Consider the following 72,089-nt stretch of genomic DNA (forward strand, 5'->3'; position numbering starts at 1 on the left):
CATGACAAGTGCTCCAGTCCCTGCTGCAGAGAAACAGTGATTGAACAGAAACTCTCTGCACAAAGGTTCCTGTTCCTTTACAATCACAGTCTACTATGCTTTAGTTATGAATAAACACAGCGAGTGATCTGTAGGGATCACTTGTGTTCATGCCAGAAAGGAAGGGACCAGTAAAGATGACATATTTACCAGCCCCTACCCCGCTTTCCATACCTGAAAAGATCCCCTGGGCCTGTGTGCCTGTAACAGCCGGCAGGAAAGGACAGGAGGGAAGTCAGCAGTGCCAGTGGGAGGAGGCACACAGGGGGGCTGCCCGGGCAGCAGGGGGATTCAAATCCTGGGACGGAAGATGATCAGTGCAGTGGGAAGGCAATTACAGGAACTGATCCTCTGTGTTATTCTCCCTGCAGCAGCTGGTGGGCGGAAAGGAAAGGCGGAGAAGTCGGCTCTCTGCTGCTAAGGCTTCAGAGAAAGGGATGCAGGAATCTATGCCCTCAGTCTCTTTCTCCGTCTTAAAAGTGAGACATCAGGGGTGTGTTTAGACTCCTGATATTTCGCCAAAGCACTCCCATTAGCTTGGTTCATTGGCCCATACAGTGTGAATCGGCAGTGTGTTTTTGCAGCTGGAGACATCTATTACTCAGTGAGGACACAACAGCTGTACAAACACAGTTGCACGTCCTAATTTGACAGATGTGGAGTGGTGGGTGTGTGGCCCTGAATGCACACTGCGTTCAGGGTCATACACCTGCATCCATATGACTATCAAATTAGAATCTGCAGCTGTGTTCATACAGTCACTATGTCCCCTAAGCATAACTTAGGCTGCCTGCACACAGCTACAGCCACATAAAAAAATACTATTCACCTCGTTCACACACAGACCTTTATTTATTAACGTATGCTTTGTTATTTTTTAGGTTTAGAAGGAATGTTGTAAGTTATGATTTTTTGTAGGTGTAGACTCTGGTGGGCTCTCCAGGGCTCTCCAGGGCCTTGGGATTTCTATTAGCCGTCCTGTCTGTGTTACTCAGTGGACACTTACCTGCACTGCAATTTGCTGTTTCTTCCAACTGCCCCTATTGTTTCCTGTATAGGTCTTGCATAATACTGTTTTATTGCAATACAATTACAGAATTACTACAGAGGATCTAGAGTAAAAAGACATTGTTACAGGGAAGAAAATCCTTTGATTAATTAAATGTTTAACATTCAATTAGTGTCTGCTGGCTATGGATTCATTAAAATTCAATTTGTAATACACAACATAAGTAATGATCGATTATTTGACTCATATAGGTCAAGACAATGGTGAAAAGCTGCATCAATTAGATCACATTTATCATTAATGAAATCACGCAATAGCGATCCCCCAGGTGATATCTGACTAGCATGCTTTATCTGTGCTCCATGCTGCCAGAGGGCTCTGCTGTCACAGATTGAGAACAAAATAAAATGAACATGCTCCAACTGCATAGCCAAGCTTGTTCAGCATCCACTAGCATCAGTATCTCCATCAATTTCCTTTCATAATATTGGGTAATATTTGCAGACCTAGATAGCAGGCATATAAATAATAATGATCACATATATGAAGTGCGGGACACTGCATCACATTCCTATTCAAATTGCATGCGATGTTTGTGCGGTGCAATTTGAGCCATTCATTTGTATTGCTCAAATTGTACTTCATCCACACAAAAAAGTTGCAGGCCCCCTTTTTCCTGCACTGGAATCAGATTGCATAGATCAAGCCTAACTGTCTTAATGTTGAATTCTGATATGGCTGAATACTTTTAAAACTGAACTCCAGGAATGATGTTTTTTTTGCAAATTTGTCATCTGTCGAGCTTGACTTGATGCAAGTACAGTATCCATATCTGATATCTGAAGGGCCACTGGGGGATGCTGAATCACTGTAGTAGTGCTGCATTCAGTGATGGTGGTCACCCCTCTGCACACTGAACACAAGTGGTCACTCACTCCATACCACCAACATTCAGAGGATGCCCTGAATTTTTTTCTCAATAAATATCGCATTCTCTGATTGGACAGGATGCAGAGGAGGGGTGGATGATGTCATAATCTCCACCTTGCCCAATCAGAGAACACTTTGTATTCATAAAAAAAAAACCCACAAGGGGGTTGATTTACTAAAGGCAAATCCACTTTGCACTACAAGTGCACTTGGAAGTGCAGTCGCTGTAGATCTGAGGGGAAGCTATGCTGATTTTATCATCCAATCAAGCAAAAGTTCTGTTTTTTTATTTTCCTTGCATGTCCCCCTCGGATCTACAGCGACTGCACTTCAAAGTGCACTTGTAGTGCAAAGTAGATTTGCCTTTAGTAAATAAACCCCAAGGTGTTCTCTAAATGGTGATGGTGCTGAGCAATGGCCTGTTGTGTTCAGGCAATCACACTCATCACCATATATAGTGGCTATGTACATCAAGTCAAGCTGAACCAATATAAGTTACAAAATAATAATTTCTAGAGATCTGCTTTATGTTATGTGTGGCAGGGGGAGGGAGCATTAAAGCAAAACTCTTGCTTTGCCTGGCATAGAAAAGGTTTCCTTTAAAGTGAACTTTTGGCTTGACTATGAACATTGAAGTATTTACAGATAGCTTTAACAAGCAGTAAATGAGCTTTAAAACAAAAGCTGACCTCTGTAGCTAAAGACACTGTGGTGTAATTCAACCTCAAAGTTCACAACCACAGCATTGAAGTTTTCAGGTTATTCTCTCAACACTTCAGTGACTTGGCAGCTTTTCAGCCTTCTAATCTTTATTAATATTTAAGCACAGAGCTGGAGGTTGAGTCGCCATCAACTGCCACCAGGATAGCTTTAGCTATCAACTTTAAAAGAGAAGTATGGCCAAAGCTCTTTTGGCCACACTTCTCATGTAGTTCAAAGGAGTGCACTTACTTTTGCTCTCCTGTGATCTAGAATAAGGCCAGCAGCAAGCTAAATCCTGCTGCTGGCAGACGTCACAGAGCAGCTCCAGACTCTGGAGGGAGCCTGACAATAATGTCAGGATCCACCTAGATTCTGCAAGCTGCTCAGAGCCTGAGCCAGCAGCTCCTCATGCTTGGCACTCCAGTGAGCACTGAAAGGGCAGAGCAGAGAGTGGTGACTGAGTGATCAGTGGTCCTGTGATTGCTCAGTTCTTACAGCCAACTGGGGACAGCTGCAGCATCGGAGTGATTCAACAGTAGGTAGGTGAGTATGTATGTTTATTTATTTTTGTAATGTCTTTATTTTCAAAACAAGTTGCAGCTTACAGACATGTGAAAAAGCAACACATAATAAAGTAACAAGGAAAGTCTCGCAGATGAATCAGATGCAAAAGGGTACTGTAAAACAAGGCATAGGTGATCATGTACAGCGCTGCATATTTGAAATTGGTCTGTGTTTTTTCTTTAAAAGAGAAGTAAAGGAATTTTTTTCCCCCCATCATACATACCTTGGTGGATGCAGCAGTGGTCCCCAGGCACCTCTGCAGTGAGAACCGAGCAATTAAACACCGCCGATCACTCGGTTTTCAGAGCTCCATGAGCAGAGAGCTGTAGACTGTCAGTCACAGCTCTCTGCTCTACTCCCTCCTCGCTTATTGGAGCGTTAGGCTGTCTCAGGCTCTCAGCAGCTCGCTGAGAGGCTGAACTGGGTGTCAGTCCAGGGATCTGGTTGATCCAGACTCAGTGGTCAGGATGACCCAGTGCCTGCACTGACATTGGTGACGTCAGCAGAGAGCGGACTTTAATCCGCTCTCTGCTAAAAATGGGTCACAGAAGTGCAAAACGAATTGCATTCCTGTGATCCACAGAAGTCCAGCCAAACAAGCTTTGGCTGGACTTCTCCTTTAAGGGTGACTTTTTTTTTTTTACAGTCCCTAAAGCTACAGAGGCCAGTGGGGGATTGTTTTAAAGCTAATATACTGCTTGTTAAAATATGTGCAAAGCCAAACTTTTTTTTCTTAATTTGAGTACATTAGGGAATGGTTAAATCCCCTGTAAGTTTTTTTTTCTTTTTTTTTTTATATTGCCATAATTGTCCTACTAAAAAAGTTTACATTCCTTCCTGTCCAACAGACACAACAGGAAGTGAGAGTAAATGTGTCCAAGTAGGAGAAATCCCCTTTAAAGAGGAAGTAAACCCATCAGGGTTTACTTCCTCTTTCATTCCCTGCAAAGGTAAAGCATAATGGACTACTATGCATCGCATAGTAGCCCATTATGTGTCACTTACCTGATACAGGAACCAGCGATGTCACCGCTGTCCCCTGTAGTCCGGCGCATCCATCTTTTCAGTGGGGTCTCGCAGCTCCGCCGCTGTCATTCGGCGGAGCCGCGATGACGTCACTCTCGCGCATGCGCACGGGAGCTGACACGCGCGGCAGCTCCGTTGTTGGAAATGCCACGCTCAGTGCGCCTGCGCGCCGCTGTCTACAGCGCATGCGCCGTAGACAGCGGTGCCTGTCTTCCGGCAAATATCTTGGACCTACAGGTAAGCCTTAATCTAGGCTTACCTGTAGGTCAAAGTGGTTTGTAAGGGTTTACAACCACTTTAAGAAGATGGTCATTGGAACATGTCCCCATTGGAAGATTTCACTGATCTACAAGGAGCAAGCCTCGTAAATTAAAGTAGCTACATTTTTCCAGAATTGGGTCACTAATAAAGGAAAATTGAGTTCCGATTCAGCTTCAGGTCAAAATTGCATCAAAATAATTCAAAATTACAAGGGGGGTGTGCGATTATACTCTGTAACTTTTTGCAAAATGGGATATAGCAATGAGAATGGTGCCACACCAATCATTATAAATGTACCTTTGTATTGATAACAATAGCATAACTTTACATTCGTTTATTGTTTTTTCATGTAACATTTTCATGTTCATTCCAAACCATTGGGACTATGAAAGGCACAGACTTTTTCTTCTTGTTTAGCCAAAGATGCAGATAAGTTGCACATGTAATGCAACAATAATGAGGGGCCCAACTCTTGCCCTGATCCCCTATTTTGCATCCAAAATATAGGTGGTATGCCTTTCTTGCCACTGCCATCATACTGTACTTTTGAGGTGCAAATGTAACCTCGCCACAAATGTAGCAGAAGTTCTCTGCTTTGTTTACACAGTTTCCTGGCATCTTGGCTTCTGAGGGAGAATATCACACAACTGTTCCTTGAAAATGTCAGGCAATGACACTTTCACAAGCCACCAGATATAACTGTATGATGCTTAGATCTGACCAAGACAAAGGTACCTTGCAATAAAAGAACAATAAATTACAGTATGTATTAATAATTCTCAGCCCAGTGAAGATAAATTATACACTTCCATGTGGTACTATTTTCATTGTTCTACCGTACTTTGTTGAGAAGTTACAAAGCATCATGATCAACACACTCCTCCCTACCTTGTAGGCAAATATACTCACCTGTGTATAAATTAGACTTTTGCACAACGGAAAATTTTGTTTAGTTATGGTTCGTTGTCATTCGTAAAATACATCATTTCCTTCTGTTATATTCGTTATGCTGCGTTAATACGTTTTTGGATAATTCGTTATTTCTGTAGCGTGTCGATATTCGTTATACTGAATCTCCAATCATGTCAAATTCATTCGTTATATGAACTATAATTTTGTTTGTATTTGTTGAAATTTGATATTTATGTATGTATATATATATTTGTGATAATGATACGTAGTTTGGAAAGTCGTTTGTTTATTGAATCTATTAACACACACAATGACAATATCTCTTCTCCTCTGCTCAAATACAATACAACACCCTTCTCACTCAGTTCTCAGGAATGCACTTTTCCAGTAATCCAACCTCCAGCACAAAATGAATCAGCTGATTGGACTGTAAGATTTACTTTGATTTGTCCTTTTGTTTCATTAGATCTTTAACGAATTACCAAATCATGTCCAATGCATTTGTTATATATCCTCTAAAATTTCTTTCGTATTATTTGAAATTCCTTATTTTTTTATTCTGATGCATCCGAATGGCTGAAAGATGCAAATTTCGATTTGTTACAAAACTAATTGCACAAGCCTGGTATAAATCTTTATTGTGAAATATCTTGAAAACGTTAGCCAATCAGCACCTGTTTTCTAATTCAGCTAATCAAAATATGTAAGAATTAGCAAATTTTATCACCGAAAATTTCCCAAAATTTGTAGACCAGTGTTTCCTTTCTATTCCTCTTCTGGTGAAAACCTAATTTGTTGGATTCTGCTTCACTTTCAGTCCCGATAACACAAAAAAAAAATCAAACGGGTAAATATTCCCAGCAGGACACAAATAGAAATAACCTGACAAGGTTTTCTAAGCCTTCATTACCTAATCCAAAACTAAAAAAAATTAAAAAGTCCTCGCTTTAGATACACTTCAATAATATATACATGTTTCTGCCTGGCCACAGGCTCCTTTTAATGAACCTGAATGTGAAGGAACAGGACCTGGAATACTCTGTGCTTAGAGAGTTTATATAACGTTCATATATGTTCTTAGTCTATTTCAACAGCAACTCCAATCTCCTTTTTCTGCCTGCTACTTACTATTGTATTTTAATGTTACTACATCACTTTCTTTTTATATTATGTAGGTCAGATCTGGGGGCGCTTATTAGAAGCTGCAAGGCAGAGGAATTAGGTGACGCTCTGAACATGTATAGTTGTGCACCCTCAGCTACAAATTATGCGTCACTAAAGCGGTTGCATAACGAGAGGAAACCAATTATTACAAGAATATTTTTCTAGAGTTTTTAATCTGCTTTATGGTCATAAAAGGTTAGCAAATGGAAGAGCACGTCTTGTTTTCTATGACCTATATTTCTGACTGCAGGGTAAGCACAATAGGCACTGAATGTCATCAAGGGCAGTCCGTTATGGTGCATGGTAGACATAATAACCAGATAATAGCTATGAATGGAATATGGAACACTGACCTATGTCTTACTGCTGGGCTGCCTCATTCATTTTTTTTTTTTCAAGCATCTTTACAAAAAGTTAATTTCTAATCGGAAGCTACAGCTGTTTAAACAATTACACATGAATAGATCACGGAGTGTTCTGTTAGGTTAAAAGCACCATCTCCATTATAGCAGGCACCAATTCATTGCTGGTTAAAGGAGCAAATAGTAAAACCGTGTTAATTCTAAGAGCAACTAATTGTACATTTGTTTGTGTATACTTAAAGCTGACCTCTGATTTCCCTTCCCTTCGGTCCTGTACAGCTGTACAGTCTCCTCTCCTGCACTGCAATTGCTGACTCTGATTTCACTGCACACTGTAAGCCTCTTACAATTTGCAATAGAAACTACAGTAAATTAGATGGAGCCCACCTTATCATCTAGCCCTTTCCTCTGCAGTCTGACTGTCTCTCGCCCATCCCTTTCAATCACTGGATTTCAGTACTGTCAATCTTAAGCTGGCTACACATTATACAATTTCCCTTTAGATTTACCAAAACCATATAATATGAGGTCAAACCTAAACACTTTCAATTTGTATGCAATCATACAGGCCATTGCACTACATAGTTGAAAGTAAATGTAAAGGAAATTGACCAAGAAGATTGTATAATGTGTAGCCAGCTTTAGAGGCTTAGCATCACACATGTGCCTAACCTGGGGAAGCTTTTGTAGGAATGCCCACTCTTCCAGACTGACACCCACCCACCAAATGCATTTTTGTGTAACCCCTCTCAAGAGCCAGCCCACTGCTTGCATCAGGGCTGAGGGCTACATAGTTGTTAAAAGTAAATAAAGTCCATCAGTTCAAAACAGTCCATCCAGTTCAACCTGTGTGGGTGTGTGTATGCATTTATGTCTGTACCACTTCCCATATCTCTATATACTATGTTCTCTAAGATGCCCATCTAATCATTTTTGTTAAATTATCAACGCTTCCCATTGACACTACTGATTGTGGAAGGGAGTTCTACATCCTTACCATTCTGAAAGTAAAGAACCCTTTACGCAGTTTAACATACCTCCCACCTTTTTGAGATGGGAACAAGGGACGCCTATTAGCAAAAGTATGTAGGCATAGGACACAACCTCAAAGGAGAATTATACAAAAAAAAGATTAGTTAACCCCAAAAGTGTTTTTTTTTTGCCACTACTGTTTCTTTATACTAGCTTTAAAAATTTATTTGTAAATGCAGCAATTTAGAAATTGGATGAAAGGTTTAGCACTGGTTTGAAAGCTAAAAAGTGCATTTTATATACAATTGTATAGATCAGACCAAAATGAGGGACAAATGAGGAGGAAGGAGGGACAGAAGGACTTTGTTCCAAATCAGGGACAGTCCCTTGAAATCAGGGACAGTTGGGTGCTATGGTTAAGGCCCCTTTCACACTGGGGCGGTATTCAGGCGTTACAGCGCTAAAAATAGCGCCTGTGTAACGCCTGAAAAAAACCGGCCCCTTTAACTCCAGTGTGAAAGCCGGAGGGCTTTCACACTGGAGCGATGCGCTGGCAGGACGGTGAAAAAGTCCTGCTAGCCGCAAATTAACAGACTTTTCTCCGTGTGTGGGCAAGTCCGTTCATTTCAAAAGTCCGGCTGACTAGAATGAGACTGAGCATAAAAAACCATGTACATATATGGATTCATGGGAATTGCTCACCAATTTTTGTTACTGTCATGTGCTTCTAAGTTAATATCCCATTGTATCCTTGATGTACCATGTTATATATATGTATTTTCCACATTGTCATGCGTTTCCAAGTTGATATCTCTGATGTCCATGTGACATATATGTATTTTCATGTGCAATCCTATGACCCAGATATGTACATTCATATATCATCCATGTTAATAAACATTTGATTCTTTTAAATACACCCCCACCATGTCTAGAACCTCATTCAAAGTCCCAAATTCCCTTTTCTTATATTTTAAAAACACTCTTTCCTGTGCTGGACGAAGGACGCCAATGCTGTGAGCGGTGTATTCACCGCTCCTAAACCGCTCCTACCCATTGAAATCAATGGGACACCGCGGCAATACCGCCGGCAAAGCGCGGCTGCAGTGGCGCTTTGCGGGCGGGTTTAACCCTTTTTCGGCCGCTAGCGGGGGTTAAAACCACCCCGCTAGCGCCTGCAGACCGCCACTAAAATGACGGTAAAGCGCCGCTAAAAATAGCGGCGCTTTACCGCCGACGCCGCTCCCGCCCCAGTGTGAAAGGGGCCTTAAGGTTATACCCTTTTTCGTCCAACTTCATTGAGTGACCACGTGAACTCTGGAGCGACCTGAGACTGAACAGTTTCCTCCCTTTGCTAGGATCTCCTTTTAGATACTTCTATATTGTGATAATATCTCCTCTTAGGGCTCTTGAGAGGAATACTGAGATAGGGTGTTGTGATGTGTTTTCAGGAAGCTATATACTGCACCCTGTTGGCCCCTTTCCAACAGCAATGATCTTCCTTCATTACAGAAAGAGATGTTGATGAGGGGGGAAATAAGGAACCAGAGAAGGCAAAAATAAACAGATTAAATGTCAGCTTTTAATGTGACACAAATGAGTATAATGTATATCACTATATACATGAAACATCTGAACAGACAGATTGATTTCTGTCTTACTAAAGCAAATTGAAAATTTTACCTATCTCTGGCAGTTTGAGGTAATGATCTTTTTTACACTTCACAGCATATTGCATTTTGCAGTCTAAGTGTGCTTATTGGCCGTAAAGTGAGCCTGTCAGGTTTTCAAAAAAATCCATATGAATTGTCCCTGCTATAGAAGAGGTATTCTACTAACCTCCCTGGTGGCCCAGATCTCCTTCCTTTCCATTGTTGCAATGCTGCAGCCTCTATAAGCCTCTTTGGCATTCTACTCTTTCAGGAGCATTGAATGCTTGTATACCTACTACGTACTGCCATTCTATCCACCGACCCCTACGTTATTACAGGCCACTGGAGTGACATAAGATCAGAGGATAAAACCACAGCATGAGAGAAATATGGAGGCTGCCATTGCTTAATTTGCCTGGCTGTCACGCTGCTTTGTCATATTTAGTACTACGCCTCTGAATTTACTTGCTGCATGCTCGTTGCAGGTTAGTACCTCAAGCTAGGATCATCATAGTAACCAGGCAGCTATAACTTTTATAATGATGTCAGCAATGGCAACCTTCATATTTCTTACTATACAGGCTTACTTGAACCGTTGTTGTTTCTGTTGCTTCTCAAAGGAACCTGTCTTATGTGCAGCAAGAGCTGAGTGCGAGAGCAGACTGTAAGGTATAAATCATTTTTACTTTCAAGGCTTCATGTACACTATAGCTCCTAAACTTTTGCCAATGCTCCTAAACTCAACTCCATAAAAGCCTGTGTCCGTGTGCACATATACTTTTAAGATTGTTTAGGGCAGTGGGGGAAATGTACTGAAGCCTCCAACTTCAGCTTGTTCAGTTAAGCTTTGCCAATACAACCTGGAAGCTGATTGGTTTCTATATATGGCTGCACCAGATTTTGCACTCTCAATTTTGGTAAATAACCCCCAGTGGTTCTCAACTCCTGTCTTCAGGACCCACCAACAGGCCAGATTTTATGAATTACCTTGGGGGAGATGAAGACTAAAAAACTGCAATCACTGAGCAGCAAATTATATCACCTGTGAAGTATTTTAGTTATCTTGCAAACCAGACCTGTTAGTGGGTCCTGAGGACAGGAGTTGAGAACCACTGCTTTAGGAGCTGCTCTCCTAAATGTAGAAGAATCGTGTTCAGGATAGGAACATTTTCACTGCCGGCTAGTGGGAGTCAAAGTAGGCTATATGCGCATGAAGCCTTAAATGTATACTGCCATTGCCAAGCTGCCATCAACGGAATAATCAGATGTTTGATATTCTTTTTTAATCTTCATCTATTTTTGATTAGCAATTTCCTCATAAGATGTACTGTATGTTTTTTTGTTTATATATATAAATTAAGAACTGTTTTAATTGCAGTGTACTTGGTAGTGGTGCTATAGCATGATTGAATGTGCAGTATGTGAGATTTTCCTCTTCTCCCAAGCAGGTCTGCTCTGCAGTGAAATGTAGACATGTGCAATTCATTTCCTTCCAAATTCATTTTTTAACAAATTTAGACAAATTCGGAAATTAAAAAAGTCTAAATTTTTGAAATTTGGAAATCTGAAACTTCACAATTTCAGAAATTAAAAATTCAGAAATTCAAAAATAAGAATGAAAATCCGAAAATTCAAAAGAACAAAAATTTAAAAACCAGAAAACTCAAAAAAACTATTAATAACTTAACTTTAACTAAAATTAAAGCTGATCTTTTAGTGAAGTTTAAACAGGTCAAATTAACTATTTCTTTCACTAAGACATGCAGTGGCCCCCAGAGCTATATGGAGTATATGTAACCTCAGCTAAATACAGTATACAGCACTGTGTTCTGACAGTGGTATAGAGACTTACCGTCCCACTACTGAATCAAAATCCAGTTGGACTGAGCAGTGTTCATCCTTTCACAGGGAGCTTTGTATTCTATGAATGAATACAAAGCTTCCTCTGATTGGCTAAGTGGCATGATGTCATCCGCCCACTTCTCTGACTCCAGTGTAACCTTTATTTTCATTTATAGAATACAAGGCCCCCTGTGAAAGACTAAGGCCGCGTACACACGCGCGGACTGTTCGCCCAACTTTGTCCGTCCAACAGTTTCGGCAAACAGTCCGCTCAAACTTAGCATGGACGGACATGGCCACACACGACGGACGAACAGTTTGCTGAAACCGTGCGCGATGACGTTTCGGCACGCACGACGGATCGAAAATTTCGACGTCCAATACACTGCAATGCAACCTTCCGACGTGGAAATCCTTTCTGAGCATGCGCGAGACTTAGTTGGCCGAACAAGCCTACACACGAGCGAACAGTCCGCTGAAACCTTGTTTCAGCGGACAGTTTTTCGGAATTTCCGTAAGACCTTGTTCGGCCAACTGTCCGCTGAAACTGTCCGCTGAAGCCCCACACACGAGCGGACTGTCCGCCCAAACACTGTTCAGCGGACAAGGTTGGGCGAACAGTCCGCCCGTGTGTACGCGGCCTAAACGTTGATGTGTGTGTCTCCAATGAGGACATTTCAGTCTACTTCCAGTCCCAGAGACAGGACAGAAAGTGAGAAAAGTAAATTTACAGAAATGGACAAATTCTACCTGGAACACAGGAGACTCACCAATGTAGCACCCCCCTAGTTAAAATGGTACTAAACCTAGGAGCCTGTATTTACTATATCTGGTCTCCCACAGTACACAGAACATGGAAATGCAATTATTTTAGTAAATATAAACTGCTAAATACCTTTTCTTATCAGCAGTATATAGCAGTCTTGTTACTTCTATCAGTGTCCTGCACAGCATCGGTCAAAGCTTATAGGAGAAGTTTTCATTCCTATGAGGCTGCATGGCTCTTGACCCTCTCTCTCTCTGCTGATTGGCCCTGTTCTTATCACATGCACCATCCACCCCCCCCCCCCCCAAAAAAAAACTCTCTAGGAATACACACTAAACTGAGCATGTGCAAAGTGCCTCCAAGGCTCTGTACTATCAGGGGGGATCAAAGAAGACCGCATCAAACAACCTTTTTACACAATGCACAGAATGAACCCCTTAGGTTCCACAGTGAGTATAGCAAGCATGCTTCATTGCACATACAGACTAATTTTATTGTTGTGGGTTTAGTAACACTTTAAGTTGCTAGGCAAATTTTGTTTTTTGGCTTCTACTGAGAAGCAATGATTATTTGATTTAGCCTACTCAGGGCTGCAATGGTTGGAAATTTGATTGCTTTTTCCTGCCTTTAGAAGAAGTTTCTAGAGTTTAAGGAGGGAGCATGTAAATGATCAGTCAGAATATTTGCAGGACCCAGCCAATCCCTGGGGAGGTGTACCCAGATGGTGGTTGGGAGAGCTGTTAGATAGTCTGAAGCCCTGAGGAGATTGTCTCTTATTTCCCTGAGGGGATGGATCAGTGAGCCAAGGAGGAGAGTGGCTGCTTGCCGCTGGTGCTCTGGGACAGGATACTGGATTACTTTACCAGAGAATGTACCTATGCACTGGGCCTGCTCCAGGATTCAGTACAGCCTCTTTTCTGTGCTACACCTTAAAGATACTTCATGGTCCTCAACTGTGAACATGACTAGCGAAAGTGCCTTGAAAAGTATTCATACCCCTTGAAATTTGCCACATTTTTTCATGTTACAACCAAAAAAGTAAATGTATTTTATTAGGCTTTTATGTGATAGAACAATACAAAATGTTACATAATTGTGAAGTGGAAGGAAAATGATAAATGGTTTTCAAAATTTCTTACAAATAAATGTAGTGGATGACATTTTGGACAAAATGTCATACACATGTAAATTTAGTTTTTGCCTCAGAACAGTAAGGGTTCTGAGGGTTAATTATGTAGGTTGAACTTGACATCAGTCTGGCCGGGCTGTGTTGGAAGTTCTGCCTGGTCATGTGAGCAGTGAGGTGCACATGACAGGCCAGAACCAGGCCTGGTTGGACGTTTTGAGTATCAACCTTCTCGGAACTAATCAGTGGGAGTGCCGGGCCCGCTGGGGACTATGGGAAGGGGTACTTAAGATGTGTGGGTCACGTGTGGAGGAGAGAGTAGTTTGTGAGACCCGTGTGGTCTGTTCTAGTTCCAGGACCGGGGTAGCCCATGAGGGGTTCCGGTCACGGGGTGTTCGACATCTCGCAACATGTTCCTGTTAGAGGCCTATGGTAGACCCATCTGGTCTGGGGTAGGGATACGTCCGTTGCCAAGTCTCGGAAATCGCTGGTCTGAGGCGCAGTAACTGAGGGAGGATTCAAGGTGTCCGGGTGTGCTCTCAGCTTGGAGAGCCACCACCGCTTGTGGAAGTGACCAGGGGAGGACTCTTCGGAGGAGGGCCGGCAAGTGGCATCCTAGGAAGTGCCTGGTTACTGAGTTGGGAAGGACATTGACGAATTCACTTTTTACCAGTACCATTGAGGAGACGGGAAATGTTCCAGGTAAAAGGAAAAGGTTCCTGCTCACCCTTAGTTACAACTTGTACATGTTCATATGATTGCTTCAAGTTTTGAATCAACGTGCTGACTGCCATGATCTCTGGCTAGAGATCTGTTCAGCCTTGAAGTACCCAGCTGCAAGTGGCTACTCTCTGGGTGGGATTAGAGACTTTGCTAGACCTTCAGTTCAAGGTGCCTGAGTTCTTCACTCATGCCCTCTGTTCCCACAAGAGACTGTGTTATTGTATGTTATTAGTGCAAAATAAAATCTTTCAAAAGGACTTTATTTGTGTCAGCGTTCAAGTCGATTGGTACCAACCCTGGGAACCCCTAGACGTGGAAGAGCAGGCCAAGAGAAGGTAACTGGTAAGCTCAATAAGTCAAGGCCGTCCTGCAAGGGATGTGGCCCCTACATAAATATGTAGAAAGTGTGGTGTGCATTTGTATTCAGCCCTCCTTTTGTCAATACTTTGTAGAACCACCTTTCACTGCAATTACAGCTGTTCTTTTTCAGTATGTTTCTACCAGCTTTGCACAGCTAGAGAGTGACAATTTTGCCCATTCTTCTTTGCAAAATAGCTCAAGCTCTATCAGATTGGATGGAGAGCGTCTCTGAATAGCAACTTTAAAGTCTTGCTGCAGATTTTCAATTGGATTTAGGTCTGGATTTTGACTGGGCCATTCTAACACATGCATACACTTTGATCTAAACCATTCCATTGTAGTGCTGGCTGTATGTTTAGGGTCGTTGTCAGGCTGGAAGGTGAACCTCTGCCCCAGTCTCAAGTCTTTTGCAGACTCTAACATGTTTTCTTCTAACAGTACTCTGTATTTGGTTCCATCCATCTTCCCATTAACTCTCACCAGCTTCTCTGTCCTTGCTGAAGAAGAGCATCCCCACAACATGATTCTGTCACCGCCATGTTTCATGGTGGGGATGGTGTGTTCAGGGTGATGTGCAGTGTTAGTTTTCCTCCACACATAGCATTTTGCTTTTAGGCCAAAAAGTTCACTTTGGGTCTCATCTGAGCAGAGCACCTTCTTCCACATGTTTGGAAAAGTTTTGCTGAAACTCTGCTGTTAGGGCACATGCACATGAACGATTGCGATTGTACGCTGCCCAGATTTTCGTATTTTTTGTGGCGGATACGCCCAGGTGTTTGCATTCAGTTATGGACAGTAAGCCTGTACAAATCAATAACAGGCTGACACAGTCCATGGCTGTCCACAGCTATTCGCATGTAATCACACATGGAGTAATAGTTAGGGATACACGTGCTACACTTGACACAGACAGTTCACACCTAGAATGCATATTTTCCCCTAACCTCAGGTAAGTGTTCTATGTATGATTACATGTGAATAGCTGTGGATTTCCATGGACTGTGTCAGCCTGTCATTGATTTGTACAGGCTTACTCTCTGCAGTTGAACAAAAACTATTGACCATACTCATCAGTATTACGCTGATTTGGGAGGTGTCTGGGATTTATCATCCCTGTGCGTGAGCCATAAATGAATCCTGTGCAAAGACAAATCTATAGGCTGCCATCGATGACCTGTCCTTTTAAGAATGCTAGTTGCCTGGCTATCTCTGGACTCTGACTCCCCAAGAACTACACTGAGCAAAATTATAAACGCAACACTTTTGTGTTTGCCCCTATTTATCATGAACTAAACTCAAAGATCTACAAGTTTTTCTATGTACACAAAAGGCCTATTTCTCGCAAATATTTTTCACAAATCTCTGTTAATGAACACTTCTCCTTTGCCGAGATAATCTATCCACCTCACAGGTGTGGCATATCAAGATGCTGATTAAACAGCATGATTATTGCACAGGTGTACCTTAGGCTGGCCACAATAAAAGGCCACTCTAAAATGTGCAGTTTTACTGTATTAGGGGGTCGGGTGGTCCAAAAACCAATCAGTATCTCGTGTGACCACCATTTGCCTCACGCAGTGCAGCACATCTCCTTCGCATAGATCAGGTTGTTGATTGTGGCCTGTGGATTGTTGGTCCATTCCTCTTCAATGGCTGTGCAAAGTTGCTGGATATTGGCAGGAACTAGTACACACTGTCATATATGCCGTTCCAGAGCATACCAAACATGCTGAATGGGTGGCCTGTCTGGTGAGCATGCTGGTCATGCAAGAACTGGAATATTTTCAGGTTCATTGTGTACAGATCCTTGCAACATGGGGCCATGCATTATCATGCTGTAACATGAGGTGATGGTTGTGGATGAATAGCATAACAAAGGACCTCAGAATATCTCATCATGGTATCTCTGTGCATTCAAAATGCCATCAATAAAATGCACCTGTGTTTGTTGTCCATAGCATACACCTGCCCATACCATAACCCCACCACCACCATGGGCCACTTGATCCACAATGTTGACATCAGCAAACCGCTCACCCACATGACGCCATATACACTGTCTGCCATCTGCCCTGCAAAGTGATAACTGGAATTCATCCGTGAAGAGAACACCTCTACAAAGTCCCAGACGCCATCAAATGTGAGTATTTGCAGTAGGCATTTGCAGTCAGGTTGAAACCCCGATGAGGACGACTACCATGCAGATGATTTTCCCTGAGATGGTTTCTGACAGTTTGTGCAGAAATTCTTTAGTCATGCAAACCGATTATTGCAGCAGATGTCCAAGTGGCTGGTTTCAGACGATCTTGGAGGTGAAGATTCTGGATGTGGAGGTCCTGGGCTGTTATGGTTGCACATGGTCTGCGGTTGTGAGGCCGGTTGGATGCACTGCCAAATTCTCTGAAACACCTTTGGAGACAGCTTATGGTTGACAAATGAACATTTAAGGACAACAGCTCTGGTGGACATTCCTGCAGTCAGCATGCCAATTGCACGCTCCCTCAAAATTTCTGACATCTGTGGAATTGTGCTGTGTGATAAAACTGCACATTTTAGAGTGGCTTTTTATTGTGGCCAGCTTAAGGCACATCTGTGCAATAATCAAGCTGTCTAATCAACATCTTGATATGCCCCACCTGTGAGGTGGATGGATTATCTTGGCAAAGGACAAGTTCTCACTAACACAGACTCAGCCTAGGTTCACATTGAAGCAATTTGTCATGTGATTTGAGAGATCAAATTGCATGAGAAGTGGCAGTCTATTGGAGGCAATGACGATTTACAATGACGATTTTGCGGCACCACACCGTTTTGTAAAAGTAGTTCCTGCACTATTTTTCCCGATTTCAGGTGCAACTTCAATAGACATCTGTGCATGAAGCCACACAGATATCTATCAAGTAGCACCTGAAATCGCGCTGACCATGCTACTTTGAAATTGTGCTACTTCAAGTTAAGTGGGTGCGATTTCAAAGCATCATCAGTGTGAACCAGGGCAGACAGATTTGTGAGCAATATTTGAGAGAAATAGGCCTTTTGTGTACATAGAAATAGTCATAGATCTTTAAGTTCAGCTCATGATAAATAGGGGCAAACACAAAAGTGTTCCGTTTATAATTTTGCTCAGTGTAGAATGAAGCTTGTAGAGTCGGGAGAAAGGCAGAATTCCAGATCTGCATACTTTCTTTGGGTCAGTCGCTCAGAATGGTTTTAAGCCTGTGGATCAGCATAGCAGCCCAGTTACTAACACCTTCAAAGAGTTCAGTAGTGGCTGCCCCTTTATTTTTTTAATACAGATTTTCATTATTTACTCTTGAAAAATTCCCACTTCAAATATAATTTTAAAGGAAATATTTACGGTTTTGGGGAACAAAACGAATTAAAAAAAAATTGGAAATGCGTCAATTAGATATAAATAATCTTATCAGTGATTGATAAACATTGGGTGAGAAGAGCTATTGCATTTACAGTTTTTAATTTACAGATAAGTACAATATGCACAATACCTTTCATAACACCTTAGTGTGAATGCGTCCTTATTATATATATATATATATATATATATATTTTTTTTTTTTTTTTTTTTTTTTTAATAAAGCAGCAGTTTAGGGTAAGCACAAAGTACAATCCAACTCCTTTTATTGCAATTCAGCTTTCTGCATTGACATTCTATTTTTATATGTCATTCCAGTAATCATACCAACTGTACACATGGAAAGAATTTAGCGCTAGGCTACAATTTATTAAAGTGATGAAAACAACTTTGCTTTGGCTGTAGAATGATCTTCTGTTATTTGATTGTACAGAATTCTGAAAACCTTGATACTGTGATGTCGAAGGTCACATGCTATTGTTCCCAATTTATTTTTAATTATCTTCCTACTTGACCTTGTGTATGTGTCACGAATTTATATGGTGAATGTGTTATATACACAGTGAATTATAAAGCCTTTTGTATTTTTTTCGTAAAAGCAGAAATACAGCTGTGCTCATAAGTTTACATACCCTGGCAGAATTTATGATTTCTTGGCCATTTTTCAGAGAATCTGAATAACACAAAAACTTTTCTTTCACTCATGGTTAGTGTTTGACTGAAGCCATTTATTATCAATCAACTGTGTTTACTCTTTATAAATCATAATCACAACAGAAACTACCCAAATTACCCTGATCAAAAGTTTACATGCCCCAGTTCTTAATACTGTGTATTGCCCCCTTTAACATCAATGACAGCTTAAAGTATTTTGTAGATGAGGCTATTTAGCTTCTCAGATGGTAAAGCTGCCCATTCCTCTTGGCAAAAAGCCAACAGTTCCTGTAATTTCTTGGGCTGTCTTGCATGAACTGTACATTTGAGATCTCTCCAGAGTGGTTCAATGACATTGAGGTCAGGAGACTGAGATGGCCACTCCAGAACCTTCAATTTATTCTGCTGTAGCCAATGACAGGTCGACTTGGCCTTGTGTTTTGGATCAATGTCATGTTGGAATGTCCAAGTATGTCCCATGTGCAGCTTCCAGGCTGATGAATGCAAATGTTCCTCCAATATTTTTTGATAACATACTGCATTCATCTTGCCATCAATTTTGACCAAATTTCCTGTGCCTTTGTAGCTCACACATCCCCAAAACATCAGTGATCTACCTCCATGTTTTACAGTAGAAATAGTATATTTTTCATCATAGGCCTTGTGGCCTCCCCTCCAAATGAAGTGTTTATGGTTGTGGCCAAAAAGCTCAATTTTGGTCTCATCACTCCAAATGACTTTGTGCCAGAAGATTTGAGGCTTGTCTCTGTGCTGTTCGGTGTATTGTAAGCAGGATGCTTTGTGGCATTTGTGTAGTAATGGCTTTCTTCTGGTGACTAGAGCATGCAGCCCATCTTTTTTCAAGTGCTTCCTTATTGTGCACCTTGAAACAGCCACACCACATGTTTTCAGAGTCCTGTATTTCACCTGAAGTTATTTGTGGGTTTTTATTTGCATCCCGAATAATTTTCTTGGCAGTTGTGGCTGAAGATTTAGTTGGTCTACCTGACTGTGGTTTGGTTCCAACAGAACCCCAAATTTTCCACTTTTTTTTGTGATGAGTGATGAGGAGGTAAATGGGGCATTCTCTATAATTTTTTTGAGGGTAGTTAATTTGTTGTTAATCCACCATGTGAATCCTCCTGTGTCTTGATGGTTTGCTAAGAATTTAGGGTCACCTATAAAAGAGGTGTGGGGAGGTGTAAAGGAAGTCTTTATGAATTTCTTAGGCCGCGTACACACGGGCGGACTGTTCGCCCAACTTTGTCCGTCCAACAGTTTCGGCAAACAGTCCGCTCAAAATTAGCATGGACGGACATGGCCACACACGACGAACGAACAGTTTTGCTGAAACCGTGCGCGATGACGTGAACGGCATGTACGACGGGACGAAAAATACGACGTCCTATACACTGCATTATAGCTTTCGGCGTGAAAATCCTTTCTGAGCATGCGCGCAACTTTGTTTGACGAACAAGCCTACACACGAGCGGACTGTTCGCTGAAACAAGGTTTCAGCGGACAGTTTTTCGGAATTTCCGAAAAACCTTGTCCGTCCAACTGTCCGCTGAAACTGTCCGCTGAAAGCCCACACACGAGCGGACTGTCCGCCCAAACACTGTTCAGCGGACAAAGTTGGGCGAACAGTCCGCCCGTGTGTACGCGGCCTTATTGTGTAGTTTCACCTACTACTATAAGTTGAGTCCCCTACTCTCCCTAACATCACTGTGCACCCCCTTTCCTTATGCTGCTGCCGGGAAGAAGCTGGATGCATTGCTTGAAAGTAGAAAGTAGGGGTCTGGAGGAGGGCTGAAGCTCTCCTGCAGCTGCAGGAGGGGTGTGAGGGTCACATGAAATGGCCTAGAGGGCTAGATTCAGCCCATGGGCCTTGTGTTTGACACCTATGTACTAGTTAGTTAAGCTTATCTAAGGTGTGAATAGATCATTTTCCACTTCTTGATTAGAGTTTGAACACTGCTGATTGGCATTCTCAATTCCTTGGATCTCTTTTTATATCCCTTTCCTGTTTTACTTGTGTTTTATTTGTGTGTTTAATTAGAATAGTTTTTTTTTTCCTTTTGTAACACTGTTAGGTGTTTCAGGGAAAAAAATTGCAGTTCTTAGACTCTATAACAAAATCTATATCCCTACAATCTTACCATAGGGGTTGGGGAATCCAACAAAAAGCCTATGAAAAGCACACTGTTTGCATATGTATACGCATACAGCCATTAGTGCTTTCATAAACACATTTTCTTCCTAAAATAAATGTATGAAACAAACATATGGTAGGCTTATAGTGTAAAAGCCCAGTTTCTATAACAGCCACTTTAAATGCTATTTGTGTTTTCCCCTAGAGAGCGGTGTACCAATATGAGCCTTACTTAGCCTGTCTTAATGGATTTTTTCACCAAATAGTAAATGACTGCTTGTAGAAACACACCCCTTAAAATACAGTTTCATTCAAAAACATTACTTGAATTTTTGTTATAGTTGTCAGAACTACTTGCCCCTGTTTTCTGGTTGGTATATTAGAATGCTCAATCACTGTTGTCAGCTGAAACAGGTAATCAAAAACAAGCCAACAAGGCACTTTCAGATCCTCTCTGATAATAACTGGTTCATGTCTGGGTTGCGGTGGCTTTTGGATATTGAATAGCCAGGGTGGATGATGCAGTAGCATCAGGGCTGTGACACTCATAAGGCCAATTGAGGCATCTGTCTTAGGCAATGCTCATGGTGGTGTGGTGGGTGGCACTGAGACTGGAATTTTCATAGCAGAAATTCTGTTCTCAGTGCATGTTCAGTCCTAGACCACCTGCATTATAACAAGCAACGGCATTGTGCAGTCCAACCACATGCCTGGCCTGCCAGCATCCTAGCAACCAGTGAGAATGGTTGCTGTGTGGCTAATGTGACCTCCTCAAAGAGGAGCCTGCCCTGAAGCAGCCCTGAATAGCATGCAGCCCTTCAACAGAGTAATCTGCATATTCTCTTATATTAGCTATGAGTAAGCACTGATTACGGTGCGAAACACGTCAGTTTTTTCCTGTACCCTGTTATTATTTTGCTGTGGATTTTTTTGATTCTGTTTTGATGTGACCCACGTTGTTTTAATTAAAGATGGGATTTCAAGTCTTTTTCCAGTGTGCGGCTATCCAGAGTTTTGTCCTGCTTGTTTTCTCATGGTGCGTGTAATGGTCAGCACCTGGGGCTCATCAATAGGAGACAGAGCTTCAGTCCTCGATGATTACTTTGGAGCGGTGGTTCATCCTTCCTTCCATTTCATGCAGTCAGCAGCAGATCCACCAGACACCTCCCACCTGTGCTATTTGCTACCCCTCTTCAAGAGGAAGAAGCACTAAAAAAAATAAAAATAACGAACAGCACGCCACACTACTGAGGGGCTTCCAGGCTCTCCTCGCCATTTTCTCCCCTCTCTATATGATCCCATAGGATCAGAGGCCCACGCTCGTGTGGGAAAACTATTTTTTTTAAAGAGAGGAGGGGGCTGTAGGCGGCAGAGGGGGCGGGGCTTAGCACAGCATTGGCGTCCTTCGTCCAGCACAGGAAAGAGTGTTTTTAAAATATAAGAAAAGGGAATTTGGGACTTTGAATGAGGTTCTAGACATGGTGGGGGTGTATTTAAAAGAATCAAATGTTTATTAACATGGATGATATATGAATGTACATATCTGGGTCATAGGATTGCACATGAAAATACATATATGTCACATGGACATCAGAGATATCAACTTGGAAACGCATGACAATGTGGCAAATACATATATATAACATGGTACATCAAGGATACAATAGGATATTAACTTAGAAGCACATGACAGTAACGAAAATTGGTGAGCAATTCCCATGAATCCATATATGTACATGGTTTTTTATGCTCAGTCTCATTCTAGTCAGCCGGACTTTTGAAATGAACGGACTTGCCCACACACGGAGAAAAGTCTGTTAATTTTTAACGTGACTCCAGGTAGCCGGGACTAGCGAAGGAAGTCAATGTCGCCGCCTTCATCGGCGAGATTGACACCTCGCTGGCCCCGTCACCTGGTATGAACTTAAAGGGGAAGCCCTACGCCGAAAAAATTATGTGGGGGTCCCCCAAAGTCCATATCAGACCCTTATCCGAGCATGTAGCCTGACCAGTCAGGAAAGGGGGTGGGGATGAGCGAGCGCCCCCCCTCCTGAGCCGTACCAGGCCGTGTGCCCCATGTTGATGAGGACAAGGGCCTCTTCCCGACAACCCTGGCCGTTGATTATTGGGGTCTGCGGGCAGGGGGCTTATCGTAATCTGGGAGCCCCCTTTAATAAGGGGGCCCCCAGATATCGGCCCCCCACCCTATGTGAATGAGTATTGGGGTACCATGTACCGCTACCCATTCACCTGTTGAAAAAAGTGTAAATAAAAAAACACAACACATGTTTTTAAAATAATTTATTGGACAGCTCCAGTGGTCTTCCGTCTTGGGGGGTCTTCTCGCCGGACTCCTCCGCTATCTTCTGCTCTTTTGCTAGCTCTTTTACTAGCAGAGTAGCCCGGCTTTCTTCTTTGTCGCTGCCGCCATCTGGGGGTCTTCTTCCGACTTCGGAGGTCTTGTCCCCGTCTTTGGGGGTCTTGTCCCCCTCCTCGATTCTTCTTGCCAGGCCTCCGCTATCTTCTTATAGCTCTTTTACTACCTCTTTTACTAGCGGTGGCCCGGTCTTCTGTCGCCGCCTTCTCTTCTTCTGACTTTGAGGGTCTTGTCCCCCTCTTCGAGGGTCTTGTCCTCCTCTTCGGCTCTTCTGGCCGGGCCTCCGCTTTCTTATTCCAGCTCTTTTACTAGCGTTGGCTCGGTCTTCTGTTCTGTCAGTCTTCTGTTGCTGCGGCCACCTTCTCTTCTTCTTCCTTGAGACGTTGACTCAACGCTCTCTCTGACCGCAATGACAGGGATGCGTTGTGCGCCGACTTATATAGGGACAAGGGGCGGGGTCACTGGGTGATGTCATATGGTGACCCCACCCCCTTATGATGTCAAAGTCCCAGCATCCTCCGGGATGGTGAGAAGGCGGTGGCGGTGACAGAAGACCGGGCCAACGCTAGTAAAAGAGCTGGAAGAAGAAAGCGGAGGCCTGGCAAGAAGAACCAAATGGTAACAAAATGGGAACAGACCCCCAAAGAGGGGGACAAGACCCCCGAAGTTGGAAGAATAGAAAGTCGGTGACAGAAGACTGGGCCACCGCTAGTAAAAGAGCTATAAGAAGATAGCAGAGGCCCAGCAAGAAGAACCGAAGAGGGGGACAAGACCCCCGAAGAGGGGGAAAAGACCCCCGAAGTCAGAAGAAGACCCCCGGATGGCATAGGGCTTCCCCTTTAAGTCCATACCAGGGCCAGTGAGGTATCAATCTAGCCAATGAAGGCGGCAACATTGACTTCCTTCGCTAGTCCCGGCTACCTGGAGTCACGTTCAAAATGAACAGACTTTTCTCCGTGTGTGGGCAAGTCCGTTCATTTCAAAAGTTCGGTCCTGTGTGGGCAGGTCCACTCGTTCAGAATGTCTGCCGGATAGTCTGATCGTGTGTACGCGGCATTAGAAAGTCTGAAGGCGGTGCTTGGTTTTGGAGTCCCGTACGTGGCTAGGCTCCCAAAAAGTCTCACACATGTGGTATCCCCATACTCAGGAGAAACAGAATGTATTTTGGGGTGTAATTCCACATATGCCCATGGCATGTTTGAGCAATATATCATTAGTGACTTTGTGCAAAAAAAAATTAAATTTTTTTATTTTTCCCGCAACTTGTGTCAAAATATAAAATATTCCATGGACTCGACTTGTGTCTCAGAAAATAGCTTGGGGGTGTCTACTTTCCAAAACGGGGTCATTTGTGGGGGTTTTGAACTGTCCTGGCATTTTATGCACAACATTTAGAAGCTTATATCACATATCACCCACTCTTCTAACCACTGGAAGATAAAGCCCTTTTTGACACTTTTTGTTTACATGAAAACAATTATTTTCTATTTTTTGCAAGAAAATTACGTTGAACCCCCAAACATTATATATTTTTTTAAATCAAAGGCCTTACAGAATAAAAATGGTGGGTGTTGCATTTTTTTCCCCCACACAATATTTGTGCAGCGATTGGGGTCTATTAGACCCTAGATCTTTCCTCTGCCCTCAAAGCATCTGACCACACCAAGATCGGTGTGATAAAATGCTTTCCCAATTTCCCAATGGCGCTGTTTATATCCGAGGGGGGCAGACATTCCCTCCCACTGCTTGCAAAAGCAGTCTAGAGGCTAATTAGCTGCTAGGATTGCTTTTACATGAAAGCCGACCGCTGGCTGAAAAGAATGATACCAAGATGATACCTAAATCCGCAGGCATCATTCTGGTATAACCATTCAAAGTCCAGCAACATACCAGTACGTTGCTGGTCCTTGTTGGACATATATTGTAATCTTTTTTTTCATGCAGCCTGTTGGCTGAACAAAAAAGAGATTGATCGGTGGGTATGCCCACCATTAGAATACTGTCCTTCATCCATCCACTTCTCATGATGGGCATACATGCACCCTTTATATATGCCAAAGCATGGGGGCATCCTCTTGTAAAAGTTATGCCGCGTACACACGGTCTGACTTTTCCACACGCAAGCCTCCTTCGGAAAATCGATCCTCCGCCCCTGCTGCTCCCATGCTTCGGCATATATGCTTTTTTTTTTAACTGTGGTGGTGAAATCACCTCCTACACCGTTGGAGTCACGGCTTTATGTATCGTGGGAGCAAACGCTGTGGCTGTCAAGATAAATAAATCCATGCTGCACCTGAATGGCATACCTGCTAAGCAAATTGTGGTTAACACAAAGTAACATTAATGTATAACAGTAAGACCTTACCATACCATACCTGCAAAGCAAATACCAAAAAAAAACATGTGCCTAAAATATATATATATGCCGGAGCATGGGGGCATCCTCTTGTAAAAAAGTTATGCCAAGTACACACGGCCGGACTTTTCCATGGGCAAGCCTTCGTCGGAATTTCGACCGTATGTACCGGCACAAAAAGTTATGCCACGTACACATGGGCAAGCCTCCGTCGGAATTACGACCGTACGTACACGGCATTAGGAGCAAAATCGCTCCTCCACCCATGCTTCGGCATATATGCTCTTTTTTTTAACTGTGGTGGTGAAATCACCTCCTACAGCACTGGACTCATGGCTTTATGTATCGTGGGAACAAACGATGTTGCTGTCAAGATAAATAAATCCACGCTGCAGCTTAACCACTTAAGCCCCGGACCAATTTTCAGCCTAAGGACCAGAGGTCTTTTTACAATTTTGCACTGCACTGCTTTAACTGGTAATTGCGCGGTCATGCAATGTTGTACCCAAACGAAATTTGTGTCCTTTTCTTCCCACAAATAGAGCTTTCTTTTGATGGTATTTGATTGCCTCTGCGATTTTTATTTTTTGCAATATAAATGGAAAAAGACCGAAAATTTTGAGAAAAAAAAATATTTTCTACTTTTTGTTATAAGAAAAATCGAATAAACTCAATTTTAGTCATACATTTAGGGCAAAATTTATTCAGCCACATGTCTTTAGTAAAAAAAATGTCAATAAGCGTATATTTATTGGTTTGCGCAAAAGTTATAGCGTCTACAAACTAGAGTACATTTTCTGGAATTTACACAGCTTTTAATTTATGACTGCCTATCTAATTTCTTGAGGTGCTAAAATGGCAGGGCAGTACAAACCCCCCCCAAATGACCCCATTTTGGAAAGTAGACACCCCAAGGAAATTGCTGAGGGGCATGTTGAGCCCACTGAATATTTTTTTTTGTCCCAAGTGATTGAATAATGACACAAGAAATAAAAAAAAAAAGTTTACAAAAAGTTGTCACTAAATGATATATTGCTCACACATGCCATAGTTATATGTGGAATTGCACCCCAAAATATATTCTGCTGCTTCTCCTGAGTACGAGAATACCACATATGTGGGACTTTTTGGGAGTCTAGCCGCGTACGGCACCCCGAAATCCAATCACTGCCTTCGGGATTTCTAAGGGTGCAAATTTTTGATTTCACTCCTCACTACCTATCACAGTTTCGAAGGCCATAAAATGCCAAAATAACACAAACCCCCCCCCCCCAAATGACCCCATTTTGGAAAGTAGACACCCCAAGGAAATTGCTGAGGGGCATGTTGAGCCCATTGAATATTTTTTTTGTCCCAAGTGATTGAATAATGACACAAAAAAAAAAAGTTTACAAAAAGTTGTCACTAAATGATATATTGCTCACACATGCCATAGTTATATGTGGAATTGCACCCCAAAATATATTCTGCTGCTTCTCCTGAGTACGGGGATACCACATATGTGGGACTTGTTGGGGGTCTAACTGCGTACGGCACCCCGAAAACCAATCACTGCCTTAAGGGTTTCTAAGGGTGCACATTTTTTATTTCACTCCTCACTACCTATCACAGTTTCGAAGGCCATAAAATGCCAAAATAACACAAAACCCCCCCAAATGACCCCATTTTGGAAAGTAGACACCCCAAGCTATTTACTGAGAGGCATGTTGAGTCCATGAAATATTTTATATTTTGCCACAAGTTGCAGGAATATTACAATTTTTTTTTTTTTTGCACAAAGTTGTCACTAAATGATATATTGCTCACACATGCTATGGACATAAGTCAAATTACACCCCAAAATAAATTCTGCTGCTTCTCCCAAGTACGGGGATACCACATGTGGGGACTTTTTGGGAGCCTAGCCATGTACGGGACCCCGAAAACCAAGCACTGCCTTCCGGATTTAAATATAAAACGCTACCAAAAAACTGTTAGCGATCGCAGGGATCAGGCCTGACTCTGCGAACGCTGCAGTTATGTGTTTAGTGTTTTGTAAGTGATAGCGATCGATCGATACTGCACTTGGGTGGGCTGGGCGGAGGGGCAAAACGCAGGTGCTAGCAGGTATCTGGGCTGATCCCGCTAACAATGCGTTTTTTTGGAACCCTAAACTTCTGGGGACACTAGTATAGATCTGATCAGATCAGATATTGATCTGTTCAGATTCTATACCACTACGGGAGGTGTATGCTTTGCGCGTGGGTGTTAGCGGTACTGGCACTAGCCTAACGCTGCCTGGGGCGACTCAGACCCTGACCCTAAAACCTAATTGATATCACCTGCCCGGTGATCAGGGGGTTAAACCTTTATTGGGTAATAAATGGTGGGTGCCCTGATGCTATAAAAAGCAAACTAACTAACCAGAGTCACCCGTAACACTTATACGGTGATCACTGGTGAAAGGGTTAACTAGGGGCAATCAGGGGGTTCAAATTTTTATTAGGTAGTATATGGGGGTTCCTGGCGCTATATAAAAACCTGACGGGGGAACCTAAATAACTAACTGGCTAACCAGCGTCACCAGTGACACTTATACGGTGATCGCTGGTGAAAGGGTTAACTAGGGGCAATCAGGGGGTTAAAACCATTATTGGGTAGTATATGGGGGTACCTAGCGCTATAAAAACCTGGCGGTGAACCTAAAAAAATAACTAGCTACCTAGCGACACTAGTGACACTAATGCAGCGATCAGAAAAATTATCGCTTAGTGACACTGACAAAAGGGGGTGAAAGGGTTAACTAGGGGCAATCAGGGGGTTAAAACCATTATTGGGTAGTATATCGGGGTACCTAGCACTATAAAAACCTGGCGGTGAACCTAAAAAAATAACTAGCTACCTAGCGACACTAATGCAGCGATCAGAAAAACGATCGCTTAGTGAAAATGGCTAAAGGGGGTGAAAGGGTTAACTCTAAGGGCAATCAGGGGGTTAAATCTTTATTGGTGGGTGGTAGGGGGCTACCCTGGACCTAACACTAACTGCCCTGACAGTGATCAGTAAATAAATGATCACTGCAATCAGTGACACTGTGACTGAGGGGGGGAGGGGGGGCGATGGGGGGGGGGGGTTTGTGTGCCTGTGTGTTAGTTAGTGTCAGTGTAGTGTTTGGTGCACTTACTTTTAGTCTTCTCCTCGTAGTCCGGTCAAAAAGACCGCCCCGAGGAGAATGACATCACTTCCTCCCTGCCTGTGTATACAATACACAGTGGGAGGAAGCTTCTCATTCGCCAGGAGCGATCGAGAGGGGATGGCCAGAAACCATCGGCCATCCCCTCATCCCGGATCACTCCTGAAGCGAACCGGACCACCGCATCCCCTGGAAGGCAGGGAGGGGGACCCCCCACCCCCTGGAAGGCAAGCACGTACATGCCATTGCGATGACGTACAATGGCATGCGGCGGTCGTTAAGTGGTTAATGGCACACCTGAAAACAATGGTTAACAATAAAACACAGTAAACAGTATAAAGTAAAAAAAAAAAATGACATACCTGAAAAGCAAGCATGATAAAACATTGCAGAATAGAATACAGTAAAGCAAGAGCAGAACAATAAAGAGAAAATAGAGAGAGAAAACAATAAAACGATTTTTTTTTTTTTTTACACTTTTTTTTGTAACTGTAACGGTTCGGTTCTCTCAAAATGCGATGGCATCTTGGGAGACCCTATGTAAGTGTGTCCTAGTCTGTGAAATGCTGTACCCTATGCTAAAACTTAAAAACACTAGTGTGTGGTAGCTTTCAAAACATTCAACAATGCAAAGACCAGGATTGTCAGGACAGCGTGGACAATAATAACGGGTGTCACATCTAAATCTGCGCTTGGTACAGACACGACATCTTCTTTCGGGGGTTCGTTGGGTAGGGGTACTCTCGAGGACATATACGGAAAATGCCTCTCATGCAGCCGGCTTACTGCATTTGGTTGGGAATGGTGAGGTGCAGAACCGCCTGGATACAGGAGGTCTGTGACAATCTCTTCTTGGAATGTAAGGAAGGATAAAGTCCTGCCTGAAGCTTTGTATAGCACATGAGCATTCAGCAAAGCCAATTGAAATAAGTAAACAGACACTTTTTTGTACCAGTGTCTGGCCTTACAGGCAACTAGATATGGTGCCAACAACTGGTCGTTGAGGTCCACCCCTCCCATGTTAAGGTTGTATTCGTGGACACAGAGGGGTTTCTCCACAACACCAGTCACTGTACTAATTTGAACTGTCGTGTCTGCATGAAAGGAAGTAAGAACTAAAACATTCTTATTATCCCTCCACTTCACAGCGAGGAAATTATAACACTTCAAGCTGGCTCTCTCCCCCAGCCTAAGACGGGAATCTACAAGCCGCTGGGGGAAAGCCCCGGCGATTAGATCGCACAGTGCCATATGAGCCAATCTGATGATCAAACAAGTGACTAAAAAGTGGCATGCTCGTGTAATAATTTTCCACATACAAGTGGTACCCCTTTCCGAATAAGGGTGACACTAAGTTCCACACTATCTTCCCAGCGCTCCCTATGTAATCTGGGCAGTTCTCCAGCTCTACATAACTATCTTTTCTCTAATAAACTGTAAAGCTCCATACATAGCCTGTTGCCCTGTCACAGAACTTATAGTGCTTGACCCTGTATCTGGCATGCTTGCTGGGAAGGTACTGTTTGAAAGACAAGCGGCCAGAAAATTTAATCAGGGACTTATCAACGCAGACAACTTGATCAGGAGTAAACAAGGCTGCAAAACGTTTGTTGAAGTGGTTGATGAGGGGGCGAATTTTGTAGAGCCGATCATATTCAGGGTCTCCACGAGGACGACAAAGTTCATTGTCATTGAAATGTATGAACCGCAAGATCTGCTCGTATCGTTTCCTGGACATGGAGGCAGAGAACATGGGCATATGGTCAATTGGGCACGTGGACCAATATGACCACAACTTTGTGAATTTATGTATGCCCATGTTAAGGGAAAGACCCAGAAAAGTCTTAAATTCGGAAACCTTAATTGGTTTCCAATCTCTGGTATAGGAAGGCAACTGGGGATTAGTGGTGATGAATTGACCAGCATGTAAATTAGTTTGGTTCACAATAGATCTATAGAGATCTTCCATGAAAAGCAGCGAATAAAAATCAAGTGGCGTAAAATCGGCTGTTTCCACCTGAATACCGGGTTGCCCAGTGAATGGGGGAAGTACAGGTTCTGCAGAAGTGGTGGCCACCCAATCAGGATTGCCAAATTCTGCAGGGAGGACACTATGGGAACGACGGGCCTGCCTTTGTCTTCTTCTTGGTGGCAGCGGGACACTACTTGTGCTTGCCACCTCGCCAGCTTGAACTGCAGTTATGGGACTCGCTACGTCACCAAGTGTTACTACAGTGCTGGATGTACGTCCAGGGTGTACTAGGCTGCTGTGCTTGCCAGTTTACCAGAAGGAATAGCAGCGCTAGTACTGGCTCTCTGCTCCATACGAGGGACCTGCGGTTCTTCCATCATCCAATCATGTGCAAGTAAAAATGCATTTTTTTTATTTTCCTTGCACGTGATTGGGTACTCGTTTCAAAGTGAAGCTTTACATCATGTACTAAGCTCTGGAGCAACTGCACTTTGTAAGATGCACAGTCTATTTGCTTTTAGTAAATCAACTCAATTGTTTTCTGCTTACTTACTAAATCTGTAAGTACTCATATAAGTCTGACAGCTTCAGCACTACAATGCAGATCTGAATGGTACCTACACGTATCTTTAATTGCATTCTTGTACTGCCCGGGTGCCCGCTTTTTAGGTCCTGAAAAAGCCGGTTTCAACACTACCTGGTAATGTCTTAGGAACTTGCTAAAATTGACCCAGCAATGCAGAACTTTGGATGCAGTTGTAGTCATTTCTGAAATCAGTCAAATCTCCAGGAAAGTTGGCCTGCTTTGTTTATAAGCCTGCTGTGGCATGGGTTAATAATGACAGCTACAGTGAGAGAAATACATATGAACCCACAGTGTACATATTGTAATCACACATTCAATGCAATGTGCAGCTAACCACAAACCTTGATACTGTATCCAATTGTGAATGTCTGATACAGATCTTTCCTGATTGACTGCAGAATCAACATATGTGATTGGTTACTATGCACACTGCATTATTTACATAAACGCCTGTGGCTGCTGTAAGTGGGGTAAACTGTGCAACAATAGGTGAGTCTTTAATAAGGTGTTCAGAGGTGAAAACTATGGATGGAGGAAGTGGGATCAAGAAGGACAAAATCTGAATGGATGAAGGGGATGCAAAGGAGACAATTGTGGAAGGGGGAGGCGATCAATGTGTATGGAGGTAGGAGGATATAGAGGTGACAACTGTGAATGGAGGAATGGAGATGCAGAAGTGATAATTTTGGATGAAAGTGGGGAAGCAGAGTTGACAACTTTGAATGGAGGAAGGAGGATGCAAAGGTGCAACTGTGGATGGAGGAGTGGGGGGTGCAGAGGTAGCGATTGTGAATGGAGTAAAGGTGACAGCTGTAAATGGAGAAAGAGGATTTGGAGGTGGCAACTGCGGTTGGAGAAAGTAGGATGCAGAATTGACAACTGTGAAGTCGGGGGGGGGGGGGGGTGCAGAGTTGACAACTGTGAACAGAGGAAGTAGGGTGACAAGTGTGTATGGAGGGGAGGTGCAGAGGTGACAACTGTGCATGGATGAAGATGGATGCAGAAGCCACAAATGTGGATGGAGGAAGTGAGCTTTAAAGCTAACAGCTGTGGTTGGAGGAATTGGGATGTAGCGGTCACAACTGTGGATGGCTATAGGAGAAAGCATAGGAGACAACTATGGATGGAGGAGGGGATGCAGAGATGACAACTGTAGATGGATTTAGAGGTGATAACTGTGACTAGAGGAAGGGGGGCGCAAAGTGGGTTGAAGAGAGATACAGAGGTAACAAGGGGGGATGAGAGAGAAGTATGCAAAGGTGACAACTGTGGACTGAGGAAGGGTGATTCAGAGCTGGCAGCTGTGAAAGGAGGAAGTGGTATGCAGAAATGTCCACTGTGGGTGGAGGAAGGGGGATGCAGATGTGATGATTTAGGAATGGGGATGCAGAGGTCACAGCTGTGGATGAAGGGATGTGTGGGTGTTTGGCACAGCTTAGAGAGTGCTGTGGTCAAGAGTATTATCCAACCTAGTGTACAGACAGCAGAGGTTAGGATTGTATAATATGTAGCTCAGTATACAGGGGTAGTGGTCAGGAGTATGCAACGTAAAACACAGCAAACAAATTGCAGCAGTCAGGATTATGTAATGACCAGTACATATTACCCACTCCTGATCATATACTGTATGTGGTGCTGTATGGTACATACATTTTACTGTTATATCTTACATACTTATGGATACTGCACTCGGTACTATGTACTGTAAAATACACACCCTTGACAGCTGCACTCTGTGTCATGAGCTACACATGACATACTCCTGACCACTGCACTCTGTATGTTATATACTCCCAATCCCTGCACTGTTTCTATGAAGTGTTGCTTTAAGGTAGGGTCAGACAAAGTGTTAACTCTCTGTCTATATTTTGTGTGCAGAATAGCATATGTAATTTTTCAGTTTTTAAACAGATTGTGCTGAGGTTTACTTTATATGTGTCTGTGAGGCCGCGTACACACGCGGGGACTGTTCGCCCAACTTTGTCCGTCAAACAGTTTCGGCAAACAGTCCGCTCAAAATTAGCATGGACGGACATGGCCACACACGACGAACGAACAGTTTGCTGAAACCGTGCGCGATGACGTGAACGGCACGTACGACGGGACGAAAAATACGACGTCCTATACACTGCATTATAACTTTCGGCGTGTAAATCCTTTCTGAGCATGCGCGGAACTTAGTTTGACGAACAAGCCTACACACGAGGGGACTGTTCGCTGAAACAAAGTTTCAGCGGACAGTTTTTCGGAATTTCCGAAAAACCTTGTTCAGCGGACTGTTCGCTGAAACTGTCCGCTGAAAGCCCACACACGAGTGGACTGTCCGCCGAAACACTGTTCAGCAGACAAAGTTGGGCGAACAGTCCCCGCGTGTGTACGCGGCCTGAGACTCTTGTTTGTCACACAATAATTAAACAATATTTTGTGGGTATAAGGACTGTGGCATATGTGTGCTGTGCATACAGCATGTAGAATCAGGTTTTATTTAAGTATTATTATTATTATACAGGATTTATATAGCTCCAACAGTTTGTGTAGAGCTTTACAACATGAGGGCAGCCAGTACAGTTACAATACAATTTAATACAGGAGGAATCAGAGGGCCCTGCTCCTTAGAGCTTACAATCTAGAAGGGATGTTCAAGCTAAACAAAAGGTAATAACTGTGGGGGATGAGCTGATAGAGAAAATAGACATACAGTTGTTAGGTGTGGGTAGGATAGGCTTCTCTGAAGATGAGATTTTTCAGGGATCGTCTAAAAGCTAATTGAGTAGGAGATTAACAGACAGATTGGGTAACGAGCTCCATAGTATTGGAGAAGCTCTGAAAAAGTCTTATGCCGCGTACACATGGACGGATTTACCGACGGGAAATGTTTGATGTGAGCTTGTTGTCAGAAAGTCTGACCTTGTGTGCTCCATTGAACATTTGCTGTCGGACTTTCCACCAACAAATGTTTGATAGCAGGTTCTCAAACTTTCCGCCAACAAAACGTTGTTGTCAGAATTTCTGATCGTGCGTACACAAGTCCGACACACAAAAGTTCATGCATGCTCGAAATCAAGCAGAATGAGCTGCACTGGCTATTGAACTTCCTTTTTCTCGGCCCGTCGTACATCTTGTACGTCACCACGTTCCCATTCGTAATTGTTGGCCAACATTTGTGACGGTATGTATGTGTATGCAAGACAAGTTTGAGCCAACATCCTTCGAACAAAAATCCACAGTTTTGTTGGCAGAAAGTCTGATCGTGTGTACGGGGCATTAGAGGTGAGCATGGGTGGAGGTGACAAAGAAGCTAGAGAGCAGGAGGTCTTGAGAGGAATGAAGAGAACGTTTAGGTTGGTATTTTGAGACTAGGCTAGTGGTGATTTTAACCACTTTCAGACCGGACCATTTTGCTGGTAAATGACCAGAGGTCTTTTTACACTTTGGCACTGCGCTGCTTTAACTGGTAATTGCGCGGTCATGCAATGTTGTACCCAAACAAAATTTGCGTCCTTTTCTTCCCACAAATAGAGCTTTCTTTTGATGGTATTTGATTGCCTCTGCGATTTTTATTTTTTGCGATATAAACGTAAAAAGACCGCAAATTTTGAAAAAAAATGATATTTTCTACTTTTTGTTATTAGAAAAATCCAATAAACTCAATTTTAGTCATACATTTAGGCCAAAATGTATTCAGCCACATGTCTTTGGTAAAAAAAAAGTCAATAATTGTATATTTATTGGTTTGCGCAAAAGTTGTCACATCTACAAACTAAGGTACGTTTTCTGGAATTTACGCAGCTTTTAGTTTACGACTGCCTATCTCATTTCTTGAGGTGCTAAAATGGCAGGGCAGTACAAAACCCCCCCAAATGACCCCATTTTGGAAAGTAGACCCCCTAAGGAAATTGATAAGAGGCATGTTGAGCCCATTGAATATTTTATTTTTTTGCCTCAAGCGATTGAATAATGACAAAAAAAAAATTTTTTTTTTTTTTTACACAAAGTTGTCACTAAATGATATATTGCTCACACATGCTATGGGCGTATGTGAAATGACACCCCAAAATAAATTCTGCTGCTTCTCCTGAGTATGGGGATACCACATATGTGGGACTTTTTGGGAGCCTAGCCGCGTACGGGGCCCCGAAAACCAAGCACCGCCTTCAGGCTTTCTAAGGGCGTAAATTTTTGAGTTCACTTCTCACTACCTATTACAGTTTTGAAGGCCATAAAATGCCAAGATGGCACAAAACCCCCACAAATGACCCCATTTTAGAAAGTAGACACCCCAAGCTATTTGCTGAGAGGCATGTTGAGTTCATGGAATATTTTATATTTTGCCACAAGTTGCGGGAAAATTACAAACTTTTTTTTTTTTTTTTTTAACAAAGTTGTCACTAAATGATATATTGCTCATGCATGCCATGGGCATATGTGAAATGACACCCCAAAATAAATTCTGCTGCTTCTCCTGAGTACGGGGATACCACATATGTGGGACTTTTTGGGAGCCTAGCCGCGTACGGGGCCCCGAAAACCAAGCACCGCCTTCAGGCTTTCTAAGGGCGTCATTTTTTGATTTCACTCCTCACTACCTATTACAGTTTTGAAGGCCATAAAATGCCAAGATGGCACAAAACCCCCACAAATGACCCCATTTTAGAAAGTAGACACCCCAAGCTATTTGCTGAGAGGCATGTTGAGTCCATGGAATATTTTATATTTTGCCACAAGTTGCGGGAAAATTACAAACTTTTTTTTTTTTTTTTTTTTTTCACAAAGTTGTCACTAAATGATATATTGCTCACGCATGCCATGGGCATATGTGAAATGACACCCCAAAATAAATTCTGCTGCTTCTCCTGAGTATGGGGATACCACATATGTGGGACTTTTTGGGAGCCTAGCCGCGTACGGGGCCCCGAAAACCAAGCACCGCCTTCAGGCTTTCTAAGGGCGTTACAGTTTTGAAGGCCATAAAATGCCAAGATGGCACAAACCCCCCCCCCAAATGACCCCATTTTGGAAAGTAGACACCCCTAAATTTAGGGGTACACTAGTGAGACTAGGTAATAAATGGCGGGTGCCCTGAAACTATAAAAAAATAACTAACCAACCAGCGTCACCTGTAACAGTTATATGGTGATCACTGGTGAAAGGGTTAACTAGGGGGCAATTAGGGGGCTTTATGCGGTAGTATATGGGGGTCCCTGGCGCTATAAAAAGCTGCAGCGAACCTAAATACCTACCTGCCTAACTAGCGTCACCTGTGACACTAATACAGCGATCAGAAAAACGATCGCTTATTAGGCTGGGTTCACACTGGAGCGATGCGGGAACGCCACGAATGCGCGGCGGGTTCCCGCATCGCATGCCTCCCGGCGGCAGTTCACACTGCCCTATGCGAACTGCTGGGAGTGTCAGTGAAATGTTACTGACACCCCCAGATCAGTTCGCATATCGCAGTGCGATCTGCAAACTCGGATCGCATGGTGTGAACACCCATGCGATCCGATTCTGCTGCGGGCCAAAAAAAGGGTCCCGTGCGAATTTGCGGCGGGTGCGGCGGGTGCGGTGAATGGCTGAACTCGAATCGCACAGAGATCGGATGTGATTTGCACTGCAGTGCGGTGCGAATCACATCCGTTCTCATAAACCGCTGCAATGTGAACCCAGCCTTAGTGACACTGGCGACGGGGGGTGATCACGGGGTTAAACCTTTATTGGGGGGGTTAGGGGGGTACCTTAGAACTAAAGGGGGCTAACCCTAACTGCCCTAACAGTTATTAGTCACAAATGACACCCGCCGGGTGATCAGGGGGTTAAACCTTTATTAGGTAATAAATGGCGGGTGCCCTGAAACTATAAAAAAATAACTAACCAACCAGTGTCACCTGTAACAGTTATATGGTGATCACTGGTGAAAGGGTTAACTAGGGGGCAATCAGGGGGCTTTATGCGGTAGTATATGGGGGTCCCTGGCGCTATAAAAAGCTGCGGCGAACCTAAATACCTACCTGCCTAACTAGCGTCACCTGTGACACTAATACGGCGATCAGAAAAATGATCGCTTATTAGGCTGGGTTCACACTGGAGCGATGCGGAAACGGTGCGAATCCGCGGCGGGTTCCCGCATCGCATGCCTCCCGGCGGCAGTTCACACTGCCCTATGCGAACTGCTGGGAGTGTCAGTGAAATGTTACTGACACCCCCAGATCAGTTCGCATATCGCAGTGCGATCTGCAAACTCGGATCGCATGGTGTGAACACCCATGCGATCCGATTCTGCTGCGGGCCAAAAAAAGGGTCCCGTGCGAATTTGCGGCGGGTGCGGCGGGTATGGCGGGTGCGGCGAATGGCTGAACTCGAATCGCACAGAGATCGGATGTGATTTGCACTGCAGTGCGGTGCGAATCACATTCGTTCTCATAAACCGCTGCAATGTGAACCCAGCCTTAGTGACACTGGCGACGGGGGGTGATCACGGGGTTAAACCTTTATTGGGGGGGTTAGGGGGGTACATTAGAACTAAAGGGGGCTAACTCTAACTGCCCTAACAGTTATTACAGTCACAAATGACACCAATGCAAAAAAAAAAAAAAAAAAATGACATTGGTGTCACTGTGACTGGGGGGCAGGGGTAATTGGGGGGGTGATCGGGGGGTAAAGGGGGGGTGTGAGTGTGCCTGGCATGTTCTACTGTGTGTGTGAGTGTTGGTGCAACTTACTGATCCGCTCTCCTCCGTGTCGGAACGAAAAATACCGACACGGAGGAGAGAATACATCACTTCCTCTCCTGTGTTTACATTACAGGAGAGGAAGTGATGTCACCGGGGATTTCTATTCGTCGGGAGCGATCGCGAGGGGGTGGCCATGAATGAATGGCCGTCCCCTCGTCCGGGATCGCTCCCGAACGAATACCGACCGCCGCAGGCACCGGGCGGGGGCCCGATCGGGCCCCCGACCCGCGGGAGGCAAGGGACGTACATGTATGTCCTTATGCCTGCCCGTGCCATTGTACCGACGTACATCGGCGTGCGGCGGTCGGCAACTGGTTAAATAAATAAGTTTGGCTAGTTTCTAAACAATGTGATTGAATGAGTAACAAGTAACACGAAATAAAGTCCATCCAGTGTAGTGACATCAATGTGAAATGATGCACCCAAGAAATGTGATATAAAAGAGAGAGATGACTTCCACCACTAGACACACTGCCGCTTACCAACTTCCTATGATCTCCTATTACGGGAGATCACAAGCGCTTTCGGCTTAATATCCAGCCAGGGTCTTTGTTAAACACAGCAACAGTCTCAACCACAGTGTCTTCATAGGTTTCCACCACTCAAAGGAAAATATTGCCATATGATCCCCATGAAGAAATAAATGTATTTAACGTACTGTTAGACAGGTCAATTTGGTTGTCTGCGAGCTCATGGTTAGTAGGCTTGGATTTTTTCTGGGCAAACCCCAGGCCTTTTTGTTACCTGATTTAGCCTTCCAATGCCACTTACTGCTATAGCCAGCTATAGATGAGGGCGGTGGCGAGTTTTTTCATGAAGAAATAAAAGGCTTCCATAGTGGTAATTTTATTGTAAAAATGTATTGCACTTACACTTAAGTAGATAATTAGAGCATAAAACAATTAAGCCGGCCTGCTCTCCAATGCAGCCCGTCACTCCGTTACCTGCGTGAACCCGGTGACACCAGCATGTCGCTCCTCCCTATGCATTTAGTCACAACTGACATCGTGCAGGGGCACGGCCGGTGTGCTGACTCACCACCTTATATGTATCTCTAAACACAAAACCACACCTCGCTCTGAGCTTCAGGAAGCGGTCTCCAAAGCTACTCCATTTTGAAAAAGGACAAGTGCCCAAACTAATGAGGAATAAAAAGCTTGCAGCTCTTTAACAGGAAGAATGATCTTTCCTATCAAGGATCAAAGGGAAAGATACTACTATTTTAAATCCGAGGAGTTAAACCCAATCAGGCAATATTTATGATCCCAATGAAAGGTCACTAATGGATTTACAGCTCACTGCGCAGCTTCCATTGGACCTCATACAATAAACCTTTATTTCCACCAAACCATATTGGATCGGGATAGGTCTATCATCTAGTTGGGTACATAATTGGACATCATATACCTCTCAGAGGGGACATGAGATTAAAGAGAATATTCTCCGCCGATTGGACCGTCCGGAAAAGGTCTGGTCCCAAAATCTGGAGAAACATGTGTCTAGAGGCATGGTAGCCTCTAGTGGTGATTTTCCAAAGGTGGAAGTATGCAAGTCTCATAGAAGCCCCTATGTTAGACATCTATTCTCAACAAACATAAAGTTCATCAGAAGCAGATCTAACCCCATTAGGTTTACAAATGGGCATCATCTACATCACCTCACAGAGTGCTCATAAGCTTAAAAATAAATAAAGAGAAAGGGAGTCGGGTCTTGGGAAGAAGAGAAATGGGAACTAGATTGTGTCTGCAGCCAGAGGGTGCAGAGTAGTGGGTGTGTTGAGTACAGTTAAATGGGGGCCAAGGGTTTGGGGATATATCTCCAGGGGTTAGGAGAAGTATAAGGATGAAGGAGGTAATATGGAAGTGCACCTTTAAAGGGTTACTAAATCCTTGTTTTTTGTTTTTTTTAAATGACAAACATATCATACCATATACCATATCATATCTTACCGCCACTTTGCAGTTCGTTTTGCACAGAGTGGAGCTGATCATCATCTTCTGGGATCACCCGGTGGCACCTAGCATCTGGAAACCCCCCTAGGAGAAGTGTGGGTGTGCTCTCGAGTCCAGCATTTGCATCCATAGACACAGAATGCAGGACTCGGCCCCACCCCCAGCACCCGCGTCATTGGATTTGATTGACAGCAGTGGGAGCCAATGGCTGCACTGCTATCAATCTATCCAATCAAGAGCCAAGAACCCTTGCCAGAGAGGTAGAGCATGTCTCTGATGGGGGAACGAACGTCTCAGGTGAGTAAAATGGGGGGGGGGGGCTGGAGGCTGCTTAGTGACAGAAGTTTTTCCACCTTAAAGCATAGGATACATTAAGGTGTAAAAACATGAAGGGTTACAACCCCTTTAAGTATGCCCCTTTAAGCCGTCCCCCACACTGTCAGTGCAGTGTGGCCACACCCATGGTTTGCACTTTACTGTAAGCTACAAACCTTTAAGCTACTCCCACTTTAAGAGCAATTAGGTAACATAAATATATAATTCAGAACAATGTGTTAGCATAGTGAAGTTAGACTTGTCCAGCACTTAACCCCCATTTTTAGTATTTACAATTTCAAAAGTTCTTAGTTCAAAAATTCTCTTGACCAGTATGGCCAATCAGTGATGCAGGAGAGCACTGGACCTTATCGTGTTCAAACTTGCAAAGTATAGTATAAAAAATGTATACAAAAATAAAGAATTGATATAAAAACCTACAGCCGCCTTGGATTTAGGGCACCTGGGTGAGGAGGAAGACATGTAAAGGAATGTAAATACTCGATGCTTGCATTTTAATGCTGTTATTACCATTTGGGACCTGACAGTTAAACTTTAACTGTATAAAAGTCTAGTATATGTTGCATTTGTATAGTATTGCTGGGAACAGCTGAGAAATACAAAGTTGCTTGCTTAGAGTAGAAAAAAGGATTACCGTAACAATTATAATGAGCTAAAAAAGACACTTTACTTGATAATTGTTACAAAATGTGCCAATTAAAACATGAGCTTATTGTTATGCGGATATAAGCACATGCTGTTTACTTTCTTGGAGATTTGATCACTCCTGTGATCTCCTGCAATGAGAAGACCTTGAGCTCAATACATTTGTCAGTCTGTGGTGCTCTTAGTAGATTTTCTCTGAAGTCATTGGAATGTTTCCTGCAGAAAGGCTACATGCAGGCCCCTTTATATCTAAACATAAATTACCTAGTTTGCTTACAGAAAGTCAGTGACAATTAAAATAAGCATGCTATAGCTATTAAAAAAAAAAAGAACTAGCCTAATAGAAACTAGGAGTTCTCCTTGGCATGCTATACTTACGTATACCACCAAGAGAGAAGGCAACCAGACGGCCAAACTATTCCAATTTGTAATAAAAAATAAGTATAACTATATACTCTTCCCCTATAAAAATAACAATGTTGTAATAACACCCCCTATCATCCATTCCAGACCACACTCACAAACTGACTTTACCATAAATCCTGCAATCACTATTCATTCATGAGGTAGTGTATTCCTCTCAGATTTTCAAGGTGTTGAATCAATTGCTTAATGTCTCCTAATTTCAGGGAGATGCACCATAGACATCTGAAAGACTAAATGTCCATTCATCTATTACATTTTTGATTATAAACCTTGTTGTTAAGCTGGACTCTGGGATTGAGCTTATGCTTTGTAACTTGATTTTGGATTTCCTGGCTGATAGGCAGCAGAGGGTAAAAGTTAGTAATCAGTCATCGACATGGTCCCTTAGTACAGGGTTGCCACAGGGATATGTACCAGTGGCGGTCAGTCAATTAGGGGTGCACGGGTGCCCCCCCTATCATTGCGTCCGGCCCCCTAATCTACATGCAGGGTTCCGGAAGCATGGATTCCAATGGGGTGGGGTTTAAACACGTGATTAGATCCGGAGGCTCTAATAGGCTTCAAAAAAGGGTGGACTTGGGGCGCTTCCCACCCACAACTTAGATCAGTAAGTGCGGGACTGGATGACTGACCGACTGCGAAAACCCCCCGGGGTGGTTGTTTGCTGCTCCTCCCCCCCCCAAAATGGCAGCCACCACTGATATGTGCTTAACCCTCTTTTGTTTACTTAAAACAATTATGATTGTTTCTCGATTTGAGGTGGGGTCTGTGGTATTGAAAATCTAGTTGGATGGTGCAGGGTGAACAACTTACAGTTAAATGTAGCAAAGACAAAAAAGGAGATTATTATTGATTTTAGGAAAGTACGGGAGGTAAACTATGAGCCTGTGGTGATTATTAGGATTGAGAGTGATGAGGAGTTCCGCTTCCTAGGTACAATAATTAGGGAGGACCTGTCGTGGACAGGGCCTATATACCATCTGGTGATCATGGCTCATCAGAGACTGTACTTTTTTGAGTAAGCTATGGAGAGCAGGCTTTTCAGGGTCCTCTTTAGCTTTTATAAAGCTGCAATAGTGCTAATGTATCACATTTCTCTGATGAAAGGATCATGCACAGACTATGAGAGAAATGCTTTGTAAAGGGTAACAAAAACAGCACAGAAAATTATTGCAGGATTTAGTTTACTGCATATTGAGGAATTGGGGGAGGGAAGGTGCCTTTGGAAATTGCGTATGTTGCTACCTTCTGGTAGGTGGTATTGAAGTATTTTTTCTTGTACCACCAGGTTGCAGAATAGCTTTTTTCCTTGATCTGTACGTTTCTTGAATGCTAGAGGTGTTGTGGATTAAAATGATTGGGAGTTATGTAATTGTTATGGCATGTGTATTGTTTTTGGTTAAGGCTCCATTCACACCTGAGCGTAGCGATTTACTCGTGTTTTTCAGGCATTTTTAACCACTTGCTTACTGGGCACTTAAACACCCTTCCTGCCCAGACCAATTTTCAGCTTTCGGTGCTCTCACATTTTGAATAACAATTACTCAGTCATGCAACACTGTACCCAAATGAATTTTTTGTCTGTTTTTTCCCACAAATAGAGCTTTCTTTTGGTGATATTTGATCACCTCTGGGGTTTTTATTTTTTGCGCTATAAATTAAAAAAGACCGAAATTTTTTGAAAAAAAAACGCATATTTCTTTGTTTCTGTGACAGAATTTGGCAAATTATTAATTTTTCTTCATAAATTTTGGCCACAATTTATACTGCTACATGTCTTTGGTAAAAAATAACCCAAATTAGTGGATATTATTTGGTCTTTGTGAAAGTTAGAGAGTCTACAAGCTGTGGTGCGAATCGCACAAAATTGATTACATCTGATGTACTGGTGGCCTATCTCACTTCTTGTGACCTGAACAAGCCAGGAAAGTACAAATACCCCCCAAATGACCCCTTTTTTGGAAAGTAGACATTCCAAGGTATTTAGTAAGAGGCATGGTGAGCTTTTTGATGTTGTCATTTTTATCCCACAATTCTTTGCAAAATTAAGATTTTTAATTTTTTTAATTTTTTTTTTTCCATAAAATTGTCATTGTAATAGGTTATTTCTCTCACATGGCATGTGTATACCACAAATGACACCCCCCAAAAAAGTCTTCTACTCCTCCTGAGTATTACAATACCACATGTGTGGGACTTTTTCACAGCCTGGCCACATAGAGAGGCCCAACATGCAGGGAGCACCATCAGGTGTTCTAGGAGCATAAATTACACATCTAACTTGTTGACTACATATTACACTTTTGAAGGCCCTGGAGCACCAGGACAATGACATGTGACACTGATGACAGATGGCACTGATACGTGGCAATGATGACACTTATACGTTGCACTGATGACACGTGGCACTGATGAGAGATGGCACTAATATGTGGCACTGATGACAGATGGCACTTATACGTGGCACTGATGACACATGGCACTAATACGTGGCACTGATGACAGATGGCATTAATACGTGGCACTGATGACAGATGGCACTAATACGTGGCACTAATATGTGGCACCGATGACAGATGGCACTAATACGTGGCACCGATGACGCGTGACACTGATGACAGATGGCAATGATAAGTGGCATTGATGACACGTGACACTGACAACAGATGGCACGTGACACTGACAAGTGGCACTGATGACAAATGGCACTGATACGTGGCACTGATGACAGATGGCACTAATATGTGGCACAGATGGCACTATGTGGCACTGATGACACATGGCACTTATACGTGGCACTGATGACAGATGACACTGGGGACAAATGGCACTGACAACAGGTGGCACTGGGGACAGATAGCACTAACAGGTGGCACTGGGGGCAGGTAGCACTGGGGTGGATGGCACTGGGGCAGAATGGCACTGGGGCAGGATGGCACTGGAGGAGCATGGCACTTTTTAAAATTTATTTTTTTATTTTCACACTTACGGCCACTGCAGCTGTTCATCTCTCCCCTCTCACACGCTGTCTGTGTGAGGAGGGAGAGCGGCGCTGAGAGAGGATCTCATATGTTTACATATGAGATCATCTCACATTGGAAATGCCGATCGCGCTGTAAACGGCCCCTGTGATTGGCAGTTTACAGCGATCTGTGTTTGCCTGTCTCCGGGGGACACGGCAAACACAGAACTTCCCCGATGCGTGCATTGCGGAAGTAAACATGAGGATGTCCAGGGATGGCCTCCGGGACGAAAGCACCTGCTCTATAGCCGTCATTCGGTTATAGGGTGGGCGGGAAGAGGTTAAAAGTGTTTTTGTCGCTTTTTGCCAGCATTTTGAAAGCATTTTAGGAGCGTATTTCAAGTGTTTTACAGCTTCGGGCATTTTTGTTTATCCAATAGAAAGCACTGAGGGGAGGAGAGGGAGTGAGGGGTGAAGAGCTGCTATTTAAGCCGAAAGCTCTGCTCAAAAATGCTCATGTTGGGCGTTTCTATTGAAGTCTGGGGCCAAAAACACTTGAAATCTGCCAAAAAGAAGCTCATGTACTTTTTTGAGCGACAAGCATTTTACTTCAGGCAACAGAATGCTCAGATGTTAATAGGGGCCATTGAAATGTATGGGATTTGGCTTGTTGTACGTTTTAGAGCTAAAAGCTTCAAGCAGAAAATTGCTCAGGTGTGAACAGGGCCTAAATGTGTTTATGTTGTGTGTGGAATTCCTTTTTTTGATGTGAGGAAGCTATAGCTGTGTTTCATTTTATGATTATTATTGTAAAATTACAATACTTTTTTTTATTCAGATTTTCTGAGTTTTCTGACTCCATTCACTAAGCAGGAATACATACTATTAATGGCATCAGATCAAACTACACCCACCAGGAAAAATGTTTTATTGTTGGTAAAAAGTTCAATCCTGAATAAAGATGACCACAGTCAATGTTAACAATGTATCATCAGCCAAAAGCCATGCTGTCAATCACCACAAGAGCCTGCACAAAGTAGGTGCCATGCATAGCCAGTATGGTCCTGTCAGAGGTATAAAACCAATGTAATAAGCACAGTAATACTTTAAACATGCCTCTTCTTGCCACTATTGTTGGTTTGTCACTGTGCACTAGAGATGGGCCGAACACCCCCCCGGTGGTTAGGTTCGTGCCAGAATTCTTAAACATTGTGAAAATTCAAACCTGAACTGCAAACCCTATTAAAGTCTATAGGACCTGAACTCGAAAAATCCAAAGATCCCACTTTGAAACCTTATATGCAAGTTATTGGACATATAAAGGGTATGGGGGCCCGGGTACTGCCCTGAGGGGCATGTACTAATGCAAGCTTTTTTTTTTTTTAAAAAAGATTGTTTTTAAAGGAGCAGTGACTTTTTTATGCTTAAAGTGAAACAATAAAAATGAAAAATTCCTTTAAATATGGTGCCTGGGGGGGGGGGGTCCCCCTTAGTCTGCCTGTAAAGTGGCATATCTGTATCATGCATAGAACCTCCCGCCACAAAATAGACATTTATAAAGAAAACAATTGACATTTAAAGAGGAACTGCAGTCTGCTCACATAATTTGTAATAAAAACATATTTGCCATTCTGAAGCTTCCCTCCAACCACTTTGCAAAAATATTTTTATATATACTGTTATTCTATCTATCTCCACTCCAACAACACACTACACGCTTTCTGTGGTAAGGGACCTTTTTTAGTGTGGGGTGGGACTATGAGCACTGAATTTTGATTGGACAAAGTCATCTTCACTTTGTCCTATCAGGGCTCTGACAGTGCTCTGTGCCCTAAGTGGCAAAGCCTTGCACACGACCAGCGGTCAGGTGCAAGGCTTCATCCAATTAGGGCCCTAGAATGCTTTGCAGCGCAGGATGTCCTCCCGCCAAGCACCCCGCAAGTTTGGGTTTTCACCAAAAGGGCGAACAGGCGATGTTCGGGCTGAACTTTTGCTCATCCCAAACTATTCGCCCAACACTACTGTGCACCTAGATTCCCTTGTAGGGATTAGCCCGATGTCGAACTTACACTCAACTCGAACATCGGGTGTTCGCCGAATAGTGAACAATTTGGAGTGTTCGCGGCAAATTTGAAAGCCACGGAACACCCTTTAAACGTCTATAGGAGAAATCAAAAGTGCTAATTTTAAAGGCTTATATGCATGGTATTGTCATAAAAAGTGTTTGGGGACCCAGGTCCTGCCCCAGGGGACATAGTCTCATAGTCTCATAGTTAGTAAGGTTGAATAAAGACACCAGTCCATCCAGTTCAACCTGAGTGAGTGTCTACAATTGCCCCTGTACATTGCACACTCACATCGGTCCCCACCCTCAAAGAGCCCACAATCTAAGGTCCCCATTCATATACTAGGGCCAATTTTGGACAGAAGCCAATTAACCTACCTGCATGTCTTTGGATTGTGGGAGGAAACCGGAGTACCCGGAGGAAACCCACGCAGGCACAGGGAGAGCATGCAAGCTCCAGGCAGGTAGTGTCGTGGTTGGGATTTGAACCAGCGACCCTTCTTACTGCTAGGTGAGAGTGCTAACCACTACACCACTGTGCCGCCCATGTATTAATGCAATTTAAAACTACTTGCGGCTATAATGAATTGTTGGTCCCGGCAATACACATAAAAGCCATTGAAAAAGACAGCATTGGATTCCCCCACAGGGGAACCCTGAACCAAAAAATATGTGGGGGTCCCCCCAAATTCCGTGAGGTGTTCGGCTCATCCCTATTCCCTAGTATAAGTGCTAAATAGATGCTTGCCTGGCTTCTTACTGCAGCTTCCTGTTATGTTTATTTATATTGTCAGCCTCAGTGGTTCCAGTGGCTCCAGCATTTCACATGACCAGATGCTTGAGTGAAGCTCAGACTGCAAGATAGAAAACTGATGTGTTTTGTACACATGATCCACTCCTAAAAAGTTTTGAAGAAAGAAAGAACCCAATCAGATCAGGAGAGACAAGTGAAGTACAGGCAGCCCCTTTCCAAGATATCCATTTTGAATTCCAAGTTGGATCTCATGCTGTTGCTCAATGCAACTACGTCTACATACAGGCATAGTCACACAAACAACATGTTCTACAGTTGTCTAGCAGATTAGGGAGAGGTTTGATATTTTTAACAAGGGTGGTTAGAAGCTGGTGCTGGAGTTATAGAAATATAGAAACAAAAAATAGGATTTTTATATACAGCTTACCTGTAAAATCCTTTTCTTGAGAGTACATCACGGGACACAGGAGCTTCATTACATAGTGGGTTATATAGGCACCTCTGGTGATTGGACACTGGTTAACCCCAATTAAGGAGAATTCCTCCCCTATATAACCCCTCCCTAATGGGAGGCACCTCAGTTTTGTAGCAAGCAATAGGAAACCACGTAAAACCCAAGAGGGGCGGGAGCCCTGTGTCCCGTGATGTACTCTCAAGAAAAGTATTTTACAGGTAAGCTGTATATAAAAATCCTATTTTCTTGATCATACATCACGGGACACAGGAGCTTCATTACATAGTGGGATGTCCCATAGCAATGCTCAGATTGAGGCGAGGGAGACACAGATCATAATTATAGACCGCCATGGACCGGAGGACCTAAACTGCAGCCTGCAGTACACTGCGCCCAAAGGCGATATCCTCTTGCCCTCTGACATCCACCTGATAGAATCTGGTGAATGTGTGGACTGATGACCAAGTTGCAGCCTTACAGATCTGAGCCAGTGAGGCCTGGTGATGCACTGCCCAAGAAGCACTTACAGCCCTAGTTGAGTGCGCTTTCACCTGAAAAGGAGGAATCTTCCCTTTAACACTATAGGCCTGAGAAATAATCTGTCTAATCCACCTTGAGAGAGTGGATTTTGATGCTGCTTGGCCCTTCCTAGGGCCTTCCGGCAAAATAAATAAGCAATCAGTCTTTCTTATCTGAGCAGTTGCCTGAAGATAAGTACTGATTGCCCTTACCACATCTAAAGTGTGCAAAGATTCTTCTTCTGTGGACTGTGGATCCGGAAAAAATGTAGGATTACATCTTGATTCAAATGGAATCCCGAAACCACCTTAGGCAGAAAGGACCTGTTGGGACGTATTATCACCCGGTCCTTATGAATAATTAGATACGGTTCCTTGCTGGAGAGAGCTGCTAGCTCTGACACTCTCCTAGCTGAGAAAATGGCTACCAAGAAAACCAATTTTTTAGTCAAAAGAACTAATGAAGCCAGATTCAAAGGTTCAAATGGTTGCCCCTGCAAAGCTGAGAGAACCAAATTCAGATCCCATGGGCATACCGGTGGTTTGACTGGCGGTCTTATGCGCATGGCCCCCTGGATGAAAGCCCGCACCAGGGAATGTGATGCAAGTGGCTTCTGAAAAAACACTGACAAGGCCGAAATCTGCACCTTGATAGTGCTTACGGCCAAATTCATTTCTAGACCTGACTGGAGAAAGGCCAAGATCCTGCTAATTACATACTTTCTAGGATGCCATTCCCTGAGTTCACACCAGGAAACATATGCCTTCCAGATTTTGTAGTAAATAAGCCTGGAGGCCAGCTTTCTGGCATTGACCAGAGTAGAAAGGACTGGCCCCGAAATCCCACGATCCCTCAGAATGTGGGTCTCAGCAGCCAATCCGTCAAATTCAGACTGTGTAAAGCAGGATGGTAAATTGGACCCTGTGAGAGCAGATCTGGCTGGAGAGGAAGGATCCATGGCCTGCCTACTGCCAACTTCATGATCTCTGCGTACCAAGGTCGCCTGGGCCAAGCCGGGGCTACCAAAAGCACCGACTTTGTTTCCCTCTTGATTCTTCCCAGGAACCGTGACAGAAGCGGGCAGAGGGGGAAGGCATAAATTAGATTGTACTGATCCCAGGGAACTGTCAGAGCATCCGACCCCTGAGCAAGAACATCTCTTGTCCTTGACACAAATTTGTCCAGCTTTCTGTTGAATCTGGACACAAACAGATCTACGTCTGGAGTACCCCACCTGCGACATATGTTCTGAAACACGTCGGGGTGCAGAGCCCATTCTCCTGGGCACAACTGCTGGTGGCTCAGAAAAACCGCCTGCCAATTTTCCACTCCTGGAAAAAAGACTGCAGAAAGGGATGGCACATGTCTTTCTGCCCAGGCAAGTATGCGATTCACCTCTTTTTGTGCAACCAGACTCCTGGTACCACCCTGGTGATTGATATAGGCCACTGCTGTGGCATTGTCGGACTGAACCCGAACAGGGAGACCCCGTAGTCTGTGAGAGCACTTTATGAGAGCCATATAAACTGCCCGGATCTCCAAGACATTTATGGGAAATAGCTTCTCGATAGCAGACCATTTCCCCTGCGATCACGTCTCCTCCAACACTGCTCCCCAGCCTGTCAGGCTGGCATCTGTCGTAATAATCTTCCATGGAAGAGGAAGAAAAGTTTTGCCTTTCAGCAAATTCTCGGTTTGTAACCACCGAACGAGACTCTTGCGTGTCCCTGGGGACAGACACATAGGAAGATCCAAGGCCTGGGGCTTCCTGTTCCACGCCGCAAGTATGCATCTTTGCAGAGGCCTTGAGTGGAACTGGGCGAATGGAACGGCCTCGAAGGAGGCGACCATTTTCCCTAACAGTCTCATACACAACCGAATGGGGGAAGACCTTCTGCCCAGAATTATGCGCACCAGACCCCCAATGGCCAAGGCTTTTGGCCTTGGTAGAAACACCCCACCTTGAGGGTGTGGATGACCATACCCAGGTACTCCAACCTGGTAGCAGGCTGTAGGGACGATTTTTCTAGGTTTATAATCCAACCTAGGCGTTCCAGGTGGTCTAGCGTTCTGGTAACACTGTGGTTCAGGAACGCTACTGTTTTCTCTATGAGAAGCAAATCGTCTAGATAAGCCATGATGGCTATACCCTGAGCTCTTAGGTTTGCCAAGAGAGGGTCTAGAATCTTTGTGAAGACTCAAGGAGCCGTAGCAAACCCGAACGGAAAAACAACAAATTGAAAATGGCGCCGCTCTACCGCGAACCTTAGATACTTTTGGTGTGCGGAAAACATTGGCACATGAAGATATGCATCCTTGATATCTATTGATGCCATAAACTCTCCCCCTTGCAGGGAGGAGACCACAGCGCGTATTGACTGCATTCGGAAGGACCGGATGCGTAAAAACCGGTTCAGATCCTTCAGATCCAGGATAGGTCTGACACCTCCATTTGGCTTTGGAATGGTGAAGAGATTCGAGTAAAAGCCTGAACCCTGTTCTTTTGGGTACACTTCCACTATCACCCCCTGGGATAGTAAGAGATCTAAGGCCAGGAATAGCGGTCTTTGCTTTACTGGATCCCTGGGGATCCTTGACCTTAGAAAGCGAAAAGGTGGCATCTCCTGAAACTCTAGCTTGTAGCCCAGAGATACCGAGGAGACTACCCACTTGTCCCAGATCTCTTCCCGCCAGGCTTCTGCAAACTGCAGGAGCCTTCCCCCCACTCGGCCGAGCAGGGGAACCCCTTCACAAGGAAGCTTTTGGGCACTGCTTGGCAGGCTTTCGCCCCCAAGTCTTTTTCTGCCCCTGGGCCCGGCCTTGAGCCTTTCCTGTAGAGGGAGGTTGGGAAGGCCGTCGCCACTGCTTAGATCTTGATGCTCCGGGAGAGAGAGAACGCCTAAATGATGGACGTTTGCTCCTTTTGATTGGAAGGAGAGTAGATTTACCCCCCGAAATTCTTTGGACGAACTTGTCTAATTCTTCTCCAAATAAACGTTCCCCCTTAAACGGGAACCCAATCAAATGCTTCTTGCATGATAGCTCAGCTGCCCAATTTTTTTTAGCCATAGGGCCCTTCGCATTTATACCAAAAGGAGAATCAAACGAGATGCTTGTTGGACAGAATCCAAAATCACATCAATCATGAATAACAGAATTTGAGGTATTTCTGCATAGTTCTCCACTTCCTCACTGGGAAGGAGGCCAAGCATCTGCTTAACTTGTTCCTTGAGGAACTAACACAACCCCGTGGCTGCGACTGTAGGTTGCACTACTGTGCCAGTCATGGAAAAGGAGGCTTTCAATAAGGTTTCCAGCTTCTTATAAGTTGGATCCTTAAATACCTGAGCATTATCCAAAGGACAGGTCAGGTTTCTATTCACGCAAGAAACAGCCGCATCGACAGATGGGACCCCCCCCCATTTCTTGGCGAAACTTTCCTCCAGAGGATAAAGCATAGAAAACCTTTTAGGAGGAGCAAACAGTTTATCGGGATGTCCCCAATCCTCATACAACAATTTATCCATTAAGGGATGAATTGGAAAGGAAAAGGCAGTCTGTGGGATTTTCCTGACTCCCAGGAAAGAAACAGAGGACGTAGCGACTTCAGCAGCAGGCATTCTGAATGTGGTACGCACCAACTCAGTATAATATTGCACCTGTTTTCAGAGCGCCTGGGAGGAGGGACTCCCTCCTCTTCCTCTGATTCATCCGACTGCTCAAGATCCCTGTCCCAAGATAGGGATCTCTCCTCATTGTCAGAGGTGTCATCTGAAAGAGGAATCTCAGCATAGGGAGGGGATCTACCCCTTTTCCTGCTATCTTTTAGGGAAGCTGAAATAAAATTCATGATTCTCCCTTCAAAACCCTCCAATGTAGCCCTAAGGGAGTCCTCAATGACATATACCGGGGCTGAAATATTAGGAGAGGCTGCAAAACCTGACAGGTGCACTGACTCATCCTGTGAGGCTGGCTCCAGTCTTGCGGGGGGGATGGTAACCTACAGTCATTTTTAGAACCCCTAGAACTAGGCGGTGATTTAAAAGTGCCTTTGTTACCTCCCCCTGAGACCCTCTTACGAGGAGACATAGTCCTAAGCTACAAAGCAGAGGTACTAGTACAAAGTGCAATCACTGTTGTGCTCAAAGTCTCACAATAAATATATATGCTTAAACTGCACAACCTGATGCTGAGTAGGTGTCTTAGGTTTGCCTGGATCCAATGCCTTAGGATGCTTACTGCCCACAGCTCCTGTGTCTCCACTTACAGCCCCCTGCCGCTCTGGGCTTTTTAAAATTGCCGCCTGGCGCCTGCGCAGTAAAGCGCCGTGCACGCCAACGTGCATGGCTCGCAACCACACTCCCCCCCCCTCCATTAGCACGGGAGCACGCTTAGCACGCGTGCACGCGGACAACCGGACATCCAGGGGGTAAGGGGGCCACCATCGGAGCTGCGCGGGACCCCCAGACTACGTGGGACCCCTGTATTACCTTTATTGTGGCAGAGAGTGCAGTGGAAACGTGAGTCATCTGGGAGAACCAGGCTTCACTGAGCATGTGTATCTGAAAGGCATGTAAGTATGTATCAGGCTGCTCTTACTCCCTCTAGTGGTGGAAACCAGGTAAGACATACAACTACTCAATGAAGAAATCCATAATATACATTTATATAGGATTAACTTCCCTTACCTGTCCTCGCCGCAGGAATTGCTGAAAACAGACAGATTCCAGCCTTCACCCATCACGGCGGGCAGAGTTGTGCCAACCTTCAGGTTTTTTTGGGGTTCCTTCTCAGAAGAACCTCCTACCTGGACCTTGTAAAAGACTCTGCCAGAAACTTTCATGCCACTATGTAAATAGTACACCAAGTCTGGTTTTCCCAGAGCCCAGTCTTCCAATAGGAGAGGACTTACAGGCAAAACCTCGCTTCTTCGGATGACGAGGCCCGGGTACCATATCATCTTGGGAGTCAAAATATCGTCCCGAGATATGGATCCGGTTTATTGTAGCCCTTAGGCCCCCGCAGGGACCTGCACAGAGCTTTCTTCAGAGCACATGTTTTACGTGACCAACCACCATAGACACTGGCGAAAAAACTGAGGTGCCTCCCATATGGGAGGGGTTATATAGGGGAGGAATTCTCCTTAATTGGGAGTTAACCAGTGTCCAATCACCAGAGGTGCCTATATAACCCACTATGTAATGAAGCTCCTGTATCCCGTGATGTATGATCAAGAAAAACTGTTTCTATATTTACATGCAGCCACAAACATACTAAATGTTGAAAGTGTTACAGAAGATTAGGGAAAGATTTTTAGAGTGTTTTTAGGGACAATCAAATGCTGGTGGCCATTGCAGAAAATGTCCATATTTATATTAAGACACATTTATGTTTTGTATTCTCCTATAGTGGATTTCAGGGATCTCCTGGCGTATGTTTCATGGCAAATATACAATTCTGTGTGTCACATCGAAGACTTCAGGTTTCTGCCACAGCCACCCCCTTGTTATTTGGGGATGACTAAAGAAGTAAAACTTATGGAGCCACCATATCTAAGAATTGTAAGCTGCAATATACTACAGTTTTGGTTATGGGTTTAATACTGCTTTATTGTGACTTATTGTATTGGCGGTGTGGACAGAAGTTTCAATAACTATAAAAGATATAAAAAACAAAACAAAAAAAAAAAAACGAAGGGGTAAGTAGGAGAAAAAGGAAAAATATGGAAAGGGCTATGTGGGACAGGAAGGAAAGGGTGAAAAGAATCAGGTTTGGACTCCTGCCACCGAACAAGAAGCCCTTTTTTTTTTTAGAAGTACTCGCTCTGTCTTCTGTCTTCCTGAGATTTACAGTGCCTTGCAAAAGTATTCACCCCCTTGGCTTTTTACCTATTTTTTTACATTACAGCCTTTAGTTGTATTTTTTAAGCTGAATTATATGTGATGGATCAGAACACAATAGTCGGTGAAGTAAAATTTAAAAAATATATACATAAAACTATTTTTCAGAAATAAAAAACTGATAATTGCCACGTGCGTATGTATTCACTCCTGTTGTTATGAAGCCCAAAAAAAGCTCTGGTGAGACCATTTACCTTCAGAAGTCACATGATTAGTGAAATGATATCCACTTGTGTGCAATCTAAGTGTCATATAATCTGTCACTACATATACACACCTTTTTGAAAGGCCCCAGAGGCTGCAACACCTAAGCAAGAGGCACCACTAGCCAAACAATGCAGTGAAGACCAAGGAACGCTCCAAAAAAGTAAGGGGCAATGTTGTTGAGAAGTACAAGTCAGGATTAGGTTATAAAAAAATATCCAAATCTTTGATAATCCCTAAGATCACTATCAAATCTATCATAACCAAATGGAAAGAATATGGCATAACAGCAAACCTGCCAAGAGACCGCCGCACACCAAAACTGACAGACCAGGCAAGGAGGGCATTAATCAGAGAGGCAGCACAGAGACCTAAGGAAACCCTGGAGGAGCTGCAGAGTTCCACAGCAGAGACTGGAGTATCTGTACATAGGACAACAAGCTGTACGCTCCATAGAGTTGGGCTTTATGGCAGAGTGGCCAGAAGAAAGTCATTACTTTCATCAAAACCAAAATTGCACATTTAGAGTTTGTAAAAAAGGCATGTGGGAGACTCCCAAAATGTATGGAGGAAGGTGCTCTGGTCTCATGAGACTAAAACTGAACTTTTTGGCCATCAAAGAAAACACTATGCCTAGCGTAAACCCAACACATCACATCACCCAAAGAACACCATCAGTCGGGAACGGGAAACTGGTCGGAGTTGAGGGAAAGAATGATGGTGCTAAATACAGGGATATTCTTGAGCAAAACCTGTACCACTTTGTGTGTGATATGAGGCTAGGGGGGAAGTTCACCTTCCAGCAGGACAATGACCCCAAACACAGTGCTAAAGCAACACTTGAGTGGTTTAAGGGGAAACACGTAAATGTGTTGGAATGACCTAGTCAAAGCCCAGACCACAATCCAGTAGAAAATCTGTGGTCAGACTTATGCCCCATACACACGATCGGAAATTCTGCCAGCAAAAGTACCGATGTGAGCTTTTGGTCAGAAATTCCGACCGTGTATATGTTCCATTGGACTTTTGCTGGTGGAATTCACACCAGCAAAAGATTGAGAGCAGGTTCTCAATTTTTCGGTCCGAAAAAGTTCCGATCGTGTATACCAATTCTGACACGCAATATTCCTACTCATGCTCGGAAACAATGACGCATGCTCTGAAGCATTGAACTTAATTTTACTGGCTCAATGCAATGTGGTGTACATCAGCGCGTTCTTGACGGTCAAAGAACTTTTGTGCGACCGTGTGTATGCAAGCCAAGCTTGAGCAGAATTCCATCGAAAAAACAATCCAAGTTTTTTTCCAATGGAAAATCCGCTTAAAGATTGTTGTTCACGAGCGCAAACCATCGAACTTGAAGGAGTTGTGGGCATGTTCTGTAAATTTAATTATGCAAATCCTCAAACAATCCATGTTAATTCCAGGCTGAGAAGCAACAAAACACGAAAAATGCTAAGGGGGGTGAATACTTTTGCAAGGCACTGTAAATGTGTTGGAATGGCCTAGTCAGAGACAGGCCGAGGTCAAAGGCAGGCAGCAGACAGGATAATCCAAGGGAAGAGCTGGGTAAACAGGAGGTCAGGAACACAAGCAAAGTCACAGGTAACAGGGCACAGGAAGCTGCAGATCGGACAGCACCAAGCACACCGCGGGGGAACACTTAAGTAGGCCAATTGGCGCCAACGCGCACCGACGCACGCAGGCGGACACGCACCCGCACGCGCACCAGCACACGCCCGCACAGCCGAGCGCACAGGAGGGCCAGGGCGCACCAGCACACACCGACACCCCACAGCGCGCCCAGTGACACGTCCGATACGGGCAACTCTCTGACACCAGGTTTATTCTGGTTAGATGTCTTTGGATTTCTCTCCAAAAAAGGGCTCAACGGCGGGTATTCCTCGAGTATGTAATAGTGTTCCCCTGGCATTATTGTACTTCCAGTGTTGTGTAAAAGGGTGGGGACTCTATACCATCTTGTCAAAATATTATATCTGGTCTCCTGGACACTGCTGAAAATTGAGGATTTGTGAGCAAAGAATAGGATATGTCCTCTTTCTGCCTGGGTGAATGTACGACCCAAATCTTTTACATTTCAGAAGAAATGGGGGCATGAAATCTTCATTTGGATTGGCAATGAAGTGCTAGGATATGGAAAGGATGTGATATGGTGGATTTGGGTCTAAACACTGAACCTCTATGTCTGTAGGTGTGTTTATTATAATCTTCATTATAACCTCCCAAACCCTGGATAAGTGAACTGCCTATTGATATTTGATAGGATCAGGAAAACCTATGCCCCCCCTTAAGTTTTGGTATAAGTATTAAAGTGTGGGAGATGCATGTTGACCAAGATGCCCAGAGAAACTTCAGAAATCCACTTTTCACAGAAATCAAAGATAAGAGTTGAGTAGAGCATTCGGGAGGGTCTGCAGCAGATAGAGCAAGCGCAGAAGAAGGTTCATTTTTAGTATGCTGTTTCTCACAAACTAACTGTGACAACTGTTTTGCCATCGCTTTAAATCTTGTCTGATGGTCGTGAGAAGGGGAGGGAAAATCAATGAGAAAATGTCAGAAACTGAGAAAGAGATTTGCACTCCTAAATTCTTAATACTTCTAGTGGCTTAATTGAAGGGGAAGTTCACCTTAACGCGATTGTCTTTGTTGAGTATTGCTGATGTCTAAAGCTTCAGACTTTGAAACATTTATTTATTAATTGGAAGGTGCTGAGTATCTATCCAATTCTTTCAAAAGCTTCAGTATAGAAATCTCTGGATTTGGTAATAAAAACAGGAGATCAAAAGCAAAAGCGCAGACTTTGTAGCAATGTTTAGTCATAGTTAAGCCTTTAATATCGTTGTTCACCCTAATATGGCATAGAAGCAGCTCCAGCATTAGAACAAAATAGGAGAGGAAAGATGGCCTCTCTGATACATAAAGGGAAAACCTTGGAAAGAGCACAAATCACATTTTTGAACTTCAGGATGCTCATTAATAGAAATACATTGGTAAGAAAAACAAAATGAAAAGGAAACAGTGGCTAATTCCCTGTTGCACTTTAAAAGCCATCATCCCAGATCTCTGATGAATGGAATACCTATGGGACAATATTTGAGTATCTACTGAAACTGTGCTTATGAAGAAGATTTTAAATTGAGGGCAAGATCCATGCATCAGAAATGTAGGAAAAGGTACTATTCCCATTGATATATCTGAAGTCAGGCCAAAGGCAAGTGGTAAACAGAGAAAGGAACTTTTATTTCCAGCTGTAAGAACTCAAAAAAAGATCATTTCAATGGTCACTCAATTTGACTATAATCGTTGCAAGCCAAAATATGTTTTTACTATGATTTACAATTTTGCCTCAAGACCTCAGAAAGAGTATATACCTACCCCCCAGCATGTAGCAATGTGAGCCAAAAATCTGGATGACCATTTTGTATACACAATATTTTATGAGAAGGCCATCAGGGTTGTGGTTAATGGATTTTTTAAATGTTAAAGGGATTCTCCCTTCTGGCTTGTGTCCAATACATTCGTTTGTACAAAAATAAAATTTTACAAAAACAGAATTCCACAACTCAGATGATCAGAAAAATATTCTGGGCTAAGTAGTTTAATAACTGTTCAATCACAAGACTGATCTATCAAACGAAGTGTCTATTCAAAGAATTAGACAGAAAACCCCAGCTACAAGGGTTGACAAACACTTGAGGATCATCAAAAGCAAAGAAATAAGCAGCCCCCTAGCCTAACACTTTTTATTGATACATGATGGTAGCACAAAAGGACTTACCGTAAATCTGTGTATTTCATCTTCCACCAAGAAGGGGGAATTTTGACATAACTTTGTCGCAGAAAGAAAAAATTTTGATTTATAAGTTGAACACATTAAGCCCAACTTACCACTTGTCGACCAGCACCTGTACATATATGTCGGCCTTTTGAAGATGGATATCTCAATAACGGCAGCAGCTGCTGCCACAACTGAGGTGTCCATCTCTTCAGGAGCTGGTCGTGTTTATGATAATGGTGGTCTCTGCAGCGGATTCACCGCGAGATCACCGATATCGGCGGCGGGAGATGTGCCACTCCCCTCCCATCATTCTCCCTTTGCCCTCCGCCGCTTACCGGAGCCTTCGGCAGCGGCGGAGGCAATCGGGACCTGTCCGTGGCCGGGTATGGAGAAGAGTGAGGGGAAGATGGCCCCCACCCGTCTCCATACTATAGCAGGGCGGGAGCGACGTCATAAGGTCACTTCCGCCCATGCGTCTTAAAGGGCCATTTTTTCAATGTCATTTTTTCAAATGACAATTTTTTTTTTTTTACTGCATTTTAGTCCAAATATGAGATCTGAGGACTTTTTGACCCCAGATCTCATTTTAAGAGGACCTGTCAAGCTTTTTTCTATTACAAGGGATGTTTACATTCCTTTTAATAGAAATAAAAGTGACCCAATTAAAAAAAAAAAAAAACAGTGAAAAAATAAATAAAATCAAGTAAAATAAATAAGGAAAAAAATGTTTTTTAAAACGCCCCATCCCGATGAGCTCGTGCGCAGAAGCGAGCACATATGTGAGTAGCTCCCGCATATGAAAATGGTGGTCAAACCACACATGTGAGGTATTGCCGCAATCGTAAGATCGAGAACAATAATTATAGCCCTAGACTTCCTCTGTAACTCAAAACATGCAACCTGTAGAATGTTTTTAATGTCGCCTATGGAGATTTTTAAGGGTAAAAGTTTGACGCCACTCCATGAGCGGGCGCAATTTTGAAGTGTGACATGTTGGGTATCAAGTTACTTGGCATACAATATAAAAAAATGGGCTAACTTTACTGTTGCCTTATTTTTTTATTCAAAAAAGTGCGCTTGTAAGACCGCTGCGCAAATACGGTGTGAAAAAAGGTATTGTAATGAACACATTTTTACTCTCTAGGATGTTAGGAAAAAAAAGCAATTATAATGTTTAGGGGTTCTAAGTAATTTTCTAGCAAAGAAAAATGTTTTAAACTTGTAAACACCAAAATCTCAAAACTAGGCTAGTCCTTAAGTGTTTAAAAGTTCAACCTGCAGTTATTTTTGTATCCCAAAAACTCAAAGGAATAGAAAAGGAGTTACTCTTTTTTTATTTTTCAATTAACCTAAAAATCTATTAGAAAGTCTTTCTGAGAATTTAGATTTCCACACCATCTGTCAGTTCTTTTACCTTGGCTAATATTTTAAGGTGCTCAGAATGTTAAAACGATATGGGTGCAGGAGGGACAGCATTTAATTCAATGAATGACTCCTCCCTGCTCTAACATGTGGACGAAATACATTGGTATGTTGTTTTGTAGTTCCACCTTCTCTCTCCATTCTGAAAGCAGCTGATCACATGGAAATTCAGAGCCACTGAGGTTGTAAACAAACATAGTAGGAAGCCAGGTGGGACTCAGAAGTTATTTGCCACACGTGACTTCATCAGCATTGGAGCAATAGGTTTACCAGGAACTGGCTGTACATATGAGCTTGGTGCTCATGGCTTGCTGATATTTTGCTGATTTTAATGAATAGTGAATTTTTGCTTTTACTCTGCTTGTGTTTAATAAACCTTGTTATACGGGATTACACTATGGGCATTTTCTTTCATTGTGCCTAAAACTCCCCTTGTATACTGAGGATATTAACAGAGGGACTTGAACATCTAACTACAAAATCTGGGCAGAAGGATACAAGCTCGGCGCTCGTGGATTGATACCAGCTATTATATATAATAAGTGAGTTAATTTATTATGCGTGTCACCACATACTACCTCATATGGGATTATGCTATGGGCTGTCTTTTTTCTTTTTTATCTAAACCCTAAATACTGAGACCACTATCGTTTAAGTTCACTGGAGCTGGTCAAAAGAACGCTTGAAGATCACCTATAATTCCTTCTATGTCGTATACCTTACGGCAGTAAGGTGAGAGGCTTGTGTACACAGAGGTGCCACTGTTAGAAGATTAGCTGGGCACGATCGCTTGATTGTTCATGGTGGAAGGATTTACTATTTGTATGAAACATTATTTCAAACTTTTATAGAGAAGAACAAAGGGTAAGGGATTATTACGGTGCCAACACAACGCAGTGCAAAGTAAATTTTAAAAAGACAAAGTTTATTACAATGAATTAAAAAAACAATAATCCAACATACTAAATCACATAAAAAAGGAGCATATACAGTCTACTGTTGGCCAAAAGAGTATTGGCTGATATAGTAGCAGGTCAAGTCTTCCCTACTAGTTTCACCAAAACATTGGCTTCATCAGGGGAAAAGAACGTGACAGAGACAGTTGTTGCTCTATAAGGAGAGAAAACATTTTTTAGAAAACAATATCAATGAACATAATATAGTGTCAAACATGGTGTGCATTACTAAATGATTGGGTACTTGATGTCCTATCCTCCTCCCCAATTGACCAAAATCCCCACATACACCATATGGTGGGAATGAACATCCCAACACCCCAGATGCTCACCCACTACCCTAGTGGCCCAATGGAGCAGGGTCAATACAGTCCAATTCCAAAGGACGGCAAGACCACGCTGCCGCAATGTGGCTGCAGAGGGTAGAAAGGAGACCTAACAAAAACTATAAAAAAAAAAGACACATAACTCAAATAGAGCTCAAGTCTATTACATAAATAGAGCTAAAAAGCCTCAATACATACTGTACCAAAAATCTTAAAGAATATTGTGAAGAAAGGGGCGCTGTAGTAACCAGGAAGGACAATTAAACTGGAGTATTGACAATGGAATAACTAAATGACAAGGAAAAAGAGAAAAGAATAATGACATGAATATGGCTCAACTAAACTCCAAATAACTTTTAAAACCTCGCTGTATGCTGGTTATCAGCTTTCCCTTGAAACAGTACGGTGCAATCCAGGGCTTCAAAATGTTGTTTGACTCAACAATAAAAAATGATATGGAGCAGTGCCTTAGTTAAATAACAAGCACTATCCAAAAATCACAGCATAAAAAGGCCTGGTCAAAGAGAAAATATAACGTAATGAATAACAGTACAATCAGATGCCTATCAGTGATACAAAGATAGGGGTTGAATAGGAAAAAGAAACCCCCCCATCAGATGCCTTCAATGGAGAGGTCTGGCATAACAGTGCCCCTATAAGCCAGCAAACAGAAGCTGGCAGTGTCTGCATTATAGCCCCCCACTCGGTTGGTGTGTGACGTCACCAACCGGAAGAGGACAAATTATGGCTGCCACTCCTATGCAGTATCAACGTCCAGAAGCTTACAAATAAAATGTGTCTTTTGTCTTTTTTAAATTTACTTTGTACTGCGTTGTGTTGGCACCAAAATAATCCCCTCCCCTTTGTTCTTCTCTATAATTGACTTTTGGGATGTGATGTCTTATCTAACAAAGACATACCATCCACCTTTTCCATATTATTTCAGACTGTTACAGTGTAATTTGTTTCTTGTCTTATCACTCTCACTATATTGGTTTTATCCAGCTTTATTGCACACTCAATGGTGCATGTTGGACTTTATCACACTGTTTATTCATTTATTCACTTATTCATTTGATGTTACATTTTGTTATATAGATTTCATATATTTGGTTCTCTTTTTTTCACATGGTATTTTATATATTTTGTATATTGAGTTGATACACATTTGTATACCACACACAGCACAATGCCATCACGTATACATTGAAGCTGGTATAGCTACAAAGGTTGGGCCAACTCAACATTGAACCCTATGGACTAAGACCTGGATGTCATTAAAGTTCATGTGCGTGTAAAGGCAGACGTCCCACTACTATTGACAATATAGTATATATGAAATATTGGAGGACGTAGTGTAACTTTCACAGAAGGCTACCAGCAATAAAGGATGTATTGTACAACTTAATTGCAAAATTCTTTTTAAGTATGTTGCTTGGTTACAGTTGATAGTTTACCAAATGAACCTGCACAATCTACAAACTAATGCCATCTGTTTTAAAAGTGACACTTATTATTCACAAGGAAATGTTTATTTTATTTCTGCTACCATAGAAATGTTGCAATCTGCATATCATCATTCAAATGCCTGTATTGAATTTTACTCCTTTAAAGCTACATGCACACGGGTGTATGAGTTTATGCTCCAAAGAGGCTGGGTTTTTTCTGCCAGGACTTGGCAGAAGAAAATGCCCCAAATGTGGTGTATATACATAGATTTAATGCGCACATGTATGCACATTGATGCACATATAGCATTGAACGTAAATACATTCTGAAATGTTCATTTATTCTGGCCACTGGAACAAATTTACACTCATACGTGCAAATTTACATGCATAAGTGTATACATTATGCTCATATGCTTCTCTCTGAATGCAGCTTTGGTGCTTTTATTTCTTTTTATAATGCCTCTAAACTCTGATCCACTGAAATACTGATCAAAATGTTTGATGTACATGGCCACATAAGGTAACATAGAGGCATAAAAAAATATGCTGTACGCATGTAAAAACAGCATTTTTTTGCCCGTGTGCATGAGGCCTAAAGCTGAACTCCAGGCAGATATAAATGACACAAATGAATGCAATCTAGAATGATTAATACATCCGTAAATGTATTTTTGAAATACAAGCTGTAAAGGTACCTGAATCTAACCTGTCCCTATTGCAGTCCAGTGGTGGCTGGTACTCAATATTTGGGGGGGGGAGGAAACAAACCTACCCCCCTTCCTGTGCGGGAGACAGATAGCAGCAATCAGTAACCCCCCCCCTCGCGGGGAGATGGACGGTGGTGATCAGTGGCCTTACTTTAGGAGGCCGATGCTGCTCCTCATGCCAGCTTGCTGAGGGAAGAGCCGGGGCCGTTGCGTTTCCTCCCAGCTGAACAGTTGTTGCTTTTCCTTCCTTCCAAACAGGAAGTGGGTCCTGAGACCCGAATGTTCTAACACTCCTTGGCCAATCGGGTCTCAGGACCTGCTTCCTGATTGGCCGGGAGGAGAAGTGAATAGCGAATATTAATTTGCTATTGTCACACAACTGGGTGGGCTCAGGGCGCAGTGCTCTGGGCCCCTAGCCCACCCTTTTTTAAGCCAATTAGAGCCTCGGGCTCTAATCATGTGCTTAAAAAAAAAAAAACGCATTAAAATCCATGCGTCCTGCACCCTGCATGTATTAAGGGCTGGGTGCATGGATTAGGGGGGCGGCGCTCCCTAATTTGCTGGCCTCCACTGTTGCAGTCCCTATTTAGCAAAGTTTAAGTATGAGAAGAGCTAGCAGTACCAGGAGACTATACAGTTACCTGCTGAAAATAAATGAGCTGACAGGAGAAGAAAGCAGTGATAAAGAGATGAGTTCATTACCGCTGCTTCCCCTTTCACTGCCCAGTCACAGGCTGGGACAGGTCCAGGGTGACCTGGGCTCAGAAGAAGTGGGTTGAACTATGTTCACCATCAAGCTGATGACATCTAGTGGCAGAAAAAAAAAACACTGTGGGGGAAATCTTTCAATTGAATGTGAATGTTGTAGCAAAAGCTGTCTTTGTTATTTTATCTTGGGCTATATAATAAAGGCTATTCATTTTTATCTTCTTTTGGGCTGGGGTTCTGTTTTAGGCATCAGTTATGTGAGAATTACGTACCACAGTGCAGCATAGGTCAGTAGCTCTGAGTACGATTATAGTGCAATTAAAAAAGGAAAAATATAATTTTTCGCTGCTCCATTACATCTCTATAGCACTATACACATAACTGTGAAAGCATCTAGCACATACTAATCACACTTGCAGAATGCTCAGTATGCATTAACGCCCACAAATTGAGCGCATAATGAAGCATCAGCCCATATTTTACACTGCAGTTCTGATCCTATACATAGCTCTACTCATCAGAAGAGCATCAGACTGCAAATACAGATGTGGTGCTTAAAGCGGTAGTAAACCCGCTGAAATTTTTTTTTTCTGACCTGCAAGGGAAAAGGCATAATGAGCTAGTGTGCACCGCATACTAGCTCTTTATGAAATACTTACCTTAGAATGAGGCCCCAATATCTCAGACGATCCACGCCGAGGGAGCTGACATGTTCCCTCGGCGTGTCTTCTGGGTATCGCGGCTCCGGCACTGTGAGTGGCCGGATCTGTGATATCCTCACTCCCTTTGGTCACTTACTACTGAACCCCAGCACGCTGTGTCCCTTTAAGCCAGAGCCAGTATTTGGCACAATGAAAATCACACCCAACCACTTTTTCTCAATTATGGGGGCCCAACTTATGATCCTGCACACAGGCCCACTGCTTTCAGAAAATGTACCTGATGTACCTGGCTCATCATTGCGTATCCATTCCATATGCTTGTATGTGACATTACATACAAGCACGTGGACTGGATGCGAGAGGTGGATCAGCAGGATGAGTTTGTCAGAACAGGTAGATGTGTCTCATCTCTGCTTCCTTTTACCACTGTGCATATCACACATATCATAGATGAGAAGAGGGTACAGCGGTGAGCAAAATGAGCAGGTTGGGTTCAGAGGTGGGACAGAAGGTCAGGAGGGTACAGCGGTTGGGCAGATGTGCAGGGAGGCACAGTGATGGGCCAGATGAGCAGGGGGGTTCCGTGTTGGGGCAGAAAAGCAGAGGGGTAGAGCAGTGGGGCAGATGTAAAAGGAGGTGTATTGGTGGGGCAGATGAGCAGGGGTAACATTGGTGGGGCAGGAGAACAGGGAGAACAGAGGGGGGCAAAAGAGCAGGGTGGTACAGAGACAGATGTGCAGGAGGTACATTGGGGGGGGGGGGCAGATGAGAAAGCGGGTTACAGTAGTGTGGCAGAGGAGCAGATGGGTTCAGTGTTAGGACATGTGAGAAGGTGATTCAGTAGTGAGACAGAAGAGCATGGGGATACGACGGTGGAGCAAATGTGCAGGCAGGTACAGTGGTGGGGCTGATGAGAAAAGGGGTACATTGATGGGGTAGATGAGCAGGGGGGTTACAGTGGTGGGACAAAAGAGCAAGGGGGTACAGTGGTGGGGCAGATGTGCAGGAGGTACAGTGGTGGGAGGGATGAGAAGGGGGTTCAGCAGTTGGACAGAAAATCAGCGGGGTACAGTGATGGAGCAGATGAGCAGGGGGTTACAGTGGTGGGGCAAATTAGCAGGAGGGGTTCAGTGTTGGGCAAGATGAGAAGGGGGTTACACTGGTGGGAAAGATGAGCAGGGGGATTCAGTGTTGGTGCAAAGGAGAAAGGAGGTACATTGGTGGTAGAGATGAGCAGGGAGTTACAGCGGTGGGGCAGAGGAGTAGGGGGTACAGTGGTGCGGCAGATGTGCAGAGGGGTGCAGAAAAGAAAGGAGGTACATCGGTGGAACACGTGAGCAGGGGATTACAGAGGTGAGGCAGAAGAGCAGGGGGAACAGAGGTGGGAAAGATGTGCAGGAGGTACAGTTGTGGGGCAGATGAGAAAGGGGGCTACAGTAGTGGGGCAAATGAGCAGATAAGTTCAGTGCTAGGACAGATGAGAAGATGATTCAGTGGTGGAGCAGATGTGCATGAAGGTACATTGGTGGGGTAGATCAGAAAGGGGGAACGTTGGTGGAGTAGAGGAGCAGGGGGTTACAGTGCTGAGACAGAAGAGCAGGGTGGTACAGTGATGGGGCAGATGTACAGGGGAATACAGTGGTGGGACAGATGAGCAGGGGTGTACAGAGGTGGGGCAGATGTGCAGGGTGGTACTGTGGTGGCGCAGATGTGCAGGGGGTTGCAGTGGTGGGGCAGATGTGCAGGGGGTTACAGTGGTGGGGCAGATGAGAAAGGGGGGACAGTGGTGGGGCAGATGAGAAAGGGGGTAATTTGGTTGGGCAGATGAGCGGAGTTGTAAAGTGGTGGGGCAGATGTATAGGGAGTAATTTGATTGGGCAGATGAGCAGGGTTGTACAGTGGTGGGGCAGATGTATAGGGGGTTACAGTGGTGGAGCAGATGAGCAGGGGGGGTTTAGTGTTGGGGCAGAAAATCAGAGAGGTAGAGCAGTGGGGAAGATGTGAAAAGAGTTGTATTGGTAGGGCAGATGAGCAGGGGGTTACAGTGGTAGGACAGATGAGCAGGGGGGTACAGAGGGGGGCAGATGTGCAGGGGGTTACAGTGGGGGGGCAGATGGGCAGGGGGTTACTTTGGTAGGGCAGATGAGCATGGGGGTACAGTGGTGGGGCAGATGAGCAGAGGGACAGGGATCTGAGGTGTGAAGGTCCAGGAATTGGGGCTGATCTGAGTTGTGAGAGTGCAGGATGTTCATTTCTCACTACTAAAGTAGTTTAAGGCATTTACTTTATAAAAAAAAATCCTTTTTGTGATTGAGAGTTTGAAGTTAACATTTTTTTGTTATAAAATCAGCACGCTCAATTCCTTTGAAAACATTTTTTCGGCACACTGTGCTCAAAAGGTTGCCTATCCCTGGCCTAGGCCATCTTTATGTAGAACAACAATTATTTTTTTCAGATTCTTAGAGAGTTCTTTGCCATGAGGTGCCATCTTGAACTTCCAGCTACCAGTATAAGAGAGTGAGAGTGATAATTAGGCCCAATTTGGACATTTTCACTCAGGGGTGTACTCAGTTTTGTTGTCAGCGGTTTAGACATTAATTACTTGCCAACCGCCCATAGCCAGAAAACGGCTGCAGGACAGTCGGATAACTCTGGGAGGGCATACTATATCGTCCTCTCAGAATCGCGCTCCATGCGCGCCCCCTGGGGTGCGCATCTGGGAATATCTGTGGCTGAGTATGGATGGGATTGCTGAATATGGATGACCCAGCACATCTTGGATCATGGTATAGGGCCAATGGCAGCAGCCCTTTATGTCATGATCGCATGCCCGGTTCATCTCTCCCCTCCATGCTCAGCCATCCATCCATGCTCAGCCATGCCATCCATACTCATCCATGCATTCATGTTCAGCCATCCCATCCATACTCAGCCATGCCATCCATGCTCAGCTATGCCATCCATGCTCAGCCATGCCATCCATACTCGGCCATGCCATCCATACTAATATATCCATCCATGCTCAGCCATGCCATCCATACTCAGCCATGCCATCCATACTGAACCATCCATCCATCCATGCTCAGCCATCCCATCCATACTCAGTGATGCCATCCATACTCATCCATCCATCCATGCTCAGCCAACCCCATCCATGCTCAGCCATCCCCACCCATGCTCAGCCATCCCCATTCACGGCTCATCCATCCCCATCCACAGCTCATACATGCCTCATCAGTGCCACATCAGTTCTCATCTGTGCCACATATATGCCACTACAGTGCCCATGAGTGCCACTACAATGCCCATGAATGTCACTACAGTGCCTCACAAAAGTGTAATAGGTAGTCAAATTATATTTGAAATGTATGCCCCTAGAACACCTGATGGTGCTCCCGGCATGTTGGGCATCTGTATGTGGCCAGACTGTGTTAAACTCTCACACATGTGGCATTGTTATACTTGGGAGGAGAAGCAGAACATATTTTGGGGTGTAATTTTGGCTATATACATGCTATGTGTTAGAAATATTGTATAAATGGACAACTTTGTGTAAAAAAAATACGTTTTCATTTCTTTCCACATTTTCCAAAAACTTGTGGAAAAAAAATAACATGTTTAAAAGATTCATTATGCCTCATAGAATATACGTTGGGGTGTTTACTTGCCAAAATGGGATAATTTTTTTGGGCGTTTCCATTGCCCTGGGCCTTCAAAAGGGCAAGAGGTAGTCAAGAAATTATATGTGTAATTTATGTTCCTAGAATGCCTGGCGGTGACCCTGCATGTTGGACCTCTGTATCTGCCTCGGCTATATAAAAGTCTTACTCATGTGGTATTGCCATACACAGGAGGAATAGTAGAATGTGTTTTCTGGTGTAATTTGTGGTATGCATGTGCTGTGTGTGAGAAATAACCTGTTAATATGACAATTTTGCAAAGAATTGTGGGAAAAAAATGACAACTTCAAAAAACTCACTATGCCTCTTACTAAATACTTTGGAATGTCTACTTTCCAAAAAGGGGTCATTTGGGGGATATTTATACTTTACTAGCTTGTAAGGCTGCTTTCACACTGCAGCGGGAGCGGCGTCGACGGTAAAGTGCCGCTATTTTTAGCGGCGCTTTACCGTCGTTTTAGCGGCGGTGTGCGGGCGCTAGCGGGGTGGTTTTAACCTCCGCTAGCGGCCGAAAAGGGGTTAAACCCGCCCGCAAAGCGCCGCTGCAGTGGCGCTTTGCCGGCGGTATTGCCGCGGTGTCCCATTGATTTCAATGGGTAGGAGCGGTTTAGGAGCGGTGAATACACCGCTCCTTCACCGCTCCTTCACCGCTGCAAAGATGCGGCTAGCAGGACTTTTTTCACCGTCCTGCCAGTGCATCGCTCCAGTGTGAAAGCCCTCCGGCTTTCACACTGGAGTTAAAGGGGCCGGTTTTTTTCAGGCGTTATTTTTAGCGCTGTAACGCCTGAATACCGCCCCAGTGTGAAAGCAGCCTTAGGGTCTCAAGAAATGAGAGTGCATCAGGTGTGATACATTTTCAATGATTGGCACAATAGATTGTAGACTTTATAACTTTCACAAAGACCAAATAATATATACGGATTTGGGTTATTTTTACGAAAGATATGTAGCTAATTTGCAAAATGTTATAGCAGAAACAAAGAAAAATTATTTTTTACAGAATTTTTGGTCTTTTTTTACTTATAGCGCAAAAAAATAAAAAACACAGTGGTGCGTGTAGATGCATTGTGCCACTGCAAGCTGGCAGCTCACTTTTATTACGGTAAACAGAATGCAACAGTTCACACAGAAATCAGTTGTCCATATGTCAGAAAGGAACAATCAGCCCGAGACAGAAGTACAGTTAAATCACACTTGTTTAACCACTTGCTTACTGGGCACTTAAACCCCCCTCCTGTCCAAACCAATTTTCAGCTTTCAGCACTGATGCACTTTGAATGACAACCAATCATACAACACTGTACCACAAATAGAGCTTTCTTTTGGTGGTATTTGATCACCTCTGCGGTTTTCGTTTTTTGTTAAAAAAAATGAAAAAGGCAGAATTAAAAAAAAATGTTAAAATTTTTTGTGAACAGGTAATTTTTTTTCCTTCATTGAGGTACGCCGATGCGGCGGTACTGATGGGCACGGATAGGTGGCAGTGTTTGGCACTGATGGGTGGCAGTGATGGGCACTGATGGGTGGCAATAATGGGCACTGATCGGCACTGGTTGGTTACACTGATAGGCAGCACTGCTAGGTGGCACTGATTGGCACCACTGGTGGGCATTGATAGGTGGCACTTGTGGGCATTTATAGGTGGCATTGCTGGGCACTGTGGGCACTGGCAGGTGGCAATGGCAGGTGGCACTGGTAGGGGGTACTGGTGGGCACAGATGAGGCAGAATTGCCTCTTCCTCTTCGGGACCAATGTCCCTTGTACATAAGCCAGTGATCTGCTTTTTTTTTCTCCTCACACTGTCAGCGTGAGGACAAAAAAAACAATCACCAAGCTTTTGTTTACATCATGTGATCAGCTGTCATTGGCCCCTTACTCGGATCTGTGATCACCCGAGTATCAGTGTGATCACAGTGCACGCCCTTTGGGGAGCATGCAAAGGGGAGGCTGTCAAATAACAGCCTCCGAGAAATTCAGATCCGTGCTGTGGCCATCATTTGGCTATAGCACGGACGCCAAGTGGTTAATAATAATAATAAAAAGGTAAACAGAGTAAACATAGGCAAAACATAGCCAGAGTTCAGGAACTGGAACGGATAGTCAGACAAGCCAAAATGTCAGGGAACCAGAGAACAGCGTAGTAGAACAGCAAGCATGATCTGGAGCCAGAAGGAATGTCAGCCAAGCAAGTCTTTAACAGGAACACAGGAAAACGTCTCTAGAGATGTGACCAAGGCTAAGGCAGAGATCATCTGGACTGGACGGCTTAAGTAGGCAGCACTGACGAGCAGGATATCATCAACAGGCGAGTCACTGTGGAGAGATAGGAGCTGGCAATTAGCCAACAGCTGAGCAGCCAGCTCAGAGAAGGAAGGGCTGATCCTAGCCCTGACACCATGCAGGGGTTTCCACCATCAACCTGAACAATTAACTGAAAAATGCCAAGCCACCTGGCACGCTGCTTTTTTTTACCAGTCCCTAGAACTGTATCACCAAGCTCTCCTGGTTCTCTTGGCTCACTCAGCCTTTTGTTGCAGCACCCTGCTGCATGGGCCCACTCCTGGCCTCTGGATAGGCATTATTCCGACACCCCAGCTCCCTTTCAGCTCCCTGCTGCTCTGTCACCAACTGCACCTGCACTGTACAGACATACATGCTCTAGCTGCGCAATGCAGCCTCCTGGGGAAATGTGAGGTCCTCCTGACTACTATGTAGAGACTTTCTGTCTCTCTGATGGAGCCCTGAGCTATGCCAAAGTCTTCATTATAAGGGCTGTGTGCACCTGGACACACACCTTACTGGCCTCTGGCAAAACCTTGATGCCTGGTTGGAGGGTTCCTCCAACCCAAGGCTCTTTGAAGTCTCTGAACTCCAGACCCGGTTCCGACAATCACAAAACCCAGAGAAAGATAAAAAACCAAATTTCTCCACTCAGAACTAACATTTTGGAGTCCTGCACTCTGCCTATGTACGAAGTCTGTGTCACTTTCTTCTACATTTTCTTAGGGACAGGGACATTATATATAAATACATATACTGTATGTTCAAAGCCAATGAACTTAAATATTTAGTTGATCCAAAAAGTGATTAAAATGCTGGTTTTCTCAATGGATATGAATTATTATCCTTCCAGGGATCATTTTATTCATCATTTTGGCTTCATGCACACTGGGCGTCAAAAACGCCTCTGATGTTGCCTATTTTCTGCCTTTAAACACCCCTCTATTTTAGCCTGTTTCCATGCACACATAGGCATGTACAGGTGTTTAGAGGCAAAAAAAAAAAAAAAACCCTATCACTTGTACATTCAGGAGAAGAATGTTTTTCAGCAGAAAAAATGCTGATTGGTCCTAAGCTTGCCTAAATGTATCTAAATGCGCTTTAGTGTTCTTTCATTTCAGTTGCCAGAATTAATTATGGTAATATTTTGGGCAATGAAATGAATGAAAGGCCAACATTGGATGCACCTAAACACATTTGCAAACCATGGCTGTGGGTGCAGTTTTTTTGCTGCTTTTCTGCTTCCAGGGAGAGCTGGGCAAACGCCCCATTTGCATGAGGCCTTAAACAATTCTTTTTTTCTAGATTGGTAATGTACTATATATTTTTACACAAGAACATACAGCTTGATAGGCTAAAGCCGCATACACACGGGCGGATTGTCTGCCCAACTAAGTTCGTCAGACAATCCGACAGACAGTCCGTTCAACTTTTGAATGAACGGACTTGACCACACACGATGAACAGACAGTCCGCTGAAAGCTTGCGCGATGACGTGTACAGCACGTACGACGGGACTAGAAATCTGACGTCCAATACACTGCAATGCAACCTTCGGCGTGTAAATCCTTTCTGAGCATGCGCCATACTTAGTCCGTCCAACTTGCCTACACACGAGCGGACTGTCCGCTGAAACCAAGTTTGGACGGACAAAATTACGGAAATTCCGAAAGACTTAGTCCGCCAGACTGTCCGCTGAAAAAGTCAGCTGAAGCCCACACACGAGCGGATTGTCCGCTGAAACACGTTTCAGCGGACTAAGTTGGGCAGACAGTCCGCCCGTGTGTACGCGGCCTAAGAAACAAAAGTTGAAGACATATGAAAACACTAGAGGAACAATTGTAAGTTATCCTTTTTTAATTACAGAAGAGTATTGGTTATTTTCTACACATCAACTTACTCAATATCATCTAAAATTTAGAAAGCTTTAGAATTAAAAAATAATGTTATTTTTTCTGATTCGTCATTCTACATGTTTATTTGTCCCTATAAATAGTACCTTGTATTATTGTGCAAAAGTTTTTGTGGTCCTTACCATGTTACTGGTGTTTACAAGAGCTAGGTCAACCTAATTTTCTTTTTTTAGAACACGCTCAT

This window comes from Lithobates pipiens, unplaced genomic scaffold (assembly GCF_037356315.1).
Source record: "Lithobates pipiens isolate NorthernLeopardFrog02 unplaced genomic scaffold, aLitPip1_a1.2 Scaffold_18, whole genome shotgun sequence".
In the NCBI taxonomy this organism is placed as follows: domain Eukaryota; kingdom Metazoa; phylum Chordata; class Amphibia; order Anura; family Ranidae; genus Lithobates; species Lithobates pipiens.